General features: G+C 44.9%; 1 protein-coding gene and 1 pseudogene across 1 annotated transcript; one reads left to right on the forward strand and one right to left on the reverse strand.

Annotated features, from left to right (window-relative positions):
- Window positions 1-6,963: 6,963 nt before the first annotated feature.
- On the reverse strand, window positions 6,964-8,125 carry LOC142442308 (glyceraldehyde-3-phosphate dehydrogenase-like; annotated as a pseudogene).
- A 2,519-nt stretch (window positions 8,126-10,644) lies between these two features.
- Window positions 10,645-11,228, forward strand: LOC142442659 (small ribosomal subunit protein uS17-like). The gene has a single exon (XM_075543837.1). It carries the CDS (start codon window positions 10,697-10,699, stop codon window positions 11,057-11,059), a length of 363 nt encoding a protein of 120 aa, XP_075399952.1. The 5' UTR covers window positions 10,645-10,696; the 3' UTR covers window positions 11,060-11,228.
- The last annotated feature ends 60,861 nt before the right edge of the window (window positions 11,229-72,089 follow it).

Raw genomic sequence — 72,089 nt, forward strand, 5'->3', positions numbered from 1 at the left:
TTTCCCCATCCATATTTACATATGTACATGCCTGTATTTAGACCCCTATAAATGCCCTTTGCCTTACTTGTACATCTTAAAGACCACTTTGAGGAAAGAGGCTTCAATTCTGTTGGGATCTGTTTCTCATGTGAGAGGGAACAAGAGAAGACCAATCAGTTCCTGACATGTAACATTGTTCTATGGTCACCCCAAATCAACAGACTCTTAAATGAGTAATCAGTGAACCTTACTAGAAATCCAAGTCAAGAGGTAGGGAAAGAGGAACGTGTCTGTATCAGACAGGGTGATGACACTTCTATTGGTGGGTAAACAGTTGGAGCAACCTGCCATTGGGGGAAATGTTTAATATGGCGTATATAGACTCCAAGGGGAGAATATTCCCGGTATAAAGTTCCTAATTGGACACTTGTAACCTAGTTTCTCTCCAGCTCTTGGTGACTCCGGCCACATGCTATGGACAACCGGGACTTCAGAATCTGCTCCTTAGAGTTGCTCAGCATCTCTCCCTCAGGATCTGATTTGGGAACCCCACTAACTGACCTGGACTTTATTTTAAACTTTTCTGTAGAAGACTTAAGCACCTGAAATACTACCTTGAACTTGGAGCTGAGATACCAGTTCTCCCAAGGTTATGAAATGGGTGGTCATTGGACATTGGGGTTCGGATCTCTTGCCTTGGGGGCACCCAATAAACAATGGCCTGAGACTACTTTACATTTACTATTTTCATGCTCTGCTCTTTATGACATGTTTTAGTATGGCAGGAATGGTTCTGCCTCGGTGAATTCGTGTTACTGAAAGTTTTGCCCTTGTCCCAACTTTCATCGTTCATTTGTACAAGTCAACAATTCATGTATCACAATAGCTTGACCTGTAACTAGTCCTGGGAATGCCACTGTGACTGGGACCACTGTGACATGGAAGACCAAGTTTATGGTAGCTAGCAAGCAAATTTATGTTCTATGTCATTTCCCAGAGTTCCCCAGGGATAAGGCTACAGGTTTCCCTTCGTTACTGAAGACAGTCTATGCATGCATAATCTCCTTTTGACAACAGTGTTTTACATTCTATACCATCCACTAAATTCATGATAATGTCAGTAGGATTACCCCATGCTCCATGGGGATGATTTAAAAGGGTTTCCAGTAGAATGATAACGATGTCTCTAAAATGAATCAGGGACACATAGAAACCATAGATATAGAAATGGATTTTGAGCTCACACTTCACCCTAGCACTAATCTGAGAACAATGACTTTTTGTAACCTGGCCCTATTGATATCTGCCCTCATGAAGAGATGGAAGACATGGCTGCTCTAAGAGAGTGTAGTCAAGAAAGCAGGTGGTGCCCGGCTATCAGAAAGAATAGCGACTGAGGTCTTAAAGGGCTTTCTTAAAACAAGCAGAAACTTAAGTGAGGTCTCAGTGACATCCACACAGAAGAAGCACACTAGTCTGTGTGATCCAGGGATTATCAATAATAAAATCCAAAGGAGGTAATGGTATCAGGGCTTGCATTCTGGACACCTGTTTTACAGAAAGCTAGGGATGACAGTGAAGGCCCCAAATCCATTTGCAGGGGCCTCACATGGATTTAGCCTCTGGTGAAGCCTGTGACCATAACCCAGGCATATGAATAGCCTTCTAGCACAGAGCACTAGAAAGCAGACGATGGCAGATGTAGCTCAGTTAAAATGTAACACTTTACCATTTGATCTTGCTTTCTATCCATTTTTAAGTTTGTTCCAATTTTTAATATTTTTTGCTTTCTTTTCCTATGGAGATTTTGCTCAATCGATTTTGCAGAGTCTGGGTTAAGGCCATGGCAGAGGAGGCTGGGGGTCCATGGGGAACCAACAATAATGGAGACAAGGAAGAAGAAAGTGTTCTTAAATTGATTGTGGCTATGTTTGCATACCTCCTCTTACTATGATAGAATTATTGAATTGTATGATATGTGAATTATATACCAATAAAACTACCTTAGAAAAGAAAACTTATGTAAGGCTCATATGTCACAGTCCCATTAACTCTGGATGAAACAATAAACTCAAACATCTGCATCTTCTATGCAGTGAGCCCACTAGGGTGCAGGCCTCTAAGCCCCATCATTAGACAGGGGTCTGTGGGATACAGAAGGATTTCTCCCAAGCTGTCTCCCCCAAACATATGCCAGACAGTTGCTCGGGAATGACTATACTTGGAGGTTATCAGAAGTAGGCCAGGGGTTATTCACCCTGAGAGCTATCAACCATCTAGAGCAAGTTGTCACCACTGTTTATCCCACAACAAATAGGGCCCACTCCCTTCTGATAAGGATAGTAATTCTCTGTTTCCTTGTAGGAGACTCCTGAGAGGTCAAACCCGCCCAAGGATGATCAAGGTTAGGTCGCCATCTTGAATCTAGGATCTGCCCATCATGTCACATGTGTACCCCCAATCCCTCGTCCTATTGTATGTCCCTAGACCACCCCTTCTGATTTCTGTACTGCCTATAGTACAGCCCCTTCCTGTGATGTATGTCCTCACCTGTAATGAGGGGGCTTGCATGTCCCCAGAGGAGATAAAAAGCCTGGGCTAGCATTAAATCTCGCTCTCTCTTTCCCTCCACATGGACCATCATGCGGGGCAGAGGTGAGCATGCTACTATGAATCGTGTCTGACTCCATTTATTTCAATACTCCATTTCTATCTCTCATGCTCTCTATAACTTTACTATGATCTTTACCTATTATCGCTGTACAATTGCACCTACCAGACCTGTAATAATGTATTAGGGGCTGGCTTCCCGTGACAGGGGTCCATCCTCAAAGTTGTGGATTTTTGCAGCATTTCCAAGGTACACTGTGAAATCTTACTCTCTTTCTGTATGCAGAGCCACGTTCTGGCATAAATGGACAAAAGTCTCCTTGCAGTTACTAGCCTAAGAACTTTGCGGTGTGGGTGTGCCTTTCAACAACCTCAGTGCAAGGGTTGTGGTTTGAAACCAGGATGCTCTCATTTGCTTCTCTAATCGGTTGTTTTCTCTTGGGCCCGTTGCGTCAGCTCTACGTAACTGCGTTCTCTCTTCACTTCCGACTCATGAAACCTCAGATCCATTCATTCAAGGGCTGCGGAACATCCCTTTAAATAATAGAAGTTACCCCACATGAAATAGCCAATAACTGAACCTTTTTTTCCATACAAAAATGGTAGTGCATCAAGCTAACCAAACAATCCTCCTGGGGGGTGGCAGCATACTAAAGGTCTTGGTAAGCAGGACCCAGTGTTTCCCTGACAGATGCCGTCAGGTTCCCTTCAACCCAATGGTTGGATGTCTCACATTGGTCTCTTAACTTCCTTGGAAAGTTGTATGTCAGAGAAACAATAAAGCAGAAAACCCCAGCCTTCTCTCAGTGGATCATTCCAAAGCCATAGGAAATAATGGTGTGGGGGTAGGGGGAGGAGGACCTTTTAACTTGTGAAGGCAATAAAAACGTGTTCCAAGTGTAAACAGTTTAAGACAGTATAATACCCGGTTCTTCTACCTCAGCAAAGGGGTTTGTTCCATCCCCGCTAAAGAAAATCTCCTTCAAGACATTACAGGCAATTCAGCTTCCAAACTAGTTTGGTCCTGTATGATCTCCACCAAATTGTATTTATGGACTTCCATAAAGTGGAAGCATCAAAGACGCTTCACGTAGGTCCCCGGGCTGGGCTGGCACCGGGGCCAATGAAAGCAAATGCCTGATCCCTTAATTCACAGGCCTGCTTTGCTCCTCAGTCCCCCTTTCTGCTTCTCATACCCGCCTCGCTGGGAAGTGTACGTGGAGGGATTTGGTTTTATCCCCCAGGAGGCACCGTACAAAAACACAGTATGAAAGTAAAGTACACAGGATAATATGCTTACTCTCAGGGCGCAAATGTTTACAATACACATGCCAACAGCAGATCCTGTGCTTCCTCTTATCTGGTCTTTTCAGGCTGGCATCCAAAGATGCCAATGAAGAAGGGCATCCAGGCCTTCTCTTGCAACAGCACAGGAACACCTCATCTTGGCAAGGACATGTATGTGAGATCGTGTGTGTGTTTGTGTATACAAAGACATGCACATAAGAACATGCATGCAGAGCCTTTTTATCTAGGCCACGATCATTCTGGCCAGAATGATGACTATTTGGTTACTGTTCAGAGAGTATAAATGTGTAACCAGTTCAGCTGTTAACCAAGGGGTTGGTGGTTCAAGTCCGCCTACAGTCACGGCGGAAGAAAGGATTGGTGATCTGCCTCTCAAAAGCGAGGCCGTAGACAGCTCTATAGATCACAGTTGTCTGACACACGTGGGTGGCAACTGATTTGGATCCTTTTCTGCCAGTAGGAAAGATACCATCAAAGCGGTAAGAGAGCTGACGTCCCCCACGTGATGGCTGTGGGATACCCCTTTTCAATGACTCCTCCTAAAAGATAGCAGTAATCCAACCAGAATAAGATCATGGCCCTAGGCCTCTGGACCTGTTCACCGACTCTAACAGAGGGCAAAGGAACACAAAGGAGAATGCACAGGTACTGAGGGAGGCTGAGTAGGTACATTTGAAGGTGGAAAAAACGAACTTCACAGTGTTTGAATCCAGCTACGATACTCCTTTCGGGATCAAGACTGGGCTCTCCACTCCCCTTCACAGTCCCCGAAACCCACCGCAGGTCTCTGTGAGTCAGCACTGGCTCCATGACAATGAGACAACAGTGTGCTAAGTGACCATTCCCTCGCTGTCTCCAGAAGTGTCCCACACTTGAAGCGCCTCAAAATCATTTTTCTTCCTTTTTTTCCATTAAGCAAACCTCTCATCTTGGTGGTGGATTATGTGATTCCCCTTGGTTAGTCTGGCAACTACGTTTCCCAGAACTCCATTCCGTCTGCAGACTTCTCGGTGAGCACGAGTCCAAGAGGAATCAGAACAAGATTTTGGAGGGGGAAGCAATGCTGCCCCGATTGCACTCTGCCGAGAGCATAGTGAGACACGGTGAGAAGAAGGCAGAGGAGCTCAGCAGGCCCCATACCCAGATCCTAATCCACAGCCCCCCACCACTGACCACTGGGTTCCAGATCCCCTGTGGCCCTGACCTGGTGGAGGCAGCTGCTTCCCAAGGCGAACATGACCCTTTCACAGTCCCGCGTCTGCGGCTGCACGTGCCCTGGGCTCAGACGGCCCTGCAAGCTGTGACTCGCCCACTTAATCTAGGGCTCCAGTCATTTCTGAAGCAAATGACTCCTCCTTTGTCTGATCCTCCAACTCCCCTTTCCGGACTTTGCTTCTCCCCTCCCCCCACCCCCAGGCCCTCCCACAATTGTGCAAGGTTTAATTCCTATCATAAATACCTGGCCCCACAATCACAGTGGCAATGCTTCCCTAATGGAGCTCTGAATAATACAGAACTGTGGTGAGGGTAGCACAGGTCAGGACAATGTTGGGTTCCGTTGGATCGGGGTGCTGCGAGCCAGGTGTGACTTGACAGTACCTAACAGCCTTCCACTGGGCCAATGGGAAAACCATGCAGCCTCAGCTCCCACAAAGTTTGCAGCCTTGAAAATCCTCTGGGGCAGGTGTGCCCTTTTCTACAGGGCGTCTGTGCAGTGGCAAGCTCAGAGAGGGCCAGGGATAGACGCCACTCCACTTGCTGTGCTTCCTGACGCCTCCCAGAGCAGCACTTGCAATTCTTCCACCTGAGAACTCTGCAAATTCTTGACTCGAATTCCCACTGTAGACCTCCTTCCTGCCGGAGATCAAATCCGTCCTTCGGCGTTTCCCCGTTCTGTTTCACGTCCAGCGACTCCATCTCCTCCCAGGCCCCTGACTAATTTAATTAGGTCATTTCATGCATTTTAAAACCAAGAATGAAATAATTGGCCTCAAGTAGACCCTGACTCAGGGCATCCACAGGCATGTCAGCATCAAGTGAGCTCCGGAGGGTTTTCCCAGGCGCATCTTGGGGACCTCACTGGTCTTTTAGTGGGAGGGGCGGCTGGGCAAAACCACCTCCCCCTTTGGGTACTGCGGCTGACTGGGCTAGCAGGGATTCCCTTGCTTCCTTGGGGCTAATTTATTACAGTGTTAAAAATAATTTTTTTAGTAATTTAGCCCATAATTCAGGGTTTCTTCCAAATATTCATATTTGGACCAGCATGTTTTCAAATGTTTACACAATACATTGATCGGTGGGAAGGAGCCAACAATAAATGCCTGCTATTACAGACTCCTCTCCAAAGAGTCACTTTGGGATATGATTTTCACATTCATGTTTTCAGGACTTCGACTAAGTCACTATCGTATCCCGAGGTCTTGGTCCAAATAGGAAACACAGGGCAATAGATTAGATAGGAGTGGAGAGAGGGAAGGAGAGAGAGAGAGAGAGAGAGAGAGAGAGACTTGATCAGACCTATATCAGACAGATAGATGGTTGAGAAATAGAGAAGAAAAGGATATGTCACCAATGGCTACATACCTGCCAATCAGGAAGAAAGGTGCGCCGCTGAAAATAGAGACAAATGGTGTTTTCACATTGTACACAAAATATATAAAATGATACATTTAAACCTACATGCCTTGGGTTGAGGTACCTGGAGATATATTTGAGGTGAAGATAAATATCTTTAACTCAATCGACCTTTCCCTTCTCGCTGTTGTCATACTTTCTCTGCCCCTCAGAGAACTAGCAACTCCAGGTCAATGCTGTCTTTTTCTATTAACCCCACCCCTAGAGGGCTTCCCGCAAATCCCTCCAGCAACACCTGCAGTGGTGGGGTAGGTAAGCGTGGAGCACAGTAAGCAGAGAACCAAAAGCTCTGGGCTCTCAACCTGTCTCTCTCCCGAACTATGGTTGCTATGTACGGGAAGAAATTCAATGCTAGTGGATTTGTCTTGTCCTGTTAAACTAGAACATTCTTTGGAGCACTCTTTTTTTTTTTTCTGGGTGCAGTCTACTTTATTGATGGCACATGACAAGGTCAGGCTCTCTAAGCCCCTCCCCTTCCTTCAGGGGGTCTGGATGGAATATTCTCAGTATATTGGGGGCAAAGACTCCCCAGCAGCTGAGGGCCTCTCTTCCTCCAGTGCTGTTGCTGGGGCTGGTGGTCCAGGGGGGCTCTGACTCCTTGGAGGCCATGTGGACCATGAGGCCCACCACCCTGTTGCTGTAGCCAAAATCATTGTCATACCAGGAAATGAGCTTGACAGAGTGGTCATGGAGGGCAATGCCAGCCCCAGCATCAAAGGTGGAAGAGTGGGGGTCACTGTTGAAGTCACAGGAGACAACCTGGTCCTCAGTGTAGCCCAGGATGCCCTTTAGGGGACCATCACCGCCTGCTTCACCACCTTCTTGATGTCATCATACTTGGCAGCTTTCTCCAGACGGCAGGTGAGATGCACGATGGACACACTGGGGGTGGAGACACGGAAGGCCATGCCAGTCAGTTTCCCATTCAGCTCCGGGATGACCTTGCCCACAGCCTTGGCAGCGCCAGTAGATGCAGGGATGATGTTCTGGGCAGCCCCACGGCCATCGCGCCAGAGTTTCCCAGAGGGGCCGTCCCCGGTCTTGTGAGTGGTAGTAATGGCATGGACTGTGGTCATGAGTCCTTCCACGATACCAAAATTGTCCTGGATGACCTTGGCCAGGGGGGCTAAGCAGTTGGTGGTGCAGGAGGCATTGCTGACCATCTTGAGGAAGTTGTCATGCTTCTCGTGGTTCACGCCCATCACAAACACGGGGGCATGGGCAGAAGGGGCAGAGATGATCATCCTGTTGGCACCGCCTTCAAGTGAGCCCCAGCCTTCCCTAGGGCGGTGAAGACATCAGTGGACTCCACGACATACTCAGCACTGGCCTCACCCCACTTGATGTTGGCGGGAGCTCGATCCTGGAAGATGGAGATGGCCTTCCCATTGATGATAAGCTTCCCATCCTCAGCCTTGACAGTGCCATTGAACTTACCATGGGTGGGATCATTCTGGAACATGTAGACCATGTAGTTCAGATCAATGAAGGGGTCATTGATGACAACAATATCCACTTTGCCAGATAGGAAAGCAGCCCTGGTGACCAGGCGCCCAATACGGCTGAATCTGTTCATTCTGACCTTCATCATTGTGTCTCGGGGATGCGGCTGGGACTGCATGGGAACGGGAGGGGTGGCTGTCTGTCCCACAAGGAGGAGCAGAGAGCCGAGCACTCTTTACTAAAGGCAAATCCTCAACTATTGGTCGTTTGCATGAAGTAGACAATAATTGTTCTTTAGTTTAAAACCAGATGTATCTATACTTTTTTAATCCAATTCACAACAACCCTACAGGACAGAGAACTGCACCCATAGGGTTTCCAAGACTCTGAATCTGTATGGAAACTGTCCCTGTGGAACGGCTGGTGGGATCAAACCTCCCACCTTTCTCAGTCAGCAGCGGAGTACATTAGTCACTGTGACCCCAGGATTCCATCATAACTGTGATCAGAAAGAGTCCATTTCTTTTAAGAAGCATACACTGATTGTGACAAACAGTCCAAAGAAGTTGTTGTTGCTAGGTGCCAGGGAGTCACCTTCGACTCATATTGATCCTGTGTACAACAGAACAACACACCACCTGGTCATACAACACCCTCACCATACTGGCTATGATTGATCCTGTGTACGACAGAGCACACCACCTGGTCATACAACACTCTCACCATACTGGCTATGATTGATCCTGTGTACGACAGAACAACACACCACCTGGTCATACAATGTCCTCACCATGGTGACTATGATGGATCCTGTGTACAACAGAACATACCACCTGGTCATACAACACCCTCACCATGGTGGCTATGATCAATCCGGTGTACAGCAGAACAAAGCACCACCCTGATGGTTATGTCCATTTTTTTCAGCCATGTTCTTTTTCGGTGAGACTCTACCCCTTTCAACTGACCCCTACTTGATTTCTTTTTCCAGGAACTGGACTCCCCTGATAATATGTGTCAAGTACATAAGATGAAAGTTAGCCGTCCTCACTTCTAAGGACTCTTCTAGCGGTACTTCCTGCAAGATGGATGTGTTTGTTCTTCAGGAAGTTCATACAGTGTTCTTCACCAACTTCATAATTCAAATGCATCCATTCTTCTCCATCATCCTTGGTTATTGTCCTTAGCTTTGAAATGCACTTGAGGTGATGGGCAATGCCATGGCTGCGGTTAGACTTAGGTTCAGTTAATCCTCACGGTGACGTCTTTGCTCTGTAACACTTTGAAGACGTCCTTTGCAGCAGATTTACCCAGTGAAATACATCATGTGATATCTTAACTACTGCTACCGTGAGGGTGGATTATGGATCCAAATAAAGTAAAATCCTCTGCCAACTTCAATATTTTCTCTAATTATTATGATGCTATCTATTGGTCCTTCAAAAGAGGGCAGTGACAAAATTCTCAGATTAAAAATATATGCCTTCTTCAGAAGATGGCTTCATTAGAAAATTGGGGGGGAGCGGGGAGGGAGGGGAAAAAAAGAGGACCTGATGGGGAGGGCTTAATTGGAGAGCAAATGCTTTGAGAGAGATTAGGGCAAAGAATGTATGGATGTGCTTTATACGATTGATGTATGTATATGTGTGGATTGTGATAAGAGTTGTATGAGCCCCTAATAAAATGTTTTTAAAAAAAAAAGAAAATTGGGAAGGGGATACGTATGTTTGATAATTTTTCTTAATACTTTTAAATTCCACTGTTGACACATTTATAATCATTTCATTTTAAAAGTTCTTGAGCATGTGGGTTTTCACTGCTGTGCAGATGCAACCACAAAGGGAAATTTTCAGTAGCCAAAAAGTGTAAGATTATTATTCATATTTCCATTAAAGCAAGTAGTTCAGTTGTGATTTGCCATCTGTAAAATAGGACTTAAAATAGTGTGCCTAACAGGTGTGGTTGTTCTAAGGATTAAATGAGTTAATATGTGTAAAGCATTTAGGCAAGGTAGTGAATAATAAATCTTATATAAACAGTATATAAGCTATTATCTTTATTTCACTATTCCACTTCTCAAAAATAAAATGTCTCTCATTTTCTATCATTTAAATTATGGTACATGTAAATTAATATCACCAAGTGCACACACATTTCTTTTTTTAAGTACTTTTATTGGGGGCTCTTACATCTCTTATCAAAATCCATACAATCATCCATTGTCTCAAGCACATTTGTATATATACTGCCATCATCATTTTCAAAGCATTTTCTTTCTACTTAAGCCCTTGATATCAGCTCATTTTCCTCCTCCTTCCTCTGCCCTCCCTCCCTCAAGAACTCTTGATAAGTTATGGATTATCATATCTTAAATTGTCCTCTCTCTCCCTTCACCCACTTTCCTGTTGTTCATCCCCCTGGGAGGGGGTTATATGTTGATCCTTGTGATTGATTCCCCCTTCTCCCCCCACCTTCCCCTTACCCTCCTGGTATCTATTCTCGTGGTTGGCCTGAGGGGTTTATCCGTCCTGGATTCCCTGTGTTACAGGGTCTTATCTGTAGCAGTGGTGCACTCACATTTCTAGAGATTTGAAAAGCTCAAAGGTTTTTTTCTTCTTCTATATTTAGATAGATATATTTACGTGCAAAAGAATTCATTTCGACCGATAAGGAAACTCCGGCGCCTCTGCGGCCTTCTTTTTTCCAGGCGGCCGGGAAGATGGCGGACATTCAGACGGAGCGTGCCTACCAAAAGCAGCCGACCATCTTCCAGAACAAGAAGAGGGTCCTCTTGGGGGAAACCGGCAAGGAGAAGCTCCCCCGTTACTACAAGAACATTGGCCTGGGCTTCAAGACGCCCAAGGAGGCCATTGAGGGCACCTACATTGACAAGAAATGCCCCTTCACCGGCAACGTATCTATCCGAGGGCGGATTCTGTCTGGCGTGGTGACCAAGATGAAAATGCAGAGGACCATCGTCATCCGCCGAGACTACCTGCACTACATCCGCAAGTACAACCGCTTTGAGAAGCGCCACAAGAACATGTCTGTGCACCTGTCCCCCTGCTTCAGGGACGTCTAGATCGGCGACATCGTCACGGTGGGCGAGTGCCGGCCCCTGAGCAAGACGGTACGCTTCAACGTGCTCAAGGTCACCAAGGCTGCGGGCACCAAGAAGCAGTTCCAGAAGTTCTGAGTCGCAGCCTCCCGGGAAATAAAGTTATTTTTGTTTCCAAAAAAAAAAAAAAGAATTCATTTCTGCATAATAGTTCCAACACATACATTATTTAGTGGACAAGTAATTACGATATACATACTTTTGACTTTCAAAGAAAATGCCTATAAATACCTATCAATCAGCAAATATTTACTGCATGCCAACTATGTCTGAGACAACATGTTAGGAACTGTGGAAATACAAGGGAGGATAATGCACATGCCTCTCCCTCTAAGTGTTTACCAGTTGAAGAAAAGGGACAGATTTACCTACGAAGATAGATGATTATTTAAGGGAGTACATGGTAATTGCTAAGTGGCTGTGTCAATTCATTTACCATTGAGTCAATGCCAACACATGTCAATCCCATGTAAGGCAGAGTAGAACTATGCTCCATAGAGTTTTCAGGGATTGGTTCATGAGAATTAAATCACCAGGCCTTGTTTGTTTGTTTGTTTGTTTGTTTGTTTTCTCCAAATGCATCTGGGTGGGTTCAACCTCCAACCGTCCCTTACCGCTGGGGCACTTTGGGTGCAGCAGAGGTTCTGATCTGTTCATGAAGGGAGTCAAGAGAGCGGCGAGCCCCTGATGGCTAAAAAGACTTCTTAAATCCTTTCAGAGAATCTGGACCAGAGGCAAAGTTTCAGAACTACACGTGATTCAGGACATGGGAAGGGAGGAAGACGCTCAAGAATCATAGCTGTGCCGTGTGGACATGGGGATACTAGACTGATTGAAGCAGAGGGCTGGTCTGAAATAGTGGGTGTTAGATAACTTATCAAAGTTATCAAGGCTTTTGAAGACCAGATTTTAACTTTGTCTTAGATAACTTATCAAAGTTATCAAGGCTTTTGAAGACCAGATTTTAACTTTGTCTTGTACACGGCACAATGGTAATAAAATTTGGGAACAAAGTTTTGACATGAATAAAGTGGAATTTTAAGAAAATGCCTAGCAAGCATGAGGAGAAAGGGGCAGGACTGACATGGAAGAAGCACACCAGCCTGTGCGATCATGAGGTGTCGACGGGATCAGGAAACAGACAGCAGAAGACCTCAAACTAACAAATAGCAAAAACATATTGTTGAGAATGAGGGAGGTCTGAGCAGAGACCCAAAATCCCATTTGTAGACAATAGGACATCCTGTCACAGAAGGGTCACAAGGAAAAGGATGAGTCAACCAGGGCACAGTATTGCACCGATGAACATACTGGTTCTTTGAGACTTCCTCACCCTCCACCATCATGACCCCAGTCCTATCTTTCTTTGCGTGCTACACTGGAACCTGTACACTGGTACAGAAGAGCTCATGACACACAGAATCCAGATCAGATAACCCCCTCAGGAACAGTGATAGGAGTAGTGATACCAGGGGTGTAGGAGGACATGGGGAAAGGAGGGGGAGGAAGGGGAACAGATCTCAGTGATGACACATACCCCACCCCAGGGGGATGAACAACAGAAACCATGGGGGAAGGGAGATAGTAATCAGTATAAGATATGACAATAATAATAATTAACAATTTATCAAGGATTCACAAGGGTGGGAGCAAGGGGATGGAGGAAAAAAAGAGGAGCTGATACCAAGGGCTCACATAGAAAGTAAATGTTTAAAAATAATTATAACAATATATGTACAAATAAGCTTCATACAATTGGCGTATGGGTGATTATAAGAGTAGTAAAGGCCCAATAAAATAATCTTTAAAAAAAACAAGAAGAGAATTTCTTAATGCAGGATCCATCTAACCTCCTGTGACTGAACTATTCACAGATATTGACATTTGTGTTTCCCTTCTCTCCTGTTTGCAAGAATTTTGTGGTCCATTTGCCTGTGTTTATAATACCTTTGGTTCAAATAATTCCTCAGAATGAATTCCCCTTTCCAAAACAGAAGATTGAAGTAGCAGGCATATGATATAATGTAAGCTGAATCCCATCATGTACTCAGTCCATGTGGCCAAACAGTCCTTCCACATTGGGCTCTTCCGCAGTCACCCTTTGAGTGCCTTCTGACCTGAGGGGTTTGTCTTCTGGCACTGTCTCTGAACATGTTCTTCTGTTTTCAGGAGGTTTTCGGGATCTGACATTGTTTCAGTTTCATCCACAAAGTTTTCCATGGCTAATTCCTTAGACATGGTCAGCCTGTTTCTTCTTCGTAGTCTGTTCTTAGCTGGAAGCGCTGCTGAAACCTGTTCATGTTGGGTGGCCCTGCTGGTATTTGAAATACCTGTGACATCGTTTCCAGCATCATGGCAGCGCCCAGGGCACTACAGTAAGAAAAACTGATAGGTAAATATTGGGGCAGGATCATATGCGTAGAAAATCCCAGAAATTCCCAAGAAAGATACCAAAACTCATAGACTATGTATGCAAAGTGGTAGGGTACAAGAGCAACACACAAAACTCAACTGGATTCCTCTATGCCAGTATTTCCCAAAGTAAGCAGTACCAACCCTAGGGTACACTGTGCAGGGGCAGTGAGTCATTTGACGTGGCTCTTCAAGCCGAAGTCTCTAACTCCCACCAAATGACTGTAAGGGTCTGTGTGGGAGTTATATAGTTTCATGTCGACTTGTAGATATAAGAATAGAGTAGCGACTAGTCTGTCAGGCAGGTCACAGCCTGAAGGTGTGACCTCCTGGTGGGCCTGGCCTTCTCATAAGGAGGATCCTGGCACATTCCTCTCTCTCTGCTTCACCCTCCTGTTGTAAAGCCGCATGGCTGAGACCTGCCAGACTCTTGTGATGCTTCAGCTGCCATTGGAGCCACAAGACTCTGCACCCATTGGCCTGTGGTCTTCCTGCATTCTGCATCAATGGAAGTAGTTGCATGAGTCTGAAGAGGGATTTACAGACTAGTATCAGACTGATGGACTTGATCTGGACTAGGCTTAGATGTTTTCCAAATTTACAATTACTCCTTGATATAAAAATCTTTCCTACACATATGTGTGTTAGGCAGGGTTCTCTAGAGTAACAAAACCAGAACACTTATAATTATATATATATATATATATATATATATATATATATATATACACACACACGTTTGTGTGTATGTGCGTGTTTATATAGCACAAGGAATATAGCAACTAATTAGTTCACACAGCAGTACTGAGGGCTCAGTTCAAGTCACTTTCATGAAACTGTTAATGTACTGGAAGTCCTTCAACTCACAAGGGCTGCCAGGTCCAAGGTCAAAGAAGCAAATAGCTAAGTCTTCCCTCAGCCAATGCAGGCAGACTATACCCACAGGCAGCAATCAGTAGGGCGAGACACCAACAGTCAGCAGCTGAGGAGCTTACTGAAGCAAGTCCAGATGGTATATTGAACTCAAGCAATGTAAGATGACAGGATCCAGCAGCCACAAGTTCAAGCAATGTACACACTTGAAGGAACCTCAAGCTCTAGGGGCACGATCCACAGCTTGGCTGTCCCACAGGTAATGCAGCTCACAAGTTAAGGCAGAGAACTAACTCAAGCAGCCACACCCTGGTCCAATCACCAGAGAGCAAAAGAGAACTTTATATCAAAGAGTAATTGTATATTAAGAAAACATCCCATCCCAGTCCAGATCAAGTCCGTAAGTCCGCTATTAGCCCACATGTCCGATACCAGTCTATAAATTCCTCTTCAGACTCATGCAATGCATGCAATGATACTGAATGCAGGAAGATCACAGGCCAGTGGGCGGAAAGTCTTTTGGATCCAGTGGTGGTGGAAGCATCTCATGGCTGGCAGGGGTCACCACACGGCTCCTCCAGCTCCAGGGCTCTAGGGTAGCTCCATGTGTCTTGTCAGGAGGAAGACAAAGCAGAGAGTCTGTGTGTATCTGGCCTCCACTATGCAACTGATTTCCGTCGTGCCTCCAAATGAGGTCATCAATCTGCGACCTGATTGACAGGCTGGACTCTACCCCTTGGCAAGTTGACAGGAGATTATGTAACTGCCACACTGAGTGTCAATGAATTTGTTTCTCTAGTCAATATGGCCTGACACAGTCTGAAAGAAGAGGCGGGGTGGGGGTGGGGCAGGGAGAGATACTGATGGGATTCACCTGTGAGTAATTTTGAACAGGATTCCCTGGAGTGCCATCCTGCTGTATATAAAATGAGCCCTCTGAGAAGCAGGTGGATGGCTCTCATTACCATGAAGAGCAAGGAAAGGAATGTGTCCTTTGGACCTGAGATCCCTGCACAGTGAATCGCCTGAATCCAGAAGACAGTTGTAACATCAGAGGAATCGAGTGGTGGACGCCCCAACCCAGGAGCAAGTAAATCAGAGGGCTTTGGAACAGGTAGCTGCCTTGTGGAGCACCTCTGAGCACTTAATGGGGGAAGCTGGGCCGCTGACCAACAGCTGTAGAACGGAGTGCCTTTGGGCTCAGTCTTGCTGGAGTGGGGTGATTCTGGGCACTGAGTTTAGGGAGCTGGGTTTGCTGATCCACTGAACTTGAGTTGAATACCTTCAGTTTGAGGCTTTCAGTGGAGTGGTATGCCCCCATTTGAACCTTTATTTAGCAGACCTGAAAGAACTTTGTATCATACCCTGATAAACAATTTTATCCTGAGCATTTCTCACTGGTATTACAAACTTGTTAACTTCCTTAATAAATCCTTCAATCGTGATTTTTGTCTGTCAGTCCTGTGTAGCCATTGCAATGTAAAAAGAGGGACCGTTAATTAAGACACATAGACGAGGGAAGTAAAAGAAGGAACATTAATTAAGTAAAAGAGGGAACATTAATTAAGACACATAGCTGGAACTAGCTATACCTCATCCTGAATTATGGGCTATAGTAAAAAAGTTTTTAATTGCTAAGGAGGAGTGTTGAGTAATATTTTTTCTGAAAATGGGGTGGTAGGTCAAATAAATTTGGAAAACTATGTTCTAGAGTAAATCAGAGAGCTCTGAAAAGGAAGTCCAGAAAACAATGCCATTTATGCTAGCCCTAGCCCTCAGAACAAGAAAATAATTAAGACTAGATCTAAGTAGGGAAGAAAACATTTTATACAAAGAAAATTATGAAACACTATAAGAAACCTGTATCAATTAAGTGGCTAGGAAGATTTAACATTGTGAAAATGTCAATATTCCCAAAGCAATCTACAAAATATGTCCAAGTCTAAATCTCACTAACATTCTTTAATGACAATGTTCGGGTGAGAGCACACAATAAATGAATGTATATATGAATCAACAAATGAGTCAAGTAATTGACAATAAGAGAAACAACAAATAACAAGTGATACATAGAATTAAAATGGGTTCATAAAGAAGGATGGTTGGTGGTGCGTTGGTGAAGTGCTCAACAGCTAACTAAGAGGTGAGTGCTTCAAACCCACCAGTCCTCCCAGAAGAGAGATGTGGCACCCACTGCTGATGCAGTGAGTTGGACTGCTAACCCCAGGGTCAACAGTTCGAACCCACCAGCTGTTCTGAGGGAGGAAGATGCGGCAGTTTGCTTCTGGAAAAGATTTACAGCCCTAGAAACCCAAAGAGACAGTTCTACTCTGTGTAGTAAAGCCACTGAGTCGGAATCAACTCAATGGCAGTGGGTTGGCATGTTTTACTTGCAGGGATATGATGTCAGAATCAACAGCAATGTATTTTTTAAGACTGTTATGCTAGGTTCTCTAGAGAAGCAAAACCAGTGACATTTTATATATATACATACACATCCATACGAGGGGTGTTCCACCAAAAAAAACACCCTGGAATTTCAAAGCTATGTATTGGAATTTTTTTACAAAACAAACATTGCCTTCAAAGTACTCTCCATTACACTTAAAAGTCCATTCTGCGCTTCCATTCTTGGAAACATTTTTCAAACTCATCTGTTTGGATGGCTGGCAGTATCTCCCTTGTTGTTTTCTTCACCTCTTCTATGTCATCAAACTGCTGTCTTTTCATGTCCCTCGTCTTTTGCAGAAATAAAACAAGTTGCATGGGCAAGGTCAGGTGTGTGGGGCAAGAGATGTATACGGTTTTTTGCCAAAAAAAAAACTGGCGCACTGAGATGGCTGCTTGAGCAGGTACATTGTCATGGTGGCAAAACCAGTCCCCCGTCTGTCACAAATCAGGTCTTTTTTGTCACACACTGTTACACAATCTTTTCAAAACCTCTAAATAGAAAGTTTGATTAACAGTCTGACCAGGTGGAATGAACTCCGGATGCACTATCTCCCTCACATCACAGGACATCCAATTGGGCAGGGGGTGGGGGGCAGGTACTACCTTGTGTAGAGGGGGAGTGTCGTGGGAATTTATATGAAGAAATTGGTTCGCAAAGTTGTAGAAGTGGTTAAGTACATTCTGGTTTAAGTTGATGGGCCAATGTTAAACTCGAGGCATTTTCTGACTTGCCTAGCCGCCAAGGCTGACAAACCAGGAAGCAAGAAGACAGCAGGTTGATGGGGGCAGGGGTGGATGAAACCAAAGTCAGCAAATCAAGTTCATGGCTCCTGAGTCTAATAAACCCAAGGTCAATACACCAGATTGCTGATAACTCCCAGGGCCAGAGGGTCAATGAGCCAGACGCAGGATCCAGACCAGCAGGAAGTCTAGTTTCCCCACAGTGTCAATTTACGTGGGAGTAGGCCACAACCCCAGTTTGAAACTTCCTTCCAATTGCATCAGGGCTGTGAACTGATCACGGGGAGGCCCTACATGTAGCTCTTTCCACGAGTTCTTGGCTGCTCACAGCAGATCGCATCATAGAGTTGATTTCAGTCGGCTTGATCACATCCAGGGGAAGGCCTCAACTGCAAAGCACGGGGCATCCTGGCCCTGCCACGTGGACACGAACCTCACTATCACTGAGCCACTTGGGGAAGGCTGTAGTGGATTTTTGCGTGGAATAGATTTCACAGGGCTAAATTGTCCAGTTGAACAATATGTGTATTTTAAATTTTAATCATCATTACTACTTTGCTTTCATAAAATATAGTCCCAATCATTCTCATTTCTACTACCAATATAAAGAGGGATGTAAAGGAGAGCGACTTTCTGGTCTCCCTATTTGTTTTCACTTACTAAGAAAACTTAGTGGAGTCCTTTTTCAGACCTATTTCACATCTGACACTGTAAGTGTACATCAGCTATAATGTGCATATGAGTAGCATCATTTTATGTACTTTAAACGTAATTGTGCGTATGTGCATGTGGTGATTCCTAAGAGATAAAAAACTGCATCGTGCTGATCCCTTTCAAAGGAAGGGGTTTTTTCCTCTCATGTAGGTAGGTCTGTGTGTCTGTCTGTCTCTCTGTCTGTCTACGAAGTCAAGCTGTTGCAGTTCACTGAACACTCTCAAAGGAAGCTTTTCTTGTGTAGGTGTGTTGGTGAGGTGGAGGGCTGTCTTCTATCAGAGTTTTTAAGACAACCTGTGGAAGATTAATAGACTTGTTGCCAATTGAGGTTTTTCTTTAATAGCAAGAAAACCAGCCTAATAAGTTGAAAAGATTCTCTTCCAAAGAACAATCTTGATAAACATGAAAAAGCAATACTGGGAAGGAGTGAGGAATGTTCAGGAGTAGCAATAAAATGAATACCACGGAGTCTGCCATCCATATCCTATGGAGCTAGTGTTTCCCACCACATCCCTTCTCTTGTGGATAAGCCTGTCTGGTTATCACAGGCTCTTGGAGACGGCCATTATAAATTGGGCTCATAAATATGCAGCAGATATCGCATGGGAGAAGTTGCAACGGAATGACCTCCACCCCGCTGAAGCTACAGACAGGAGCCTAGTCTCCTGCTCTTACCAGATCACTGGCCTCTGGCCACCCCTTTTCTGCAGAACGCCCTGTTGGAGGGGGGACATCCAGAGAGAGAGGATGACAGCGTCCATGTCTAAAACTGAACCTCTCTCTTTAAAGGTCTGGATGGTTTCTGCACACATGGAACAAGCAGGGTTTCATTTAAACCGGGCTTCCCAAGCGTAGGCACTGGCAAAAAGAATCCCACTCCTAACCTCTTTCCTCTCTCTTGAAATTTGATCGTATTCCTAACTTTAGCCATCCTCCCCAGTTTCCTTCCTATAACGGACTGAAATATATGCCAGTGATTAGAGAATTGGCTTGGGAAAACCCTTGGAGTTTTTAAAGTTACATGCTTTCACAGTAATAGATATGGGGATCCTGGAAGGAGACCAGGGTGTTTAGGCTGTTAATACAGACATCGTAATGAGTTGCTATTTCAGCCCACAGTCCATAGGTAATGGTGATATGACACAGTCTGGGGGTGGAGGAGAGGATATCGAGTTGGAAGTTTTCACAAAGATAATACTGTGAGAAAATTTTAATTATAGTTTAAATGTGTAGCCCTTTGACTAAGATGCCTGGGAATTATTTTTTTGGGGGGGGGAAGAGTAAATAAATTGAGAGGTATTCATAGAGTAGGTTGGCTGAAAATGCATGAACTACAAGCATGACCCTTGAACTTGAGCATGTACAGCCCCCAGAAACAAGCCAGACGGTTGATTCTGACTCACAGTGACACCAGCAGCTAGAGTAGAGCTCCTCAGAGCATCCGAGACTGTACATCCTTCCAGACCCAGATAACCCCGTCTTTCTCCTGTGGAACAGCTGGTGGGTCTCAACTGCCAATCTTGCTGGTAGCAGCCCAGTGCTTCTTCCACGGTGCCACCATACATAGAAAAAAAAAATCTGATGCTCTTTGCCTTAATTTAACCACATGTTTCAGGAAAAGCCACTATCAATGAAAACAATGTAGCCAGACACTTAGGGGAAGAGGGACAAGGTAAGGAGACTCCCTTCACTCAACCACAAATGGGCCCCATCCCAGCTGAATGGAAACTGCAGGGACAAGGGCAGCAAGGGCCTGTCCCCACAGCTGCACCAACCTGGATGTGAAGTCTTCTAGTTCCTCGCTGTGTCACCTAGTGCAAGCTCCCTCATATTTCTGAGCTTCATCTGCAAAATACGGTTTATGAATACCTCACTCTCGAGTCTCGAGGGTGCTAGCAGGATTAAGCGAGCTAATATATATTTTAAAAAGAGAGAAGGCATTTATTACACTTCCTTTCTCCTTCCTCACCATTTGTCATGCTGGCTTCAGGAAACTGCTTCGGCAGAAAGCAGTGCGCTCCAGAAAGAAGCGCTGGGTGTCGGGTGGAGAAGAAAGGGGTGCTTGGGAAGAGTCTGGCCTTCCTTGGCAGAATAAGCGCCACTGAGAACCAAAGAGCCCCACCCACACCTGCAGCACACCCGTCCCACACGTCTACCACAGTGAGGAATGCTTCTGAATACGAATAAGGGCCGCTTCAGGCTTTTAATTTCTGATTTTCTTTCCTCACTAAAGCACGCCTAGTCACTGATGTACCATCCCTGTAGTTTAGCGATGCTATTTCTAAGATTTTCTTCCCTGCGATTCATTTACATGTCCGGGGCTTATGACAGCAAACTAGTCATAAGCGACCAGTAAGTCTTCCAGCATGAGAATACTTTAAATGTTTCCCAAGACATCCTAGGCATAGCAAAAGAGAGAAACTGAATGTATAGCCCCAAGTGGGTCATTTAACATGCAATTTCCCAAAATCTCAGGTATCACCAGACTATATAACACTCGCTATAAAGTTTATGTTTAAAAATTCGATCCATCTACACAGCTCTTTAGGGTACTCTTTTTTTTCCGTTAGGATTCTTAATAGGTTAATGAAGTTAAAAAAGACAGGACTGTTATTCTTATGAAAAACATTTCTGGCAAACGCCTTTCGTTTTTGTAGGCTTCATTGCCAAACCCTCCTATGGTTTGCTTTGTTTTGTTTTTTCAGTTGCCTCTGAGTCTTATTCCAGCTCAGGGTATCTTGACGCGGGTCAGAGTGGAACCGGGGGCCACAGGGCTTCAACGGCGTCTTTTTCAATAGTCGGTCACCAGGCTTTCTTCGAGCTATGTCTGCTGCTATTAGATGCCAGCCAGTTGATTGCAACTTACAGCAAGGAGAACAAAAACTTTTCGTAACAGAACAAAGCAACTTAGAGCAACAGATCAAAAACGACCCTGTCCTATGCGTCTCACGCTTGTTGCTCTACGAGTCCATCATTATAACCACCGTGTCAAACGACCCCATCCCTCGGCCTCTCTCTGGCTGACTCTCTTCTAGACCACGCACGATGTCCTTCCCCTTAGGGCTGATACCCACCGCCCTCAAAGCATGTCTAAAGTACATGAGACAAAGTCCTGCCACCCTTGTTGCTGAGGCTGTACTTCTTCACAGCCACATGTGTTTGTTCTTTGACAGAAGATGGTATAGTCGATAGTCTTCCTCAATATCATCATTCAAATGAATCATTTCTTTGATTATCTCTATTCAGTGTCCACTACGCCATGAGGTCAGGCAGCCGGCCGCTCTGTGGGAGAAAGACGGGCTTTCTACTCTTATAGAGTTGGTATGAGTTGGCATCAACTCAGTGGCAGAGAGCTTGGGTTTCATGTTTTGGGGCCAGATTTCACATACGGAGCACGCCCTCCCAGACTCGCTGCCATCAAGTCGAAGCAACCCAAGAGGGCAGGCCAGAACTGCCCTGCGAGTTTCCACGACTGTCCCTCTTCAAGGGATTGGAAAGCACAGTCCGTTTCCCTTGGAGCCAAATTGTGATTTCGAACTGCTGACCTTGAGGCTAGCAGCCCGACTCATAACTATTATACAACCAGGGCTCCTCAGAGGTGCCTTAAACTTAAACTTCCAACCCTTATGGTTGGCAGTTGGGTTAGTTAATCATTTGCACTACCTAGGAAATCCTGACATTCTTTGCAGGCCGGGCTTTCACAGGAAGCAAATGTTGATCGCTTATCAAGCGTTCACTGGCTGCATTCACTAGGATGTGTGAAGAACAACAAAACACGAGGCGCCCAGTGATGCACGATACTGGGGGCTTGTTCCCACGCATAAGCTGGTATTTCAGGGTGCTAGGCTTCCTGGAGATTATAAATTATAAAGGTCATGGAGCTTCAGGATCCTCATAACTCTATGAAACTGCCAATGTTATCTCCATAAAGGCCAAATGCCTACGATTACAGATAGAAGAAGCCTGGTGTCATAGAGTTATGTCCCTGGTCACCAGCCCACGTAGGCATGGAGAAGGAAGGGGCACCTGCTTGGAACCATTTTTAAGGCTAGTGTCATTTACCAACGCCGTTCTTCTTTTGAACAGAGAAGTAGCTCTGAAAAATTCATACCCTGCCTTGAATGATCGATGTCTGATGATGAGAAAACAAGTGTCTATTTTATTCAAGAGTCTGCATTGCCCATTTCACTTCACCGTAATGTGGGCAGCCGTTTGACAAGGAGAATTATTCCATTTGTGCCTGTCTCTGAAAGGCTCTTCTTTCGGGTTTGCCTAGCGAGTTGGCTGCTTCTTGGTTTCGCTGACAATGAGTCACCTTTTATTCCCATTGTTACTGAAGGGGCCCTGGTGGCGCGGTGGTTGAGCATCGGGCTGCTGTCTGAAAGGCAGGGAAAAACCACCAGCTCAAAACAACTCAGGAGAAGGATGTGGTGATGCACTTTGTCAAAATTAAAACCTAAATGCAAGCCCACTTCCATGTAGCCAAATCATAGCGACCCTGCAGGACAGAGGAGAGCTGCTCCCTACAATTCTCCAGACAGCAAATCACTATGGGAGGAAATCAGCTCATTGCTCTCCCTTAGAAGGGCGGGTGTGCTCACACTGCTGACTCTGCAGTCAGCGGCCCAACACCTAACTCACTACACCCCCAGAGTTCCTTTCCGTAAAGATGGTTTAAAGCTTTTTAAAAAAGTAATCCATAAAGATTAAAAAACCAAAAAAATCCCAACCTCACAACCACCCAAATTGATTCCAACGGATAGAGCTGCAGGACAGAGGCGTGTGGGTTTCTGAGACCGTAAGAGTAGAGAGCCCCACTGGTTTCTAACTGCTGACCTTGTGTTAGCAGCCCCACGCATAGCCCACTAGGCCACCCGGGCTCCCCAGAAATATTTTGATTCCCCAAAAGGCAGTTCAACTGATACCAACTCTATAGACCAAAGCAGCCCCGCCTCGTAGGGTTGCCCAGGCTACAGCCCTTTCAGAAAGCAGGCTGACGCACTTTCCTCTCCGGGCACCTGCTGGGCAAAACCTGCCGGCCTTTAGATACGCAGCCCCTGCTCTAACCCCTGTGCCACCAGACTTCTGCCTCAAAAACCCTATTGGGTAGTTCTCCTCTGTCCTAGGGTCTATTCGAGCTTAGAAATTGGGGTGTCTTTGGTACCCTAAAGCAAAGGTTGCTGCTATAAGTTCCCAAAAAAAGAAGAAAAACATAACCTAGCTGCAACAAAAAAGAAAGACTGAAACATTTCTTAACTTTAAAACATTTTTAAAATTGTAACAGATACTGAAAATGCATTAATGGACACTAGAAATGTCAGGCAGCAATGGAAATTTCAGGAAAAGTATCATCAGAGCTTATTAATCTGGTTTGTTTCTGAAACCTCTAACCAGTTCTTTTTGGCAATTAAATAGATACTTAAGTGTAGATGGTTTCAAGTAGCACCAATTGCCTAATAAAAGTGTTTAAATAACATTTCACAGCAACGTGGCTATCTAGAAGCATTTCTTAAGTGAATGGAGAGAGATTCCTTTACAGTGAATTCCCTGCTCCCTACTCCCACCACACACCCACTCCTGCACCATCAGCAAGCTCCTTCTCCCACCCCAAATTGCTTTATTGCAGTAGAATTATGTTATAAGTTAAATTGCTGTAATTCAAGTTTCCAGGAGGGAGGAAAAGCAGCACAGAAAGTTGGCCTTTCAGAGGAAAATTAGCAAGTGAATAGAAGGGTGTTGTTGGAGTTCCTAAGGAAGTAAAGGAAGGAACTTTGTAGGGGGAAGAAGGAAATAGCCCACAGGCCTGTTTCCCGGCTCTTCTGCCCACTCCCTTTTCTACTTTCTAAGGGGTGGCTTGATTCTGTTTTCTTGCCTATCAGGATGTTTGTGCCAGGTGATTAAAGAAAAGCAGTAACCATCCAGTTGCTTCTGACTCACAGTGACCCCCATATGTTCATCTTAGAACTCTGCTCCATACATAGCATGTTCTAGCTAACAGAGTCCTTTCTGCTGAGCTTCTGTGCTGCCGATCTTTTCCTGCATAAGCCAGGGTTGAACCATTTCCGCCAGCCAGGGATTCCCATGAGCCAAGTGATTGCTATTACAGGGCCTTGCGGCTCTCAGCTCTGCTTCCCGCGGCTCCTCGCTCCTGTCCTCCGTTTCTTATACGTTCAGAACTCAACTGGTTCCTTTCCATGCACAGAGTGACCGATACAGGGACCAGAGTAGAAAGAAAACGGAAAGAAAAAAACAAAGCATTCAGGCCAGGATTCTTTGTTGCACGAAGTAGCTTGGAATCGAATCAGTTTCTAGGCACCTCTACTGCAAAGCAGGAAGCTTGGTGGCTCTATGTGTAGTGGTTATAGGTTGGGCTCCGATGCACAGGGGTAACAGTTCAAACCCAGCACAAGCTCTTTGTGAGACTCAGCTTTCTAGCCTTGTAAAGGGCGATGGTCTCCATGAATCTGCATTGACTCAATGTCAGTGAGTTTGGTAGCTCTGTGGTTAAACTCTCCGTTGTTAAGCCGAAGCTTGGTGGTTTGAACCCCACAGCGGTTCGTCAAGAGACAGACCTCATGATTGTTCCCATAAGGATCTCAGCGGGGAAAGCCCTACGGACACGTGGAGTTGCTATGAGCAGACGTTGGCCCCTAACAACAACATAACATTGGTCTATCCCACACATCTGCATCAAGCAATGCAACACACTGCAACCCCAAAGAGTAGAGGGGATCGGTCCCTGGGGGGTTGTGAGGTTGTACATCTTTACCGGAGTAGAAAGCCTCATTTTTATCTCCCGCAGAGTGGCTAGCTGTCTGGAACTGCTGACCTTGAGGGGAGCAGCCCAGTGTTTAACCCACTATAGTACCAGGGCGCCTGGCCACCCATCATCACCCCTTCTTGAATAAGGTTTCATTCAGAACCAATATATGCCAAGCCCTCCAAGAGATGCTGAGGGGGAGAAGAAACAAGAGGGAAGGACACGAACGCGGGCGCTGTCCTCAACAGGCTGGTCAGAGGGGGAGATGAGGGACGAGGGGAGAGAAGTGTAAAAATCTGACTTCTCTGTGGATCTCTTGTCTCCCTTTAATCAAGTCCATGTGTGCCAGGCCAGGGAACCCGACGCGGTGAGGAGGCGAGGATTATAAAAATGTTCACTTTCATCCCACAGATATGAGACAACAAGAACATATTGCTATTACTCGACAACTTTATAGCTGCAAATAACGCTAGCACGCAGTAAATCAACGGGGCTTTCCCTGGCTGCTCCCCCTGGGCACCTCGGCTTGCTCTGGTGAGAAAGCCCTGCGATCCCACCCCCAGGGCGGCCCAGAAGGGGGTCTGGCAGCGGGCAAGGGAGTCGGGAGAGGCACGGCCTGCTCTAAAACCCCGAAAAATGACTTCTCCAGCCGCCCTCCCCCTTGGCCCTCAGCAACCTTCCTTCTCTTCTTAAGAAATGACAGAAATCAGGAAATATTACTTCGACTTGCATGCTTCTGTCCTGGCCTATCAAACCCACAGAGAAGTCCCAGCAAATTACTGGAAACTGCACTTTGAACTTCGCTCCTGGCAAGGCGCCCAGCCAAACAGAAATGTAAAAGTTCCTTTCCTCTGCGGGGGCCCCTGCACCAGGGTGTCCCTGCAGACACTGCGGAGCTGGTTGCAACAGGTTGGAATGAGGCCCGAGCCAGGAAAGCAAGCCCTGACCAGCATTATTTCCTACTGCCTGTGTTGTTTCTTCAAAAGGTTTTTTTTGGCTTGTTCTCCCTCGTTTTGTCGGGCTGGCTTACAGGCTCAGGTCCCATCGAGGAAAAGACTGGCACCCTTTCCACCAAATGTTTAAATCCTGTTCAGCTCCCCAAATGGTCCCAGCGTTCCCAGCAGTAAGTGCGGTAATGTTTGCGGGGCGGGGAGGGGGGGGGTGTGACAAGGAGGGGCGGAGAGACTGGTCAGTCCAGTTGCTAAGCAAATTCTCAGAACTCCCAGGGAATCTGGAAGTAATTAGCTTGTAAACCTTGCAAATATTTCTACCTCCGATGAGAGAGACAGTATTTTCTGCCCACCAGACTTTACTACACGGTATTAAAAGAAGCCAACGACCGTCATGGTGGGAGCGGCCAGGCAGTGTCCTGGGCCTGCAAACCGGTCCTCACAGCGTCTTCTTCGGAAGGGCAAACAATCAGAACACTATGCACTTTCTAGCTCGGTTCTATTTCGAAGAAACTCAATTTGCACGCGCAAATAAACGGACTCATTATAAAACTAAGAGGTCAACAAGAGGCAGATAAAACTAAAGGTTAGACAGCTGGAGAAACAAGCTTCCATTCCAGCTGCAGAGAGGAGCTGGGAGGAAGCAGTAAATCCCCCAGGGCCCCATCATTAACCTGTGGAAGCAGGGGTGAGGAGGAGGGAGGGAGACAGAGGCTCTGCGGCACTCTCCACGTCCCCACATAATTAGATATTTTCTGTTGGACCAAGCATTCCTTTCGCAAACACGAGAACGGATTCAAAGCTTAGCCCAAGCGTGCCAGCAATGACCTAAGTCTCCTAATGTGCAATTCTTTTAACTGCTTTCTGATAGTGTTTTGTTTCATTTTGAACAAACCGTGGTATTGTTGCTGATGCAACCTGTTAACTATCCTCTGATAATTTCATAAAGAAAAGGCCCAAAATGTGTTGCGCTGTGTTTTTCAAGCCCGGAAAGCTCCCTGCAAGATCTCCCACAGGTTGGTGGAACTGCTTGTTCCGCCTCTAAGCCCACAGCCTCCCCCTTCCCAGCCTCCCTGACCTCCAACTGACCCAGTGCTGCAGTGAGCACAGTCAGGGAATGCCACACAATGCCCGAAACATGCTGGTGAGGAAGGTCTCCTGGTAGGGCACTCCTGGCTGTCTCTGGCATCTTCCAGGGCTGGGAATGCCTAATTCTTGCATGGAATTTACCACTCGCTTCCCCTTCTCCCCTCCCAGTGGCTCCAAGAGAAATAATGCCAAAGAAAAAAGAAACCCAGGACATTTCCCAAGCAGACCCACGTCCGTCTGTCCGTCCTCCTGCCAAGAAGCCTTGCCCACCCTATCTCCAGACCTCGAGCCATGCCCACCCTTCTGATGGAAACTCATTGTTGTTGTTAACTGCCACTGAGGTCGCCCTGGACTGGCGGTGGCCCCATGTGTTACAGAGTACAACTGCTCCTGAAGGGCTTTTGGTGACCCACGCTCAGTGGGCTAAGCGTTGGGCTGCTGACCGGAAGGTTGGAGGTTCAAACCCATTCACCACCCTGCGGGAGGAAGGCAGAACTTAGAGCATCCCTTCAAAATTTTGGAGAGAGAAACAAAACCAGTCTAGATTTATACATCCAGGCATAATAAAACCTGTTCCCATCAAGTCAGCTTTGGCTCATCTCAAGCTTGTGCGTCTTAGAATAGAATCGTGTTCTGTAGGGTTAACTGTGGCTATCTTCCAGAAGTGTGTTTTTTCCAAGCTGCTGCTGGGTGGATTCGAACTCCCAGTCTTTCTATTAGTTCCCAAGTGCATTCAAATCTTTTACCTCACAGGAACTCCACAGGCTTATATGTGTAATGTACCCAATCCCATACAGTACACATAAGGTGATGCTGACCATGTCCTTCTCTCTATCTGGGCATGCCTTTGGGGGGAGGGGCGGGGGGCGTCTAGCCCAAGCTGTTTCTTTTAGCCAAGCAAGAAGGGTTCTTCTAGCCCAAGCTGTTTCTTTTAGCCAAGCAAGAAGCACTAGACGTTTTCTCCAAAACGCCCAAGCTGAAGAATTTAAATTCTGGTGATTTAGTGGTTACACATGAGGCTGCTAACTGCAAGGTCAGCGGTTTGAAACCACAAGCTCCTCCAAGGGGGAAAAGCGAGCTTTCTACTCCCATAGAGGTACAGTCTCTGAAACTCATGGGGACAGCCCTACCTTGTCCTCTCAGGTAACTAGGACTCAGCATCCACTCAGTGGCAGTGAGTTTGGTTTGCTCTTTTGGCCCAAGTTCATAGAAGCTTTGGCAGTTACACATGGGTAACCCCAAGGTCAGCAGTTCAAAACCACCTCTCCTCTGAGGGAGAAAGATGAGGCTTTCTACTCCCATAAAGAGTTAGTCTCAGAAACCCACAGGGGCAGTTCGACTCTGTTACTATGAGTTGGAATCAGGCCGAGTTCATGAATCCGTTTGCATGCCCTCTCCCCCACAAATTGGCAGTCAAACCGGAAGTCGTCTTGGCTCTCTGCTCTACATTCGCTCCCCTACCTTGTTCCCACCATTCCAGCTCAGGCCCTCGGTCCTTTCAGCCAGTGAATAGTGTCTCATCCAAAATGAGACAAAACCAGTTGTCCGGAGGGAAACTCCGATGCGTGGCAATTCCATGAGCACAGAGGAGAATGGTCCCGTAGGGTTTTCGATGGCTGTGGCCTTTCAGAAGCAGATTTACCGTGGCAATCACCTGAGGCCCCTCTGGGTGGGTGTGGGCCCTGGATAGTTAGCAGACACATACCTGCTCTGCTCCCAGGATGCCACCGACTATGGTCAGTGAATGATTCCAGGACAAGTCACTTCACACCTGTAGCTCCCTCCCAAAATCCATGCCCCCTTCGTTCTTAGAAAGAGAATTCGGACCTTTGACTAGACACATTTCTGTCCAGCATAAAGCCTACATTTCCCATTCTCCCTTTCAGTTAGATGTAGCCATGTGCGTAAGGGGTGGCCAAAGAGATCGATACAAGGAACAGCGGCATGGTGAGGAGCCCTGTTGCCTTTCACTTCCGTCCATTCTTCCAGCAAGTGTGGTGGCGGCGGGTCTACCTCGCGGTGCGGATGACAGCCAGCCTCACTGGGACACAAAACCTGTTAAGTAAGAGAGCCCTGGACTCCTGATGCCTGCACGGAGCCCCCAGGCCCGCCCTGCGCCTCCCCAGAGCATGTTACATGTGGAAGGGACTGCAGGATTTGAGCCACTGTTTTGTCAGGTCTCTGTTATCACAGCTGAATGTAAACCACAACTCAAAAGTCACTGATGGCTCCCCGACCCCAATAAAGCTATGCCTAGACTTCTTGGCCCAGCGCCCATGGCAATCCCAAATCTCGACTCCAAATTCATTTCCAGCTTTGTTTTCCACTCTTTTCCCTCCTGCACTTAATAATCGAGCCAAACCAAATAGCTTGTGATTCCCAAGAAGCCATCACTGGCTGTGGCTAAGAAAACTGTCCAATGTTAGAGCTGAAGAAAATCTCAACCAGCCTTGGGAATGGGGACTTTCAAAATGATTTTATTCTTTAAAATCGGTAAATCTTCCTGTTTGCATTTTAGACATGAAAGGAAACGATACAAAAGATAAAGGCAGCGCTGCTCTGATTTAAAAGCTACTGATCCGGTCTGAGTTGTATTTTGTTGGCCTTGTATGTGAGAAAGTTGACTGCTGGACATTGTGTAAGTTGGAGCAGGTGACCGCCACCGAGTCATAAAGTCTCCACTTGATGGCGAAGGTGTGGTTGAACTCAGGCTGACTAGTAGCCAAACCAGAACCAGAACTTAGGTTTCACAATACCTAGACTATGTTCTTTCTATCATTGCTACCAATAAATGATGCAAATAGACAGGCCCAATAAAAGTTTAATTACGTGAAGCACGTCTTCAGATACCCCTATTTCTTCTCATCAGGAGAGGAAGAAAGTGTACTAACACCTTTCCTAGGGCTGCTTAATCCCTTCCAAGTACATCAGTGGTTCTCAACTTTCCTAATGCCGTGAACCTTTAATACAGTTCCTCATGTTGTGGTGACCCTCCAAACCATAAACAAATAAAATTATTTTTGTTGCTACTTCATAACTGTAATTTTGGTACTCTCATGAATAGGGCAACCCCTATGAAAGGGTCATTCGATCCCCAAAAGGGTGGCCACTGCTGAAGCAGATTGACTAGCAATTTAACAAGAGAAACAGAGGGCTATGAGTTCATTTCTATCAACCTGGGACTTTCCAAACATCAGAAAATTTCCATTCAGATCCATACCCAAGAGAGCTACTGTAATTAGCTCAGCACCCAGCGCTAGACCAGGTCAAAGGATTGGCCACTGCATGATCTTCATGAAATGCTCTTGGCTGATGTTCAGTACGATCAAGACAATCTCAAGCTGGTGGCCTACTTGGGAAAACCGCATTCAGCTTGGCTTGCTGGTCATCCTAATGGAGTCCTCCGGCCATCTGTGGCAACATCTTTGTTGACGATGCGCATACCGTCAGATGGTCCAGACCACTGACCATGTAAGGTCAGCAGGGAAGGAATCATTGACTATCAGAAGACAACAAAAGGCCCACTTCATCAAGCTGAAGCCCTCCCTACTAGAGAATCCAACCCTCGCAGAAGGACAAGGACAAGGTATGAGATGGATGTTGCTCAGGGACTGGCTTGTCCAATGTACCTTCAGCACAGCCACCACCCACTTGTCAATGGAGGCTTTTGAGTGGCACGGAACAGGTTTCAGCAGAGCATTCAGAGTAAGACAGACTAGGATGGGAGGCCTGGGAATCCACCTGAAAAATCAGTCAACGAGACAGTCTGATTCTCCACCAGCCATTTTGTTCCCTCGCACACGGGGCACCATGAATCAGGGCACCGTGATGGCAGCTCACATCAGCAGAAAGCAGGGTGGGGATAGAATTTGGGTAGCGGTCCTGAGGGCAGTGCCTACTAAAGAGAGTTCCTTGCACCTGGTTCAAGGCGGTGTCCCTGCCTTGCAGAGAAAGGGCAGGGAGAGCATTCTGGGAGCAAGAATGCAACTGACTGGAAGTGATTGATGGAACTGGGCTTACAAACGCAGGTGCGGCAGTTCCCCTGGACTCTGACTGGGGCACACTGTGCAAGGTAGAGACAGTGACCTCCCTCAGATGTCTCTGAATGGAGATAATAGAGTACTCACTGAATGGGGTGTTTTGAGGAGTAAACGAGACATTGAACCATCTACACGCGGCCTGGCACATGGCAAGTCCTCAATAAATAAATGTAAGCTAGTATCATGATGTTTTAAACTCAGAGATTCCGACTCCCCAGCTAAACCATAAATACCGTAAAAGCAGAGGCCGTGTCCTTATGTCTCTGCTGCACACAGAATCCATGCTAGGTGCTTTAAAAGCGTTCGTTGATTGATTAATAGGCCCTGCAAGAGGAGGCTGAGCTCATTAGAGAACGTGTGACAACACGCTTCTTCCAGTTGGCCGAGAAACTCCCCAGCAGTCCTGCACGTGGTGAGCAGGCAGCAAATCCCCATGCCAGTTACAGACTATCAAAGTGGGTCCTGCGCCCCCCATTTTACAGATCAAGTAGAAGGCTGTCCGGAGCAAGTGAGGGTCCCGGAACACGGGGCACCTGGGGTACAAGGGCAGAGGCAGCGCCTCACAGAACAGGGCTGAACAGGGCAGCGGCTCAGCCTCCTGCCTGGATGGCTGCCCTCTGCGCTGAGCCTCCGCGTTCAGACTTGTGCTCCAGCGCCCATAAAAGCCGCGCTGCACCTTTTCCTCCTGTGGATGCAACTGCCTTTGTATTCCAGCCCCGTTCACGCCATAAAACCGCCTGGAACACCGTGCCTTTTCATTTGCTGTGATCCAAGTGGAAGCTCTCTGATGCCGCAGCAGCACTCTGGTGGAGGCGAGCACGCCCTTTCATAAACATATGGATGTTTGTTTGTTTCTATAAATCCAGGTTCAAAAGGGTGCGCAGGGCAATGGTGTCGCTAAGGTGCTGTCACCCCATAGGGTAACTCATGGTGTCATCGTCACCCCCACAGCCCTCCTCCTGCACAGCACCACGCAGAGTCCTTCGGGTCACTTATTATTGATCACAGAATAGCATGCGATAGAGTGGCAAATTACTCAAATCGAATATTTCTTAGAGTATATGAATACTAACGATTGCTTTGGAAGATCTTTCAATGTTGGATTAGATTATTCTTCACTGAATGAAAGCCTTCTCTTTTCTGTTTCTACGTCTTCTAATTAATTCTTCTTTCTCAAAAAACAAAGTTACTGATAAAGGTTCAAAAGTCCTTGGAAAGTAAAGGGACAGCAAACCAGAGGAAGGCCCTTCCCGAGATGGACCAGCACGGAGCTTGCGACAAGGCCCTCAGACAAGAACTGCAAGGCTGTCACCGGAGAGCGTAGCCTTTCTTTACTCCGGTCAGTGATTGGGTCCTTACGAGACAGAAGGAGCTCCCCCAAGCACCACACCAGAAAAACTGACAAAATCAGCGATGATTTTTTTTTTTAAAAAGACCCCCACACCCAGGGCACACTGCAGTCTGGTAGCGCACCTGAGAAGTCCACGGACGGGAAGGGTGCTGGGCATCTGGTCATAGATCGCTGTGACCAGGGCGCATGGGAAGATCCCGCAGGTACATTAGCCTCGACAGACGGAGGCATGTGAAGTGGGCTGACCGAAAAAATTAATTGTCTGTGTTGTAACGAACTACAATGCTGTTTGTAGGACTGATAGAACATGTCTGCTGAAACACTGCACGAGGCTGTTATAAACCTTCTTTCGGGGGTCACCCCCTCCGGCGGCACCCCCTGTGAGCCCCGAAGGACACCACTGGTGTGGGCTCGCCGGTCCCCTGGTTTTCGGAATCAGGGCTGGCCCTGCCCCGGCCGGGCAGGGGCTGTCACGTGGCGCGTCCGGCTCGGTGCTCCAGCCTGGCGTCAGGTTACCTGGAATGTGGGAGCACTTCTCCAGTGGGGTGGAGGCCGGAAGGCCTGGGTGCGGGGAGACTGGGTGGAGAAACCAGAAACCGGAGAGGAGAGAAACAGGTTTCCTTTTTTAGGGTGCTGCAGGCACTTGTAGTTGGGAAAGAGAAAAGGAAAAAAAAAAGCCAGCGCTTTTGTTTGTCTTGAAACAAAGAGAGAAGAGGAGGAGGGTGAAAGTTTTGTCTGAAAAGACACGCGAAACGCATACCTGAAATTGTACGGGGTGGGGCCGGGGGAGTGGGCCAGCCCGCCACATGGGGCAGATCAGAAGGGTCATTGTATACGCAGTGGCCGCTGAGAATGGGCTGCATAATAGGTGTATTATGGAACGCACACCTGGCTCCTGCAAAGCCAGGGAGTGAAAAATTACACTGAGAGAGCCATAGAATGTGCAAGAGGATGGAGCTGCTCTGCCGGGTCAGCGCAAGAGCTGCACAAGATACAGTTCCAGGTATTATGCGGGCTCTGCAGGGAGCCTCAGGCCACCGCACCAGGACCAAGCGTTGGGCAGCCCGGTGGGTCTTCTCATATCCTCTCCTCGTCCCTCAGGACAAAGTGAGAACAAGGGCCCTGTGATATGGGGACTTGGAACAGATCAGACCACCTGGGCTCCCTTCTGCGTCTATAGTCCACAATCTGGCCGGAGAAGGGGATAGAGGGTGTCCTTTAGCAAGCAGACACCTCTGGGGGGGGGGGCAAAGAGGGCCCCTTCAAGATTAAAACTTAACTGGAAAAGGAAGAAAAATCAGATAATATCCTTTCTGCTGTCCCTTAATACCTTAAGGAGTTCAAAGGTTTTCCATGCCTGCGGCACTTGGCAATTATAATTACACAGTAAAATACCTAAGGTTAATGAATAACCTCTAAAGGAAGTTACTTCACATAATGACAGCAATTTCTCTGAACTAAATGTTAATAATAAGGCCTGCAATACTATGAGAAGGAAATGGTGGCAATTGGCAAATGGAACCCTGTTGCCTGGTAACAAAACCTGAGGTCTGAACATTTTCTTTACCTGCCGGGAAAGGGGCGGGTGGAAGGATGGCCATTCCAGCCTAGGAGCCTGAGATCCAGGCAGCTTTGGGAAGCCCGGGGCTATCCAGCAGGATATGAAGGGGAAGCATATATTGCAGATGACTTCGTTAGCAGAAGTTGGAGGGGGAATAATTCCCTAACAATTACTTAGCAGCGTAGTAAAGGAAACAGGGTGTCATCTGTACAAGCGACTTCACACCACGTGTAAAAAACACTGCTAAACAAATAGAACATTTCAGCAAAACCCACTGAAGAGTTAAATCCCTGCCTCTCCCCTTGTGTTTGTTCCAGCAGGGACACGCACTTTGATCTTCCTGTTTGTTGTTCTGTTTGGGAGCTGCTGGGGCCCTTCCGAGATGAATTAGACAGGAATGCAATGAGAAGGATCCAAGAGCTGTGGCTCTGCCACCAGGGCCTCACTGGGACAGAGGGGTCAGGATGGCAGTGCTCCGGTCCTGACTGAATGGCGCCTAACAACAAGAGTGACTACCTTCTTCACAGAGGACAATTTTGTGCATCTGACTGGCAGGCAGACAGCTGGTTGGGACATGACTGATTTGAAAGAAAATGTTTTGAGAATGAGGATGGTAACAAATGTGCTTGATGCAATGGATGGTTGGATGGATTGTGATAAGAGTTGTACGAGCCCCCAAGAAAATGGTTTAAAAAAAAAAAAAAAAAGACCCAAGAGACAACTTCTTCCAGCTGGTCATTAATCAACAGGAAATGACCTACAATTGGCCATTATTACTTTAAAGTCCCATTAGGGGAGCATATTTAGTGAGCGGCTTTGATAAGACTGAGCTTTAAATCCCTGTTGGTTTTATGGCAGCGGTTCTCAAGTCTGCCAGAGTAGGTTGCTTACCTTTAGACAACTTTAAAAATACAGATTCCTGGGGCCCTGGGGCTGGAAGGCCATCACAGTAGGTTGGAGGGCCAGGGGAAAAGAGGAAGATCCACAATGGGACGGATGAATAACGGCTGCAGCAATGGGCTCAAGCACGACAACTGTTGTGGGGATGCATCAGGACCAGGCAGCTGTTCAGAGGGTCACTGTGATTCAGAAGGTCAACATCGCTGTGGAACATTGCAAACTATAGATCCCCCTGGAAAGAAGGGGGATCCCAGAACACTACATCATGTGCGTATGGAACCTGTACATAGATCAAAAGGCGGTTGTGCGAACAGAGTAAGGAAATATAGCGTGGATTTAAATCAGGACAGGTGTACATCAGGGTTATAGCCTCTCAGCCATACTTATCCAATGTGTATGCTCAGAAAATAATCAGAGAAGGTGGATTATATGATGAAGAATGAGGCATCAGAATTGGAGGAAGGCTCATTAACAACCTGTGACATGCAGATGACACCACCTTGCTTCCTGAAAGTCAGGAGGACTTGAAGTACTTGCTGATGAAGATTCAGAAGTTCAACCCTCAGTACGTAAAGAAGACCCAAATCCTCCCAACTTGACCAATGAGTAGCCTCATGATTCATGGAGAAAAGATTGAAGTTGTCAAAAATTTCACCTTGCGTGGAGTCATGATCAATGCTCACGGAAGCAGCAGTCAAGAGATCAAATGAGGCACTGCAAATCTGCTGCACGAGATCTCTTTACAATATTGAAAAGCCAAGATGCTATTTTGAGGACTAAGGTACATCTGACTCAAGCCACTGTCCTTTCAATGACCTCATCTGCATGTAAAAGTTGGGCATTAGTTAAGGAAGACTAAAGAAGATTGGGTGTATTTGCACTATGATGTTGGTGAAGAGGACTGACAGCACCACGGTCAGCCAAAAGAACAAGCTGATCTGTCTTGGCAGAAGTGCAGCGAGAATGCTCCTGAGAGACAGGGATAGGGAGGTTTTGTCCGATGTATTTGGACATGTTATCAGACGAGACCAGTGCCCAGAGAAGGGCATCATGCCTGGCAAACTGGAGGGGCATCTAAAAAGAGGAAGGCGCTCAAGGAGATGGACTGAAAAAGTGGTTGCAACAATGGTCTCAGAAAGAAAAACAATCGTGAGGTCGGCATAGGACCAGTTGTGCATTGGGTAAACTCTATGAGTCAGAACTAACTCAATGCACGTAACAACAGCAAGACTTTTTAACTATACTCAGTGAAGCTAAAAGCCATCCACAGAAGAGTCAAGGAACGCCATCGAAACAATAGAAAAGCAACGCTATGAGAATGTGTAAATTGCCTGAACCTCAAGAAATGGAGATTCAAAGAGGGTAGAATGGACAAAAAGAGGGTAGAATGGACAATATAAGAAAAGCCATTTTCTATATCACCTTGGAATAGATGTGTTTCAGCAGCCTGACGCAGGTTCAACCAGGTCCTAATATACCCTCAAGGCCTTTAAAAAGAGAGCACCAATGTACTCACATATCCACACTCTGAAGCTAGTAAGAACCTCTGCTGGCGACCCCCACTAGGGCCTTGATAACTGCTGTTGTGTTTCAGTGTTCAGGGAAACAACACTCTACATCCCCGGTGCTGCTGCCTAAGAATGCACACACCTTCGAGATCACGTGAAAATGCTGATTTGCTGACCTACTTACATGGAGGTTGCCCGAAAGCACTGCAAACAGCTTGGCTTCTGCAACTCACAGTGACAAGGTCACCGTCACAGTTCGAATCATGCCAGTCTTAGGAAGGCCTGTGATTGGCTGGGTAAGGGAAGCTGTGACTTCCTGTCACACACTAGGCCATCCCACCAGCCTCCCTCTGTGTCCTCCCAGCGCCTGTGTGGACTTGGTCATCATGCACTGTGATAGTGTGGCTTCTTTGTCTGCTGTACGAGAATGTAAAGTCCTCTGGGGCAGGAAGTAGGTTTTCCTCAATCCCATTGCTCACGAGAGCACCAGCAGATATAGGGCCCCATAGTGATGGCTAAGGCGTGCATAAAGGCCTGCATGGTTAATTGCTGCTCTCCCTTCACTGACCAGTCATCGCCTTCTCTCATTTGGTTTTCTTTAGAACAGAAGACAAAAATGCTTAGGGTTACATTTAGTCACTCAGCCCTTAGGTTGTTCCCACTGGCAATTCCACACACACACACATATCAGATTAGAAGCACTGAGAGACTTGGGGATAATGTCAGAGAGAAGTGACACAAAAGTGGCTTTAGAGAATAATAATTGGGGGGGGGCGTGATGAAATGATCCCTTTATGTGGTCCTTTTGTCTTGGTTCTTTGGAAAAGCAGCCTGAGAGATTTTCTCCTGACACATAGTTTTCTTCTCCAGGGGGTTTGTTTCCTTTCCTGGGTAAACTATTTGGTTTGATACTTTTTGTCTGGTCCTGACCCTGAAAAGCAACCTTCCTGTCATTGTTATGCAGCGGTTGGTCAAAATACTATGCAATATGTATGTACATATAATGCAAATGAAGTGCCTGTGGTCTACAGAAAGGAGATTGGTTAGTTTGTGGCCCTGGTGAAGGTGCCACACCTTAAAACTGATAAGGAGTTTGAAAAGATGTGCAGTCAACTCCACAGAGGCATTTCAGGTTAGAAAAAGAAGGAAGCCGAGAAAAAGAGAACAAGGAGGTCAGGAAACGTCTAAAGGAGCTCTGGCACAAGTCAAGGGCTTTAATGCTCAAGAAGCTATATGGCAGGCGCTTGGGAGGAGCTTTATGGCCCTCAGTGGAAACAGAAGAGTCTGTCCTGAGCACTCTTGGGGGCCCGTCCTCAGGGGCCAAGAGGAGACCTACATACCAAGAAGATCTAAGATAGTCCTCCTGCCCTGAAGAAGTGAGCTTACATGCTTCCTGATCCTAAGTTGTAACCTGATGGTGATTCTGAGCTGGTCCAATGAAGAGTTATACCTGGTTATTTCTTTAAAAAACCACTTAACTCTAAACATGGTCTGTGAATGCAGCACCAAGATTGGCAGAACATAGGCAGATGCACAATCTTGTTTGCTGAAAGGAAAGAGACCTTAAACCATTAGCTGATCAAGATCAGAGACTTCAGCTTTCAGTGTGCATTTACATCTCAACAGAAAGAAAACAAAGATCCTCACTATAGGACCACTAAGGAACATCATGGTACATGGGGAGGTGGGGAGATTGAATTGCCGGGGATCTCATTTCACTTGCATCCACCGTCAGTGCTTATAGAAGCAGAAGCCAAGAAATAAAAAGGTTTGTTGCATTGGGCACATGTTGCAAAAGGTCTCACTCAAGGGTTAAGGGGCCAAGATTTTACCTTGAGGAATTAGATGCACCTGACCCGCGCCACGGTGTTTCATTCGCCTTTTGTGCATGTGAAAATTAGCCATTGAATAAGGAAGACTGAAAAAGAATGGAAGCATTTGAATTACGTTCCTGGTGAAGAATACTGAAAGCACTGAGAGATGATGGCACAGTGACTGCAGCAATCGTTGCAAACATAACAACAGCAACCGCAACGCGAGCTAGTGTTTTGTTCTTTCCTACATAGAGTTGCTATGGGTTCAAGTCAACTTGAGGGCACCGATGCAACAACACACATGGTCTGTGAGTTTTGTACAGCCACTTCAAAAGATGAGTTAGCCGACAAGAGAAGCAGAGGGTCTGTGGAGGGACAGTTGGTGTCAGATTGGCTAAAAGTTTGGAGGGTGGCGGTGTGTCTGACCCCTCCCTTATAAGAATCCACTTGACCTGACAGGGATCATTATCCCTTTTGACGTCGGAGGGTCCGATGCCACAACTATTATCACTACTTAAAAGGGGAGGCCGTTTAGCAATATCTCATTCCGTCCACAATTTGGCCATTCCAGTTCCTTCTCAGCCCCCGAAAATAGTCGCTTGGTGATTTGGTTGAAATGAAGGTGTCCGTAATCTATCACTAGGATACCTACCACCACTTGTCAGTCAGCTTATCTCATACTGTGGTGTTTTGGGTGTTGCTGGGATCCTGGAAGCTGTGTCACTGGTATTTTGAATGCCAGCAGAGTCGCTCAGAGTGAACAGGTTTCAGGGGAGCTTCCAGACTAAGAAGAGACAATGAAGGACTCAACTCCCCACTTCAGCAGAGAAAGAAGTCTCTGAGAACCATATGCATAGCTTCAAAGCATTTTCAAACACTGAAAGCCTACACAAAGAAAGTAGAACATTGTCTGAGATAATTATGGGACCCTCTGATCCGAAGGCACTGGAAACGTGACTGAAGAGGAGGGGAGTTGACCGTGATCATAGGAGTCTGGTAAAGTCTGTGGGAGTCCAGCCTCTAGGATCTTCATTAGCTGATGGAGCAAGACTCGAGGTAAAGAGAAAGAGCTACAAAAATCTTGTAAGGATTGGAATTTGGAATGTGTGAAGTATGAATATAAGAAAATTGGTAGTGGTCAAAAATTAAATGAGCGATAAGAAGATTGATATCCTGGGTGTTCGTGAGCTGAAATGGGCAAGTATTTGGCCATTTTGAATCAGAAAATAGTATGATTTACAATGCAGGGGATAATTCATTGTCATAAATGAGCTTACTAAATCCATCATGAAATACATTGCTATCTGATCAGATTATCTCTATCTGCCTTCAAGGAAATCCAATCAATACAACTATTATTCAAATTTATGCACCAACCACAAAAGCTAGTAATGAAGAAATTGAAGAATTCTGGCAGTGACTTCAATCGGAAATCGATCGAACATGCAATCAAGATGCATTGAATGCAAGGTGGTTAGAATGCAAAAGTTATAAAAAAAAAAGAGGAAAGAAGAGTAGTTGGAAAATATTGATGTCGTCATAGAAACAAAGCTGAGCTCACAAAGTAGAATTTTGCAAAACCAACGACTTCTTGATAGCAAAGATCTTTTATAAACAAAACAAATGTTGGCTATACACAGGTGACTACAAAAGGTGTGTATACACCATACACAGATGAAATGCAGAGAAATCAAAATGACTACATCTGTGGAAAGACATAAGAAAGAAGCTCAGCATGAACAGCTAAAACCACCCCAGGGGCCAACTGTGGAACAGACCATCAATTGCTCAGGATAAAACTGAAGAAGACTTAAATAAATCCACGTGAACCAAAAGACAACCTTGAGTCTATCCCACCTGAATCTCAAGAACATCTCAAGAACAGACTTGACACATTGAACACTAATGACAGAAGACCTGATGAACTGAGGGAGGACAAGACCATCATTCTTGAAGAAAGCCAAAGGTCATTTAAAAGACAGGAAAGACCAAAGGGGGTATCAGAAGAGACTCGGAAACTTGTTCTTAAGCATAGAGTAACAAAAGAAAATGGAGAAAAAGGATGAAGTCAAGAAGCTGAACAGAAAATTTCCAAAGGCAGCTCGAGAAGAAAAAACCAAATATTATAGCTAAATATGAAAGTACCTAGAATTAAAAAACCAAAAAGGGAGAACAAACTCAGCATATCTGAAACTAAAAGAATTCAAGAAAAAATTCAACCTTTGAATTGCAATTTTGAAAAATTCCATTAGTAGAGTATTGAATGATGCAGGAAGCATCAAGAGATGATGGAAAGAACACACAGTCACTGTACCAGAAAGCACTAGTTAAGAGGCCACCATTTCAGGAGGTAGCGAATGAGCAAGAACCATCAGTGCTGAAGGAGGAAGTTCAAACTGCACTGAATACATTAGTCAAAAACAAATGTTTCAGAAAGCTGAAGAAGCACTGAAGCGCTCGCTCGGCTGTGTTAGGAAATTTGGAAGACAGCTACTTGACGAACTGACAAGAAGAGATCAATATTTGTGCCCCTTCCAAAGAAAGGTGATCCAACAGGACACCTGATATAGAACAGTATCACTGATATCTCACACAAGTAAAATTTTACTTCAGATCACGCAACAATGGTCGTAGCAAGACATCAACAGGGAACTGCCAGAAGTGCAGGCCAGACTCAGAAGAGATGGTGGAACAAGGGATGTCAATGATGCGGTCACATGGATTTTGGCTCTAAGCAGAGGATACCAGAACGATGCTAACTTGTGTTTCATGGACTATTCAAAGGCATTTGACTCTTTGGACCATAATAAACTGTGGGGAACCTTGAGAAGAATGGGATTTCCAGAACACTTCCTTGTGCTCAGCTGGAACTTAAAAATGCATCAAGAAATAGTTGTGCACAGAGAACAAGGGAACACTGCATGGTTTAAAATCAGGAAAGGTATGCACAGGGTGGTATCCTCTCACCACACTTGTTCAATATATGCATTGGTATATACTGAGCAAATCGTGAGAGAAGCTGGATCATATGAAGAAGAGTGTGCCATCAGGACTTGGAAGGAGACTTAATAGCAACCTGCAGTATGCAGATGACACAACCTTGCTTGCTGAAAGGGAGGAGGACTTGAAGCACTTGCTGATGAAGATCAAGGATTGTAGCTTTCAGTGTGGATTACAACTCAATGTAAGGAAGACCAGCGTCCTCACAACTGGACCAAGAGGTGACATCATGATAAATGGAGAAAAGGTTGAAGTTGTCGAGGATTTTATCTTGCTTGGATGCACAATCAATGCTCATGGAAGCAGCAGTTAGGGAGATCAAAAGCCGTATTGCATTAGGTAAATTTACTGCACAAGAGTTCTTTAGATACTGAAGAGCAAAGATGTCACTTTGAGGACTAAGGTGCGCCTGACCCACGCCCTGGTAGTCTCCATCACATCACATCCTATCATGTGAAAATTGGACATTGAAGAAGGAAGACCACAGAAGAATTGATGCATATGGATTTGGTGCTGAAGAAGAGTATTGAAAGTACTAAGGGATCAACCAATCTGTATTGGAAAAAGTAGGCCAGAGAGCTCCTTTGAGGAAAGGATGGCCAGACTTCATCTTATATACTTTGGACACACAGTCAGTGGAGACCAGTACCTGGAGAAGGACATCATGTTTGGTAAAGTAGAGGAGCGGTCAAAAAGAGAAAGGCTCTCAATGAGATGGATTGAGTCCGTGGCTGCATCGATGGGCGCAGGCACAGGAGCCATCGTGAGGCTGGTGCAGGACCGTGCAGTGTTTCGTTCTGTTGTGCGTGGGGGCGCTCTGGGTCAGAGCCGACTCTAAGGCAACAAAGCAACCACCACAAGATACTGAAGATAAACTGTACAGCCTAATTGGGACCTGAAATGAAAAATGATTGTTCTGTGGCGAAAATCGTTCTATGCACTACTCTATAGTAATTCAAGTACAACTTCACATTGACTAGTGTAGAAAGTAAAAGAGAAATAGGAAAAATCTGGAGACATGACGATGGTCTTTGGAATGTTCATGTTCCTGTTAGAAGACCTTGGACTGGTTACCTAAGCCTCAGTTTACACCTATGTAAAATGGTAATAATGACACCCCCCTCCTTACAAGGTAACTGAAGTCCGAGATTGTATACGTAAGGCAACCAGCACACAATGACAGTAAGTATTACACTGTTATGTGGTGAATAAACGTTTGTGAAACTGCATGGAGTGTTCTAACATATTTTGGCATCCTTCTTGCCCTGATATCATACTAACCAAGGGCTTTCGTTCCTAGGATACACTGACCATTTTAGGCTCTCCATTCTTACTGCATCATCTAACCTCGATGACGTATTCTTCTTTATACAATCCAATTTCTCTGATGATTTGCTCAGCATACAGATGGACTAAGTGTAGGGAGAGGACGCACACCTTTCCTGATGTGAAGCCAGCAGTTTTCCCTTCTTGTGTTTTCACAACTGCTTCTTGGTCCTTGTACCGCTTCCACATGAGCACAATGAATTATGGGATTAAGAACAGACGAAGGAGGAAGTAGCTGCTGAAAATCTTATGTAGGCATCAAACGCACTGCCATTGAGTCAAGGCCGGTTCACAGTGACCCTCGAGGGCAGGGTAGAACTGCCCCTGTGAGTTTCTGCAACTTTGCACCGGAGTAGAAAGTCCTATATTTCCCCCTTCAGAGCACCTAGCAGTTTCACACTTCTAACCTTGCAATTAGCAGCCCGACCCCCGCACAACCACATACTCACTCATAAATGTACATCAGTCCGACTCTAGTGATCTTCAAAGAAACTGTGTTCCGATATTCAGGATCCCTTATGTAACCAGCTAAATTCGGCTGGTGGTTTTAGGTGCCACTGAGTTGATTTCAACTCATCAGAACCCCATGTGACAGAGTAGAATGGGCCCATGGAGCTTCGAGACTGGAGCCCTGCTGGTGCAGTGGTTAAACTTTCAGTTGCTGCCTGGTAACCACCAGGTATTCACTCTGAAGCCAGCAGCTGCTCAGTGAAAGAACAGCATGGTCATCTGTGCCCATAAGGATGTATGTATGGCCCTTGCAACCTCACGGGTAGTTCTACGCTGCCCCGTAGGGTCTCTGTGAGTTGGAGCCAACTCAATGACAATGGGGATTGATTTGCTGGTTTGTGCTTGTTCTGGGGGTTGTGAGATTTTTCTAGGCCCACATCAACAGATCTCTTGCATGGAACTGCTCGGTGGGTGTCAACCACCAACCTTCCAGTTAACCGCCAAGCGCTCGGCCGTGCACCTTCAGTGTATGTTTAAGTTAGGCTATACGACAGATAGGTTTCCGACCCATCGGATTTACCGCCCATAGAGACACTGTGAGAAAGAAGGCGGATCTTCTGAGCGCCCACATTTAGATGACAATACGCCATATCAAAGAACCCTGGTGGCCAAGGAGTCAAGTGTCTGTCTCCTGACTGAATGGTCGGGAGTGTGAACGCTCCTTCAGGAAAAGAGGAGGCTCTCAGCTCCCACAAAGACTGTTCTCACTCACTGCCATCCAGTCAATGCTAACTCATAGCAACCCGATAGGACAGAGCTGCCCCTATGAATTTCTGAGCCTGCAACTCCTGAAGTCTGGTCTTTCTCCCACAGAGCTGCTGGGGATTTCAAAATGCACTTAGCTGGAGTTTGGCGCCCAGCACAAGGGCTCTACCTAAAGATTTTTAGTCTTGGAAACTATATGGAACATTTCTATTCTGTCCTGTAGGACTGTAAGGTGCCTATGATCAGAATAAACTTTGCATATTCACCGACATGAACACAGGAATTCTGCCCCCCCCCCCAATATTACAGTAGGCATTTATTTGGTATAGAAATCATGTGATTTTTTAAAAAAAATTCATTTGTTTATTTTTAATAATTTCACTGACATAAAATTCACATATCTTACATTTCAATAGTTCAATCACATTCTTAAAAGTTGTGTGATTTAAGAGTTGTATGAGCCCCTAATAAAATGTAAAAAAAGAAAAGAAAAATAAAGAAAATGATTAGGGCAAAGAATGTACAGATGTGCTTTATACAATTGATGTATATATATGCATGAATTGTGATAAGTGTTGTATGAGCCCCTAATAAAATGTTTTTTAAAAAAAAGTTGTGTGACTATGGTCACAATTCCAGGACATTTGTGCTTTCTTGTTCCCCTTGCTATTAGCTCTCCATTTCTTGCCAGCTTCCCTTGTCATGTCCCTTTGACTTTATTAATCCAGTTGTAGTTGCTATAGGCATATGGGTCTCATATACAGCCCACTAATCTGTGTGGGATACAGAAAGATTTCTCCCAAGTTGTCTTCCCCAAATATATGCCAAGCCTAGCTGCTTGCTACACATGGCAAACAAGTATACACTTGGAGGTCAACGAAAGCAGGTCAGAGGTTATGCTTCCTAAGGGTTATCAGCCATCTAGAACAATCAGACTATAGTCTGTCCCACCCTAAGTAAAGCCCGATCCCTTCTGATAAGGGTAGTAGTTTTGTTTTTTTCCCTGAGGGAGAGCCAGGGAGGTCAAGCCCACTCAAGGGTGACCAAGGTTAGACCTCTGTATTGAATCTAGGGTCTGCCCTTGTCACATGTATACCCCTAGTCCCTTCCCTTCCTATTATGTGTTCACCCCTACCTCATCCCTTTCTGCCATGCTTGTGCCTATTGTACATCCCCTTTCTGTGATGTGTGTAGTTACCTGTCATCATGACCCTAATTATAAATGAGCCTTGGCCAGAAATAGAGAGACTTCTCCTGCCCTCTCTGCCCACGCTGTGCGCAGACCTGGCTGGTGAGATCATGGCCGTCCAGGAGGTGAGCATGCTACCATGAAATATGTCTGACTCCTTCATTTTACTCTCTCTCTCCTGACTCTCTTATTCTCTATGACTTTACAATAATCTTTATATATTTCAACCGTACAATTACACTTACTGGACCCGTGATTAGTTGTGAGGACTCGTTTCCCCAACACATCTGGGTTTCACATACAAGAAGCCATACAAAATCAAGACTGAATTCAAATGGCCCAACAAAAAAATGACACAATTAAACAAAGAAAAATAAGTGTGATCTTTAAGTTTGTGGTAAGAGTTGTACGAGCCCCCAGTAAAATGATTTTTTTAATTAATACAAACAATCCAGAACTCTGACCTAATTTGCTAAATTAAATGACTCTCTGCTCATCCATTTGCTCCCTTATTTAGCCTCACTAGAACTCATGTTTATTTCAATGATATCCTTTCCCATTCCTTTTTCATCACATCTCATTCCCAAAGAGTGATGCTTTATTCCGTTGGGAAAAGAAAGAGGAAAGGAAGGGGTGGGGGAGGGCAGGAGAAAAGAAGGGAGGAAGCAAGAAGCAACTCTGTGCCTGAATTCCTGGCCACCCTTCCATTCTGATGGAATCCATCTTCCTCCCAGCCACCCACATTGCAAGATGCTGATGCTCCTGAATGCTGCAGTTTTTCCCGTTTAGGAGGCACAGCCCCTCTTAGGTGCTCCCTGGTTCTTCACGCTGACTCTGAGTATGCCGTGTTCGACCACCGGCCAAGCCCCCTCTCAGCTCTGCTGTCCACCAGAAGCCTCCCTCCTTAGCCTTCCCTCTGTTTTTTAGTGTGTGTTTATTGAGTGAAAATTAATATAGCCTACAATTCAGTAGTTCAATTCAGTTCAGTATCAAGAAAAGCTATGCAATTGGCATTCCAACAACTTAGGAACCTTTCACACATGGATGGTGACGCATCATTTCCCCCACCCTTCCCTGGCATGTCGCCAAGTGAACATCAATTCCATTGCCCTTTTCGTAGTTCCACTCATCCTTGTCCAGATAAATACACATGACTAGGGCAGACAACAACCAAAGACCCATCAACAGTGACCTTATAAAACTCATAGAGACCTTAATCTAAAAAGAAGCAGAGACTATGAAAATTTAGAATAACTTCACAATGGGTCCATTGGGAGATCAAATGGCAAGATGTTACATTCCAGTCTAAGGACAATCACTGAAATCCCCTTCACAATGTTCTGTGTCTGATGTCTGGGCTGCTGACAGTCTTAGCCCATGTGCATGGAGGATTCAACGAAGACTTTTCTTTCCTGACTTTTGAGAATTATCTCTTCTAAATCCCAAGTCTCATACTAGTACCCATACTAAAATAAGCATTTCTAAAGCCGATCACTTTTCATTACTCATCAAGAATGTGGCAATTCTCCCCCTTATCATCTTGAAGCAATGCCATGGTTCTGCTTTCCAAATATTGCTGAACGAGCCTATATCACGAGTGTCAGATGATATCCCAGATACAACAACAAAACATTAAGAAGTAACCTATTTGCAGTGTCTGTATCATCGAATTTGGCCATTCACTTGCTAAAATTAACACAAGAGATTTCAGATTTCTACCTAGAATAGTGGTATCAAGAGTGAATATGCATTTGGTGGATACACAATGGAGTACCACATGATCCCTAAAAGACAGCGATGAACACATGAAGCACATTGTCTCGTGGGAAGAGTTGGGGGAAATTATGGTACACGAAGTTAGCCAGGCACAACAGGACAAATACAAGATGAGTCCACTAAGGTGGGTCCAATCAACACAGTAGGATCAGAAGAAAAACTATGTATTACATAATTAACGGTTTAAGTGCGAGGCACACAGGCAGGGGACAGACCACGCCCAATGATTCGTCTACAATTATGGGGGCATTTGGTGTGCTTTAATAAAAATAATCTGTCAATTTATTAGTTTTAACAGGAATGTTTCATTATCTCATACAGAAGTTATGTTGTATAGCAAATTTAATCCATTCTCCCCACTCCTCCCAAAAAGCACTCAACAGCTAATTTTTGAGTGGCAGAAACTCACATTCTGTTACTTTTATTGGGGGAAAAAGAATAAAGTGATCCGCTCAACCCAGTTTCCCCAAATACTATTAAAACAGTCTGAAACATCAACATCACAATGGGGAAAGGTTAATGCATAGGAAAAAACATTTAAGACACCAATTATCTGCTTATTTAACACTTAACGAACTCATTAGTGGATGCATTTGCATGACGGCCGGGCACACAGAATCGGGTATGGATCATCGTTCCCCATCTACACACCGACACAACAGCACAGGGACGAAGACACCTGAAGGTTTGCCAGAGACCCCACGACAGAAAATAAGCTTGTCAGTTATTTTCCCCCGGCTCCTGACCAAAGAGCTGCCTGCATGAGGTTTGGTGGCAAGATGGAGGAAACAGGGGTGTGAGGGCCATTGCCTTCTGTGAGGAAGTGAGGGCACACGGGAATGCCACTGGTGTTTCATTGTGAGAAGCTTCTTTCCTAAAGGGTGACTCTTCTCGATTTCCTGGGCTCGCCTAAGTTCTTCATAGGCACTTGCATTTTCTTGAAAGATATTATTATGTGATAACACAGGGAAGATAAAGGCAGTAGCGCCCATCTCGTGAACATGCAATCATATTTGTATTGAATGGATGGGCTGATGTCTTGCTCAAACTCCAGGAAATTGAAAGTCACTTCTAACTTATAGGTGGACTCATTTTAGCAAGTTTTAATACAGATAATAAACCTAGGGTAAGTATTCTTGAAAGCAATCACAACAAATATTTGATGGTAAGAGTTCAGATTGTGAGGGGTACTGTAATGGAGGGATTATGTCAACTCGACCTCAGTGGTGTCATCAGCCTTTTTTGAATGAGAAAGAGAGACCGACAGAGTCAAATTCTCTAAAGCCTTTCACCTTCTGCCAGAATTGGACTTTGCATGTGGTTTTTTGATCTCCTGTTGCATCACTGCCCATCCCAGGAGCTGTCAGTAGACTACCAATGTTGGATTCATTAGGCCAACTTTGGACCTCTGCATCTGCCAGCCTGTACTCCCTGCTGTGTCTGCTTCATCAGCCTGCCACCTGTTCGTCAGCTTCCATGACTCAAGAGAAGCCTGACTTGACCTGGACTACACTGACCTATTTCTACAACTGTGGGAGCCATCTCTTGATATAAATCTCTTTCCATGCGTCACTGATGTTGCTTCTCTGGAGAACCCAACCTAACACAGAGACCTGTATGCTTTTGATGACTAATGGCAAAGATGGTTAACAGAATAAACATCTAGCAAACAGTGAAAGTCATATTGCCACAGTGAGAGACTAGTATGAAGGATTGTGCAAGTACAGAACATTGTTCCTCGCCAAGAAAAAATAGAGAGAGATATAGGTAGGTAGGTAGGTAGATAGATAGATAGATAGATAGATAGATAGATAGATAGATGAAGTTTGTAATGCAGGAAATGGAATTTGGTAATGCTGAATGCCAAATCCCTAAATAAATAAAAGGAAATACGGAGTCTCTTTTCCTTTTAGGATTTAGAACAGTCCATTTTAAAGATTTAAAAACTAGAATAGCTTCAGAGTTACAATTGTTTAGCTTGCATTCTGTACAACCACTTTAATTCTATGTTATAATCCTCTGAAACTGTTTAGAAAGCATGGAGTGCTGTATCTGGGGAAAACAATTGGACCTCTATTTTAAAACTTTGACTCGAGATTCAGGGACAAATATAAGTATTCAATTACAAAAGCTGGTAACAGCCTACACGATGAGCAACTCCTATTTGCCTCGGTGAGAGTGAAGGTTAGCTGTCAACTTGGCTGGACCAGGGTTCTCGGTGGTTTGGAAGGTAAGCGCTAGTAACCTCCCGTAATGAGATCTCTTCGAGAGAGTAGCCTGCTTCTAATATAAGTAGACCCTATGGAAAACGTGCTTGCCATCTGCTGCGTCTGAATCCTGCATCTATTCTGTTAGCCCCCAGTTCTTTGGACTTGCCTGCTTCTATAATTGTGAGAGCCACTTCACTGATACGTACATGGAGCCCTGGTGGCTTCCACTTGTTCCTGAGGAACAGTCTGTGGTTTTGAACCACTGATCTTTCTGTTAGCAGCTCACTACTTACTTGACAGCATATAGCTAGCTAGAAAACTAGTGTGTAAAGCTGGCTAGAAAACTATATCTACAGTGTACTTGGTTAAAATATACTAAGTTTGTTTTCATTAGATGGATAAGTAGAGACAAAAAATTTAATAATGACTTTTTCTGGATGACAGGATCACATATAATTTAAAAAATCATTTCCCATGTATTATAAATTGCATCTTCAAATTTTTATTTGTTTTCATGTTAAACCTTCCATTTTATAAATGGCACTTTTATAATAAGAAAAAATCCCCAAACCCCCAGCCTTTGATCCAGTGTTTTAGTAAGCCCCTCACCCTTTGGCTTTGAATTCAACACCTCGTCCCTTTCTTCCTAAGTAAGTTCTTTTGAACATTCTGCACATCATCCCTGTCATTTCTCCAGCGATGGAGCTTCCAACGGGGACATTTAGGATTAGCACTTTTCCCTATCATGTATCATTCTTCGCTAGTGTCAAAAGACAAAAACAAAGTCCACATCGTGGCCAAGGGGGTGACTCCACTCGCATGGTCCTATAGGATGGGCTTGAACTGCCCCGAGGGCTTCCAAGGCTGCGCTGGGAAAGCAGATGGTACCTCTTTCTCCAGGAGAGCAGCTGAAGGGGTTGGCCCACTGGTCTCTGGGTTAGCAGCCCACTGCACCAACAGGCTCCTTTTTTGCTTGTTGTTGTTGTTAGGTGATGTCCACTTGGTTCTGACTCACAGCGACCCATACGACAGAATAAAAGCATTGCCCTGTCCTTCACCAGCCTCACAATTGTTCTGTTTGAGTCCATTGTTCCGGCCACTGTGTCACTGCTTCCCTGAGGCTCTTCTTCTTGGTCATTGGCTTTCCAACTTTACCAACCATCGATGACACTATGGTCCCTCCGGGTCACATATCCAACATACAGGAGACAAGTCGCATGATCCGCACTCTTCGGGTACCTTCTGGCTGCCCCTCAATATTCTAAAGAAACTTTTTTTTTTAATCTAAATGAAGTCTCTCGGTAGCTTTCTAATTATTTTTCTGCAGGGAACCTATGTAGCACATGTGAAACATGACAAATATGCTTGTTCAAGTGTCCCTCTATTCTCCTTCCCAGGTATACTTCTTAAAGCCCTCAGTGAGTTTTATGCCTTTTTAAGATTGTTCTACCCAGCAGATGGGATCCGTTTTAACACCAAAGTGTGGGGCTTTGCACGCATAACCCAACACTATGAGTACTTTTCTGGTGAAATGCACTAATAGCTTAAAATATTTCTTTAGTACATTTTTTGTTCTCATAAAAAATGACTGCACGTCCTGGAAGGAGTTTTTAAAATGGGGTCATAATAAAAGTCAGCTTATTATTAGACTTCAGACCACAGAAGAACCTTGGACTTTTGCTAATCTAACTTAACCCTTCATTCAAGAACTTAAGAGCGGGAGTATTTTTTAATAGGTAAATTTAGAGGCTTCTGTGCCTCCAGGAGTCCGCCTTTCAACAAAACAATGACTATAATTAATATTTATGATTTTGCATTTCACCTCAAAGGACTTTACCAATTGTTACCTAAAGAGGCATGGCACTCCATAATAAAACACTGCTCAGTCCAGAAGATAAATGTACAATCACCTCACGTTCCCTCCACAGTCATGTGTGGAAAGTTGACTGGTCCGGCTCCCCAGCACAAAAAGAATGAAGCAGGAAATCAAAACCAGTCTGTAGAGAGTCCCCACTACCTATGACTGATGATTTGGTCTCTTCACTGTGAGGCCACTCAGGGGTAGGCAAACGACAGGGCTCTGTTCTAAATCTGGTTTTTCACCCCTCTCCCAGGAAAACGATTTATGATTTTTAAAAGATTATTTTTACAAAGAAGAGAGAGAGGGAAAACAGAGTAGGCTATGTGGCAGAGACTGTACGTACCTTGCAAAGCCTGAAGTATTTATCGTTTGCTCTTTATGAAAAGAGTCCCCTATGCCCTTACAGCAGCGGTTCTCAACCTGTGGGTCGCGACCCCTTTGGGGGTCGAATGACCCTTTCACAGGGGTCACCTGATTCATAACGGTAGCAATATGACAGTTATGAAGTAGCAACAAAAATAATGTTATGGTTGGGGGGTCACCACAACGTGAGGAACTGTATCAAAGGGTTGTGGGATTTGGAAGGTTGAGAACCACTGCTGTAGAGTCTAAGGCCCGAGAAAAGTCTAGCTGTAAAAGTTTTCCGATTCCAGCTATAAACATCATGAACAATTCATGAGAAACTCCCCCAAGAACTCAGGCACATTGTAGAGATAAATATACTCTGAAAGCACATTTCAGGCATCACCAATCTCTCTCTCTCTCTCTCTCTCTCTCTCTCTCTCTCTCTCTTCTTTCAGAGTCAGCACATTGCTCTACACTGACAGGATATAGACCTAACAAAGACCAAATTCATGTACCAACATGCATATAGGAAACACTATACATCCACAAGATATTCATCAACTCCTGCGAGCTAACGTCAGGTACTACTGCAGGAAGCCAGCACCGCCCAACAATAGTGCTGAAAGAAGCAGATGAAACGGAGCAGAAGGCAGCCACAGAGGCACATGTCAGGAGAATCACAGGCAAGACTGAGCCCATTCAGGGCACCGTCAGACCACAGAGAACCTCGCAAAATAGCTGCGTGGCTGCTCGGCTGCACACTTTTAAGTTAGCTTCTCAGTTAGCCTTATCTTATCGACTATTTATCTGAGCGCTATTTGCAAGCCGTACTTATTGTTCCCAACGAGGAAGACAACATTGTGAGGTCGCCAATATGAAAGTAACCAAACTGGTTTGTGCGACTCGTCATGTTAAATGGGCTTCACATATTATGCTCTTTAAGCCAATCAGGCAGACATTGCTGTCCTCCATTTACAGAGACACTTAGCGGCGCACCCACATAATGGAAACCATCTGAGGTAAGGTTAGTGGGGCTCAAGGGAATATCTGCATGGTTATCGTCAATCTGCCTGCCAAATCCATTGGACATAGACCCCCTGTGGTACAGTTTCCATTAGGAATCCAGAATCCTATTGGAAAGGGAACCAGATAAGATCCAGAAATTGTTTGCTGTTGCATCCCTGGCTTTGAAGGGCCAGTTAAAAAACGTCTTAACCGCAAAATGTACTCCACATTGGGAAGATACTATTTACATCATGATTTCTAACCTTCCACTGGGGACATGAGCAGATGGCTAAGGGTGGGTGGAAGCCAGGGAAAATGTAAATTAAACACAGGACCTGACTTAGCGCATTCCAGAAACACACTAATGGGCTGCTCACGTGCTGGAAAGCGGACCTAACACCATTCGCTTCGCAGTCCGGGTCAATGCCCATTGACTCTACTCCAGTGAGGAAATGGTGTGGAGGCCACATTTGACCTCCTTCAACTTCACCAGAGGTAAGGAGAACCCCACTCCACATCTGCCCAAGAGTGAGATCTCTGAGGCAGAGATCAGCCATGCCACCACGCTCCGACGTATCATTGCCCTATTTGGATACCAACCAGCCCTCGCACAGTGCTCTACTTCTCTGCCGAATTCAATTGTAAGGTCTCTCTCTCTCTCTGGGACTAGATTTCAGCCTCGGTCCTTGGCTCCGCGCGAGAAAGATTCCACGCCGAAGCCGGGCTCGTGGTCCAAGTGAATTTAATGAGAGTTAAAAGAAGTTTCAGGTTTTACGTGGCACCCATAGGATTCCTTTGACCTTGCGGCCTGGCAGAGACTGCCCCAGGTCACGCAAGGATCTATCTCCTCCCAAGAAGATGACCAGACCGCCCAAGCAAGACCCTCTCCCTTCCGGTCCCTGCCTTTTCAAGGGTTCCCGGGGGAGGCGTGGTGAACAACCCCAGGTCGCTCCCATTGGCTAAATTGCAATCACCTGGCCCAGGTGGGCTGCTCCAGGTGTAACGCCCATCCGAGCCCACCGGCGGGAAAATCCAGCTTTGTCCTTTGCTGGCTCTCCTGGGCATGCGTCAATGGACTTCCCAATTCCCTAAGCTAAGCTGCCTAACACAATCACCTGGTGCCACGGCCACACGGACCTCACAGACAATCGTTTCAATTGTGGTGGCTTGTTAGGGACGCTAAGAGGTTACAAGTCAGGACCGGAAACATTAAGGGTTCAGTTATTTCATCCACAGCATCACTCTGGTCTTCGGCCTCAACCACACAACCCCTCTTGGCCTCTGCCCTTCTCTGGTAAGCTCTTTTCGTGCTGATAAATGCTCAAAGGGAAGCCTGTTCTGCAAGCAACCTTCCTGCCCGAAGGCACTCAGCTTTACTCGATCCATGGGCCAGGCAGCCTACTGCACTGTCTCACAGTCTCAACACTGCAGCCTTTGGTGCCTCTCCTGCCACTGTCGCCAGTCCTCCACTTTTCTGAACATAGAAATTTAAAAGACAAAGTTTAAATAGAGTTTTTAGCTGTTTTACTTTATTGTTGTGAGGGTATTTTTTTTAAGTGAGTGTTTTTCTGGATAGTAAACAGGATAGTTAAGTCTACAAAGACAGTAAGTGGATTAATAATTCCTTGGAGGTATGGCAGAGGGCTAGGAGGAAACGGAAGCCAATAACAATGAGTCCAAGAATGAAGAAAATGCTGTAAAACTGAGTGTGGTGGTTATGGTACAACACTGCTTGAAGTCATCACACTATTGAATTATAGGTGAATTATATGCCATGAAAACGGTTGGGAGGACAATGTTGGCATTCTCAAGGGACTCCAATTCTGTTCCCTTCAATTGTCTTTAAGTTTGGGGAACAAAAATGTCTGAAGAGGCATGACTAGGCATGTGGGGTGGACAGAGTAACACTCCCCAGTGAAATCATCATAAGACACACAGTTGTGATGGGGGGGAGGAAAAAAAAGATTTTCAGTATCGTTTTCCTAGACTTTTTCTCACCAATGCAGGTCCAATTTTCATAAAACTTCATAGTTGTACTCATGGTTTTCCTGTATTCTTTGAGAAAATCTATCAATATGATCCCAGAGAAGTCCCCCCAAAATTCACCATAGCCCTCTGAGCTGACCTCTCTACTTCGAATTTCATTGGCCCAGTAGGTCCCCCTACGAAGCCACTGTTTTGAATAGACCTTTTTTTAGGCTTCCCAGTAAGACTAAGACAAATGTATGACTGAGAGAACTGGTCTCCAGCCATTCACTGATCGCAGAGTTCAAGCATGTTTTATCTGAACCCCCATACTCATGCATGTATGAACTGCAATCTTGGTACAGTACTTACCCTTGTATTTAGTTGCCATCCTAATTTTTTAATAAAGGTTTTATCAGTCTAGCATTGCATACGAGAAAAGATTCTCAGAGCAATAAGTAAATCATCAACTGCTATGGTAATATAAGATCTGAACCCAGGTTGGTTCAGGTAAAACCTCCTCTTTTTGACGTATTTATAAGTCTTCAACCTTCCAGTAAAATAACATCTTTTATTCTATATCAATCCCTAACTTGGTAGAACTGGAGGCAATAGAAATGTCCAGGTGTGAGGTGGAAGAAATCTTGGCGCAGAGTTTTCCATGAATAGACGTGTGAATTTAGGAGTGTGTCTTTACCTCCTTTGTCAGTGCTTGCTTGTCTGTTTGTTTTATCCACCCCAGGTCTGAAACGGAAAATGTATTTCCAGTATTTCCATTTTGAGCAGCAATGACATCAGGGTAGTGGGCCAGGGCGGTTACAGGGGTGACACCTAGATAGGATTGCTTTCTGAGGAGGCGTCTACAGTTAGAGGTGATCTGTACACAACACACACACACACACACACACACACACACACAGTAGATGGGGGGAAGCAAAGCCCTCATTCAAAGGTTGTAACGAAAGAGAATTCAAGTTAATAGGGTTCTCATAATCAAAGCACTGGAAGAGGAAACTGCACTACAAACCAATTAGATGTATATGGGTATCTAATGTGACATATATTACTTAAAACATCAGTTCCATGAGCCATCAGGAATCCTAAACAGGGTCAAAGGCCAAAATTCATCACCATTCCAACCTGCCAAGTATGCAGTATTCTACGGCTTCATGGAAACATGTTTGATAGAGGGTCAGCAACATAAGAAGCTCTTCCAACTCACCGCCACGGAGTCACTGCTGACTCACAGGCAGCCCCGTGACTGTCCAAGACTGCGTATAGGAGTAGAGAGCCCCGTCTTTCTCCTGAAGAGTTGATAGTGGTTTTGAACTGCCTACCACGCAGATCACAGCCCAACGCATAACCATAACACCACCAGGGTTCCTAGCACAATGGAAAGAAACTCTCCGTGAGATGGACTGGCACAATAGCAGCACAAGGGACTCAAACCCATGAGAGATCATGAAGACGGCGTAGAGCGCATCCGTTACACAGCAGGTCGCCAGGAGTCAGACTTAGGTCAATGGCAGCTAATGACATGTGGAACAAAGTGGACATGTCCTACAACATGCGAGCAACAACAGCAAATCAGAAGACTAATTTTCTATGACTCCTGGATCAAAAGTGTTCAAGCAGACACAGCTAAGCGGGGGGTGGGGGGGGCACGAGGAAGAGAGAGGAGACCCTTACTGTGGAGCTACAGTGGTAGTGGCCTTTCCATGGCAGAGAGACCTGCGACTCACAGCACTTTCAGGATCTCACAAGTTCGATTTCCGAACCTAGAGCGTGGTTACACGGAGGTTCGGTTTTTAATCATATGGTAATATATCCCTATTCCTCTTACGAATACAGTTTATATTTCACAATGAGAGTGCTTCCTTTTTTTTCAGCTGCAAGACCGTTTCCCCATCATTTGGTGTCTAAATCTCTAGAGAGGAAAGCAAAAGAAGGATGTCACTGCAAGTGCTCCCAAGGCAAAGATAAGGAGCCGGCCGCCGTTTTCCCTTTAAATTCTGACTTGCATTGAGGCCCCAGGTAGCGATTCTTAACGCACAGGGGATGTTAAGTAAATATTTGATGCTATTGAGTACTTAAGTAATGATTTATGTCAACACCGAGAGAGAGAGCGGCTACACGGGGCATATTCTCCTGGCACCGTTTTAAATTGGCCAGTGATGTCACCGTGGCGTGTCTGAGGCGGACTTCGCAGAATAAAAGCAAGTCTCATGACCTTGTCAAATTGACAGAGCTTTGGACCTGGGCTTTATTTTTTCAAACTAGTGTTTGCAAAATGAGCGCTCTCGATACCGTGTCAGTGCAACTGTAAATTAGCACAACATTTAAGAAGGGCAAGTTGGTCCTATTCATCAAAAGCCTGCGAACGAGCATGATCTTTAGACTCAGCAATTCCACTTGTAAGACTTATGGTACATTCCTTCAGTAGAATTCCACGCATCCATTAAAAATGATTAGGGCAAAGAATGTACAGATGTGCTCTATACAATTGATGCATGTATATGTATGGATTGTGATAAGTTGTATGAGCCCCTAATTTAAAAAAAATAATTAAAAAAATGATGCTGTAGAAGATTATTTTAAAACTTGCCAATGTACATTTATAATGTGCTATTTTTATAAAAACCAGGTTACAAAGCTCTGAATGCAACATAATACTATATTTAAACAAACAAACAAACCTAAACCAACTGCCATTCAGTCAATCCCAAGTCAGAAAGACTCCATCCAGGGTTTGTGGGCCTTGAAGTCATTCCAGGAGAGTCAGCCTTGTCTCCCTCCCTTGGAAGGGTGACGGGTTTGGATTCTGACCTTGTAGTGAATGGCCGAACACCTAGACCACAGTGCCAGCAGGGCATTTTAATTTATAGAACTCTATTTAAATACATGTAAAGTCATCAGGTGGGCTGTAACTATGGCAACCTCATGCAAGTCAGAGTAGAACTCTGCCCCAATCACTGGCTGGCTTTTCAACAGGAGATCACCAGGCCTTTCTTCTGAGGTGCCTCTGAATAAACTCAAAACTGCAAGCTTTCCATTAGCCTCTGAGCATGTTAACCATTTGAACCATGTAGACAGATAGAACCAACCCTTCTCAAAGCTCAGTCATTTAAAATAGAAAACATTTGGTTATCGGCTTGTGGAACAATAGCGGGCCTGGGCTCAGATGGGCAGCTCTTATTTTAGTCTTGCTTCGGAAATGCCTGCGGGCACCGAGCTCATCCACCTTCGCCTAGGACTTTGGCAGCTTCAGCACCGAAAGCCTCGTGTCCCAGAAATCTCCTCAGTCCTAGGCAAACTTAGGTGGTCAGACAGATTAGTTGCTACAAATGTATACCCAAAACAACAATAGTATCTCCAGTTGGTATGATTATAGGTAAAACTTATTTTCCTCTATTTTCATGATTTATATCTGTGGCATGGTTTCTTATATCTATATTTTTCTGAAATTAAAAATGCCTGTTTTTCAATGGCTTTTTTATTATTGAAAGATTATTTTATTGCGGGCTCTTACAACTCTTGTTATAATCCATACATCGATTGCATCAGATATGTTGGTTCATATGTTGCCTTCATTCTTTTCTAGACACTAACTTTCTATTGAGACCTTGGTATCAGCTCCTCTTTTTATGCCGCCCTCCCCATACCCTCATGGCCCTCCCCCCATACCCTCATGGCCCTTTGACAGATTGTAAATTATTATTATTTTCATTTCTCACACCTACCACTGTCTCCCTTCCCCCATGTTTTCTGTTGTTCTTCCCCCGGAGATGGGTGTATGGTTATGTGTTGATCATCGTGATCGGTTCCTCTCCCCCGCTTCTGTTGTCTTGTTTTTAGCTAACACCTCCTTTACGATAGCTCCCATCCTTTGTAATGATTTTAGTTCACTGGCAGCAGATGCTTACATTGTGCCGCATATAAAGGAATTGAACGTCATAAATAGGATCCTCGGGAAGATGATAAAACCTTACTTTGAGATGATCTAGGCCAGTACTAAGGAGTCCTGGTGGTGCAGTGGGTTAAACATTGAACTGCTAACGGAAAGGTTGGGAGTTCGAACCCGCCAGCCACTCCATGGGAGAAATAAGAGGCAGTATGCTTCTGTTGGAATGTACAGATGCAGAAACCTTAAGGAGCTGTGTTTTCCTCTGTCCCTCAACGTCTCTATGAATTGCAACTGACTTGAGGATGCTGGCTGGAGGTGGTGAGGTCAGTTCTCAATTTCATTTCCTAACCCCCCACCTCCTGCACCCCACCCCAGTTATAGGGTATGGCATCCACCCCAACCAGGAACAGGGGCCCAACTGGCAGTGATTCTACACCAGGTGCAGAAGGTGAAATTTAAAAAGTTCCACAAGTAAGTCTAATGCGGTCCCTCTCATGTCTGCTTAAGAATAATGAAAAGGGGTTGGTTTTTTTTTCTTTTCAGTTTTTTACAGTCAGGTTTATATATTTCTCTAAAAAGAAAATTAGACTTTACTATTCCATACCAAAGTTATTCTTTCTTAGTTTAACTTTATGAAGTTTTATTCCATTTATTAAGCAAGCATATTAATTCTTAAACCTCATGTCTTACAATATAAGTTCATTAAAGAGCAGTGTAATGTTTAAGTACGTGGGCCAACTGGATAGAAGCGTCAGGTCAGGTCTTTTATATTGTCTAGCAGGCTCGTTATATACATTCTTCTTTCACCAGTCTGAAATTATCCTGTTTTCGCTACTCATTAGCTGAGCAGCCACAGGCTAGACTTATTTCCTTTCCATAATGAATGTTCTTTTAACTTTAATCAGTCCAAGTTGTTGATTACACAGTCAGGTGCAGAAATTAAGATGATAAATTTAGCTAAGCACAAACCTTTCTTAGCAAACAAATGTTAGCCTTGTTGTTCTCCCTCTCTCTAACACACACACACACAATTTTATTTTATGGGAGTTTGTCTTTCTGCAGAAAACTTTTCTGCTTTAAGAGACTAAAGAGATGAACAGGCATGAAATCCTGGTTCTACTAAAGTTAATCACTTTAGAGTATGTGGGAAATTAAATGCAAATACTGTATATAGTCCATTCAGAATCAACTATTTCTTTCTATGCCAGTAATTCTACATTATTTTTTATTTTAACTAGCAGCAGGGCTGTTTGCTTGCTAACAAGAAGATGTACTTATTACTCACATGACAAGAGTATATTCAGCATTATAAAATAGAATATTATCTTCCCCCCAATTCATGAAAGAATTTCATTGCAGATACATTATGTTAGTTTCATTGGGGTTATAGTCTTATTGCCTGGGCAGTAGAAGGTTAAATTAGAAAAAAGGGTATTTTCTTAAGTAGCAGTTGACCCTCCCTGATGGAGTTTTATTTTACACTGCCATGTCTTATGGATTTAATTTCCACTAATACACAAAACAGGTCCTAACCCTCTGGAAAGGAGCAAATGGAGGAGCTGGATCTAGTTCCGCGCAGGGCTTGGAAAGGCAGCCTGCGTTCGCTCAGGCGCACCCTCTCTGCCTCCGGTCGACAAGGGCAGCACTACTAGGCCTAAGAGGCAAACAATGCTTTCTGAAGCAAGGAGCCCTGTTTCTGGGTTTCACATAAATCTTCTAACTAGTGGCTCATAGGTCAGTCTCATCCCCAGCGAGGTGGGGAGTTGACGTAATGGTGGAAGAGAGGTTCAGCCCTAATACCCTGCACTGTTTTTTGAGAGCGCTCCTCATGTAGACTCACATGTTGGGAAGGATGCGCACCCCAGAGCGCCACAGACTCAGTGGGGAGACAACCAGGGGCGAAGAGGAAGCCCCAAAACTCTGCTTTCCTTATAAAAGAGTTTCAGAGTCGGTTTGATTTTCCTTGAACAAACCGTGATGTGCTGGGACAGCTCAGCACACATAGCTGCCTGTTTCACAGGCTCATTTTATTCATAAGGTCACTACCTTTAATCCTGGAAAAGGATATCAGGTTAGGTAGAGAGTCATCAAAAACTAGGAAATCTCAGTTAGATGGGCTGGGGACACAGAGCTACATAGCGGACTCTGAGAGACCAAAAACGCCCACCATGGCACCAGACTGGGCGACATGCTTTGCTGGTACACATAAGGTCAGTGTGAAGTGGAACCGCCAGTTATTATCAAATAAAGAGAAAATAATATGAATTCTTGCTGGTTTACTTTCATTTGGGAAGTAAATTTGATGCTAGGTGAGAAAATATCACCTACGGATCAATTTCAAGAGAGGTGAAAGTCAGCCACGGTTTCATCAGCCACATGGTTCTAACCAAGCTGGAAGTTCTAACTTCGGTAAATTAAGAGTAGAAGCCTAAAAGTTTGGTAGGAGAGTTCCTGGTTGGAGCAAGCACGAAGGCCCTTGACTGGGACTCCTAGCTGAAAGGTTGTCAGTTCGAACACACCCAAAGGTGTCTCAGAAGAGAGGCTTGGTGATCTGGGTCTGAATGGTCACAGCCTGGAAAGCTCTATGCACACAGGGATCACCATGCATTGGATCCAGCTTGACACCATGTGACAACAAACATGTGGTCATTTCCCAACTACTCTTCCCGCCTGTAGGTGATGGTGAGTGTTTGGGTTTGACTGCTGATACAGATTTATGCAATTGAACTGAAGATAATTCTTGATGATCGTAAGCCTGTGTGAGTTTGTAAACGTATAGCCAGAATTCAAATTTAGTCATGTAAATGAAAAATAGCTGATATTATGAATAAATGGGAATTTCAGTATACAAAATGAGAACAGGTGTCTTGTGGTTACTACTTGCGGATCTGACAATAGCTGTTACATCATTCCAGCAGCGATCCCCTCTGTGAATTGATGAGCTGAAAGTTTGTAATGCCCTTAACACTACCAGGCTGCCACTCACTCTTTCTAGAACAACAGCAAACCCCTTGGTGGTATTGCTGCTCGGCAGAAGTCCAGAAGCCACATGCATCTGTTGGAAAGAAAGTGATCACACAGGGCATGCGCCTTCACTGACTCTTCTTTGTTCAGTCAACAAAACACTGTCCTGAATCTGTGTCTTTTTGATTTGGAATACAGTAAAATCTTCCCATAGACTCGGGTGTGTTGCATCAAGCCCCTCCCTGGAGTGCACGGTGTTCTAAAGTGAGCGGCCTCACTGTGATATGGAAAGTCACTGACGCGATGGTTTTCTCATCTCCGCACAATGCGTTCCAGTGGGATTCTACCATCTCAGCACACTGTGCTACAGAAGGCCTTTTTCAGCATCGGCTTAGAGCTGAACCTAATTTTCCTGACCACTAGCTCTTTGAGCTTGCTTTTCGAGCTGTATGCCCAATCCCCTATGCCTGAAAAAGAGCTATTCATTTGTTTGTTTTTAATAACACTCAAATAGATTACAGTTACAAAACCTTTTAGTAGCACTTCCGATTTATGCTACCATCATGCCTTGCCTCTGTCAATCTATTATCCTTCACTATAACTAACATATCCATAGCTAAATATGATCAGCTCAGCTCTGCTAATAGCCAGGAATAGGCTGACAGAATGATGCTTCCCAAATGGGTAGCAGGGGAACAGGGCATTAACCCACCCAAGGGGAAGGTATTGTTTATATTTCCACAGGGAAAGAGGGACCAGACTTCAACTCAGTGCTCCAAGATGTGAATGCAAAATATGGGCATGAAGCAGGGATCCAGTAGAGAGGTCTGAGGGGCTAGCCCAATCCCAACTACATGGACAGCCAGCCCTCCCCCAAGAAGAATTTACTTCAGAGGACAGCACTGAAGCTACAGCTCAGGGAGAGGGCCATGTCTGATCAGAGCACACGGGAGCAAATGAAGGAGGCAGACAGAGTGGGGCACATCCTGACCCACAAAACCTTGAGGACAATATCCCCGCTCTGAGCAGCCAATTCACAGAGCAGACCATATGACCGACTCCACTATGAGACACAAAATCCTTCATTGACCCATATGTGGGACAACACTGGAGACACAGTGTGGGATTGTGCCCAATCTGACCCCACCACACCGAGTTAAACACTAAGGGCATGCAACAGAACAGCAAGGGGAGCAGAACAAAGAAGTCCCGAGGGAACACCAAATGTTTTGGGGGCCAGGGTGTGGCACCCCATCAGACTTGACCAGGAAACACTCCTAAATGTCAACCAACAGACCTTGACCTATTTTCAAGCTTTTTTGTCACTGGTTTTGTTGTTGTTTTGTTTTCTTTTGTTGCTTCGTTTTGCTCTGTCTTGTTTTTTGTGCATTATTATTATCTCTGTAGGTCTATCTAGATAATATAGGTGGGATAAACAATCTGAAGGGAAAAACAACAGGACTGATGGTTCTGGGAGGACATGGGAGAGGGGAAAGTGGAAGAAAACAAACCCAGGGACAAGGAAACAAGTGATCCAAAATCAGTGGCAAGTAGGGTCTAAGAGGCCTGGTAGGGATTGATCAAGGACAATGTAACCAAGAGGAATTACTGAAACCCAAATGAAGGCTTGGCATGATAGGGGGACAAGAGGAAAGTAAGAGGAAATAGAGGAAAGAACTAGGAGGCAAAGGGCATTTATAGAGGTCTAAGTACAGAAATGCATGTATGTAAATGTATTTATACATGATAGTGGGGAAACAGACCTATGTGCATATATTTATAGGTTTAGTATTAAGATAGCAGATGGACACTGGGCCTCCACTCAAGTACTCCCTCGATGCAAGAACACTTTGTTCTATTAAACTGGCATTTCAAGATGCTCACTTTCCCAACACGATTGCTGAAGACAAAGCAGTTGCATAACCAAATGTGGTGAAGAAAGCTGATGGTGCCCGGCTATCAAAATATATAGCATCTGGGGTCTTAAAGACTTGAAGATAAAAAGTAGCCACCTAGCTAAGAAGCAACAAAGCCCACATGGAAGAAGCACACCAGCCTGTGCGATCACAAAGTGTCGGAGGGATCAGATATGAGGCATCAATGAACAAAAAATCATATCATTGTGAACCAGGGGGAGTGTGGAGGGGGACCAAAAGTCTATCTGTAGGCAACTGAACATCCCATTACAGGAGGGTCACAGAGAAGAGATGAGCCAGTCAGGGTGCAGTACAGCAACTATGAAACACACAACTTTCCTCTAGTTCATTAGTGCTTCTTCCCCACACACCCTCACCCCACCCACTATCATGATCCCAATTCTACCTTACAAATCCAGCTAGACCAGAGGATGTACACTGGTACAGATACGAACTGGAAACACAGGGAATCCAAGACAGATGAACCCCTCAGGACCAATGGTGAGAATGGCAATACCAGGAGGGTGGAGGGAAGGTGGGGTAGAAAAGGGGAACCGATCACAAGGATCTACATAGAAACCCCTACCTGGGGGTACAGACAACAGAAAAGTGGGTGAAGGGAGATATTGGTCAGTGTAAGACACGACAAAATAATAATAATTTATCAATTATCAAGGGTTTGTGAGGGAGAGGGACAGGGGAGAGAGGGGAAAATGAGGAGCTGATACCAAGGGCTCAAGTAGAAAGAAAATATTTTGAGAACAGTGATGGCAGCAAATGTACAAATGTGCTTGACACAATGGATGGATGAATGGATTGTGATGAGTTGTACAAGCCCCTAATAAAATGATTTTTTTAAAAAAGAGAAATGTTTCTTCCCCTGAGAGGGTGGGTTGACTTTCTACGTGTGACCTTCTGGAGATGATGTCTCAGCTGGTGATCTCTAGTTTGGAATACTGGCAGTAAACTTGGGCTCAAAGGTTCAAGAGTAAGAGAGGGAAGCACTTTTATTGCAGCCCCAGTTGGGATGAGAGAAGGATGTAAGTGAGTCATATCCTGTTGTTCTATTTTGTACTCAAGAGTTGGCTATCCTTAGAGGCAAATGTAACAACTAAGTAGTAAGGCATTTTAAAAAGCACACCAGCGCCTATTAATCTATTAATAGACCAAAGTTGGTGTCAGCAGACTTTGAAACTTGGAAACAACAGAGAGAAACTAAAGGAAAAGGAAGAAATGATGGAGTTAAAGAGCTGAGGAGAGGATGTCAGAGTGCCTTTAAGAAGACACAATAAAGTACTATAATGAAATGTATGTATGAAGACCTGGAATTAGATAACAAAAGGAGGGAACATGATTGGCATTATTCAAGCTAAAAGAACTGAAGAGTACGGTCAAGCCTGGAGTTGCAGTATTGAAAGGCTCTATGGACAAAACATTGAACAAATTAGGAATCATCAGAAAGAGATGGAAGGAATATATGATGTCACTGTACCAAAATGAATTGGTTGGCATTCAACCGTTGCAAGAGGTAGCATTTAATCAATAGCCAATGGTTTTGAGGAAGAAGTCCAAGTTGCGCTGAGGCACTGGTGGGAAAAAGATTCCAGGAACAAACGAACTGCCAATGGAAGTGTTTCACCAAATAAATTCAACACTGCCGGTGCTCATTTGTCTATGCCAGGAAATTTGGAGGACAGCTACCTGGCCGTGGACTGGAAGAGATTCATGCCCATACCTATTCCAACAAAAGTTGATCCAACAGGATGCATGCATTATCGAACAATATCATTAATATCACACAAACAAAATCTTGCCAAAGATAATTGGAAAACATTTGCAGCAGCACATTGGCAGGGAACTGCCAGCAACTGAAGGCAGGTTCAGAAGAGGAGATGAAATAGGGATATCATTGCTGGTGTCAGACGGCTCTTGGCTGAAAGCAGAGAATACCAGAGAGATGTTGACCTGTGTTTCATTGGCTACGCAAAGGCATTCGACTAAGTAGATCTTAACGAACTATAGGCAAAGAATGGGAATTCCAGAACAATTCATTGTGCATATACGGATCCTGTATATAGATCCAAAGACAATCACTGAAACAAACCAATCAGGAAAGGTCTGTTTCTGAGTTGTATCCTTTCAACATACTGATTCAACCTGTATGCTGAGCAAAGAACCAGAAAAACGGGGCTCCGTGAAGAACCCAGCATGAGGATTGGAGGGAGAGTCATTAACAACCACGCCAGAGACACAACCTTGCTGCTGAAACTGAAGAGCACTTACAGAAATTACTTATGAAGATCAAAGACTACAACTTTGGTGTAGATTATCCCATCCATTGCCTGGAGTTGACTCTGGCTCCTAGTCAACCTTGAAGGCAGAATCTCTCCAACTGTCCCTTTGGCAGACTGTAAATTTGTACAGGAGCAGAGAGCCTCACCTTTCTCCAGAGGAGCTAGGAGTGACTGCTGACTGTGCCATTAGCAACCCACCATGTAACTTACTGTGTAACCAAGATTCCTTTCAGTATGGGTTGCACATAAAGTATGGGTTCACAGAAAGAAAAGGAAAAATCCTCACAACTGGGTCTTATAATATGGCATTATAATATGCCCATATTATAAGGCCCAGTTACGTAATAGCATGATGTTATATAATGACATCACAATAAACTGTGATAGAAGTTGTCAAGAAAGGTTGAAGTTGTCAACCACCTCATTTTACTCAGCTCCATTATCAAAGTGCATGGCAGCAGCAGCTAGGAAATCAAACAATGTATTAGATTGGGCAGACCTACTGCAAAAGACTTCTTCAAAGTGTTATAAAGCAAAAATGTCGTCATGAAGACCAAGGTGTGTCTGATCCAAGCCATCATAGTTTCAGTCACACTATATGCTTGTGAAAACTGAATAATAAATAAAGAAAACTGAGGAAGAATTGAAGTCTTCGAATTTTGGCATTAACACGGAATATGACATAGACCATGGAATGCCAGAGGAATGAAGACATGTTCACAATCCTGAGGTGTATTAGTGAAGCCAACAGTTTAGCACAAGTCAGGATCAGAAAACATAAGGACACAGTCTTTGGTCTGAATCTTTTTCTCAGCTATGCCAATATGCTTGCCTCTCTTTGGTCCTCAGCCTTTCAGCCACACAGTCCCTTAGCTGCTCCCTTACTCAGGAAAGTGTTCCCAAACTCCTTTGATAGGGACAAAAGCCCAAAGGACATCCCTTTCTGAAGCCTGAAGACACTCAGCTTTATTCATTCTGCAGGCCACATAGCCCACCCCGCCTTCTCCTTCTCAGGGTCTCTGCGCTGCTTTGTCCCCTGCTGCTTCTGTGCTTCTGACACGGATTTTCACACAAGGAACTTCAAAACACCTCATCCATGGCTCTTCTTTCTGAAATGGCTCATTTCATACTCAATGGAATGGCAAACTGACCAGCCGCCCCTCTTTGCATAGCCCCATTCAACTATTTGGTGGGACTTACAAAGTCAGACCGAGTAATTTCACTTCACTGCAATTTATTACTCTGTCCTAAAGAGAAATGAAGCTCGGATACATGCTGTAACATGAATAAGCCTGAAAACATTATGCTGAAAGACATGTCAGTCACAAAGGGACAGCTATTGTATGAATCCACTTATAAGAAATGGCTGGGATGGGCAAATAAATTAAGACTAAAGTTTATTTGTGGCTTGGTTTTGGTTTACCAATGGTAGGTGGGAGGGACAGAAAAAGGACTTCATGCTTAAAGGACATGGAACTTCTGTTAAGGAGAATGGAAAATTTTGGGAACTGATGATGGCGATGATAGAATAATATTATAAGCATAATGTCACTGAACTATGCATGGGAAGAATTTGAAATACAAAGTGATTTGTTATGTATGTATGGGGGGGTTGGAGGGCTTCAAAAAGATTATGGGAAAATGCCATTATCTCTTAATTCCATTTTCTGCAGATGTTTTGAAGCTCCCGCATGTTTACCACAATTTTAAAAGTTAGATGATGTACTATACAGCCACAGTTGTCAAAACCACATGGTATTGGTACAATGACAGATACTCAGACCAATGGAAAAGAACTGAAAACCCAGGGGGAAAATCATCAGCATACAGACAACTGAGCTTTGATAAGGGCCCCCAAAATAGCAAATGGGAAGCAGATGCCCTCTTTAACAAGTGATGCTGGAAAAAATGGATATTTACCTGCAGAAAAATGAAGCAAGACCCTTATCTCACTCCATGCACAAGAATAAACTCAAGATGGATCACACAGCTAACCCCCAAAATATTAGGGCCATCAATGAGGGAATTGGGACAAACCTGAGAACTTTGGCACAAGGAATTCATAGGCTATCAGATATAGGGAAGGACACAAACACAGAGGAGGGACAAATTGACACGTGGGATATACTGAAGATAAAACACCTGTGTACACCAAACAAATTCATAAAGAGAGTAATAAGAGAGTCCACGGACTGGGAAAACATCTTTAGCAATGACACATCAGACAAAAGCCTTAGTACTAAAATCTACAATACTCTGCTAGCTTGCAATAAGAAAAAAGGTGGGCAAAGGACCTGAACAGAAGTTTCACAGGGACAGATATCCGAATGGCCAAAAAACATGAGAAAATGTTCCTGATCTTTAGCCATAAGAGAAATGCAAATTAAAACAACTATGAGGTACCACCTGATACCCTCAAAGGTTGCCCAATTCAAAAAATCAGAAAGCAACAAGTGTTGGAGGGGCTGTGGGGAGGCAGGAACTCTCATCCACTGCGGGTGGACCTACAGCAATTATGGAAATCAATATGACGATATCTAAAACAGATGGAAATCAAGTTACCATATCACCCAGCAACCTCCCTACTGGGCATCTACTCAAAAGAGGCAAGAAAGGAAGCAAGGCCAGACGTCTGTGCTCCAATGTTCATACGGCACAGTTCACAATCGCAAGGAGTTGGAAACAACCCAAATTTCCCTCAATTGACAAGTGGATTAAAACGCTGTGGTACATACTTACAATGGAGTACTACACATCACTAAAAAGCACTGATGAACGTATGAAGCACATCACTGCATGGGAAGCACTGGAGAAAATCATACTAAGCGAAGTAAGCCAAGCACAAAAGGACAAGTACAACATGAGTTTGCTGAGGTAAGCTTTAAAAAAAAATGCAAAGGGGGCATAGAGAAAAAGCTACTGTATACAAATGTTCCTGGGGTGAGGAGCAGGTAGTGTGGCAGGGGCCAGACCAAATCCAGGAATACATAAACAGGAGGTGGGGAAAGAAAAAGAAAGCAAAAAGAAATGGGTAGCCCAGGGCACTAACCCACCCAAGGGGAGGGTACCAGACTTCAACCCAGTGCCTCAAGGTGTGAATGCAACATGCCGGAGTGGAGTAGGGAACCAGTGGAGAGGTCTGAGGGACCGGTCCCAACCCCAACTATGTGGATACCTGCCACTTCTCCCAGAAGAATTGATTTCAGAGGACAGCACTGAAGCTGCTGCTCCAGGAGAGGGACATGTCTGATCAGAGCACACAGGAGAAAATGAAGGGGGAAGAAAGAGTGGAGAACATCCTGGCCCACCAAGCCTTGAGGATGATATCCCCACTCAGAGCAGCTAATCCACAGAGAAGACCACATGGCCAACCCCTCTATGAGACATGACACCCCTCACTGACCCATAGCCCTACAGGGGACAACACTAGATACACAGTGTGGGAATTCTGCCCGATCTGATCCCACCACACCAAGTCAAAACACTAAGGGTGTGCTACAGAACAGCAAGGGAACAGAGCAATGAAGTCGCCAGGGAATACCAAAATTAGACTTTGGGGCTAGGGTTTGGTGCCCCAACAGACTGGACTGGAAAACACTCCTAAAAGCCAACAGACAGTCCTTGAACTAACTACAAACTTTTCTTTCTTGTTGTGTTTTGTTTTGTGTCATTGGTTTGTTGTTGTTGTGTTTTATTTTGTTGCTTGGTTTTTATATGTCTTGCTTTTGTGCATGTTATTATATCCACATGTCTGTCTAAATAAAATAGGCTGGATGAACAATTAAGACTGAGCATGATAGTGGGACAAGAGGAAAGTCAAGAGAAAGAGAGGAAAGAACTAGGAGGCAAAGGGCATTTATAGAGGTCTAAATAAAGGTAGGTACATATGTAAATATATTTATATATGAGGATGGAGCAATAGATCTATGTGCATATATTTATAGGTTTAGCATTAAGGTAGCAGATGGACATTGGGCCTCCACTCAAGTACTCTCTCAATGCAAGAATACTTTGTTCTATTAAACTGGCATTCCATGACACTCACCTTCCTGACACAATCACTGAAGAGAAAGCAGGTGAATAAGCAAATGCGGTGAAGAATGCTGATGGTGCCTGGTTATCAAAAGAGATAGTGTCTGGGGTCTTAAAGGCTTGAAGGTAAACAAGCAGCCATCTAGCTCAGATGCAACAAAGCCCACATGGAATAAGCACACCAGCCTGTGCGATCACAAGATGTTGAAGGAATCAGATATGAGGCATCAATGAACAAAAAATCATATCATTGTGAACGAGGATGGGGGTGCAGAGTGGAGACCCAGAGCCCATTTGTAGGCCACTGGACATCCCCTTACAGAAGGGCCTCAGGGAGGAAATGAGCCAGTCAGGGTGCTATATAGCAACAATGAAACGTACAACTTTCCTCTAGTTCCTAAATGCTTCCTCCCACCCACTATCATGATCTGAATTCTACCTTGCAAGTCTGGCTAGACCAGAGGATGTGCACTGGTACAGATGGAACTGGAAACACAGGAATTCCAGAGCAGATGATCCCTTCAGGACCAGTGGTGTGAGTGGCGATACCGGGAGGGCGGAGGCAGGGAGGGTGGGTTGGAAGGAGGAACCTCCTCCCTAGGGGACGGACAACAGAAAAGTGGGTGAAGGGAGACGTCAGACAGGAAAAGATATGGCAAAATAATAATTTATAAATTATCAAGGGTTCATGAGGGAGGGGGGAACAGGAAGGGAGGGGGGAAATGAGGACCTGAAGCCAGGGGCTTAAGTGGAAAGCAAATGTTTTGAGAATGATGAAGGCAATGAAAGTACAAATGTGCTTTACACAATTGATGTATATGTAGATTGCGATAAGAATTGTACGAGCCCCCAATAAAAAAATTTTTTTTTAAGTTAGATGATGGATAAGATGGATGGTTGGGAGTGAGAGTCAACTTCTAGGCAAAAACAGTAGTTAAAAAGTCAGTCATTCCACGGAGAGAACAACATGCTGGCCCCACTATGAGACATGATGCCCCTCAGTGACCAAGGGTGATACAGGGGACAGCACCGCAGACACAATGTGGGAATTGCACCTGACCTGATCCCACCACACCAAGGCAAAGCACTGGGGGAGTGCAGCGGAACAGCAAGGGAATGGAGTGGCAAGGTCCCCAGGGAATGCTGAAAGTGGACTTTGGGGCCAGGGTGTGGTGCCCCAACAGACTGGACTGGAAAACACTCCTAAGGGCCAACGAGCGATCCTTGAACTAACTACAAGCTCTTCTTTCTTGATGTGTTTTGTTTTGTTCTTTGTCAGTGGTTTGTTGTTGTTGTTTTGTTGTCTGGTTGTATACTGTTGCTTTGTTTTCCTCTGTCTTGTTTTCGTGCATGTTATTGTCTCCACAGGTCTGCCTAAATAAGACAGGCTGGATGAACTATCTGGAGGAAAAACAACGGGACTGACAGTTCCGGGGGGAACTTGGCATACGGGGAAGTGGGGTGTGTGTGTGTAAGGAAGTGGTGTTAACAAACCCAGGGACAAGGGAACAACATGGGAAACAAAATGGTAGTGAAGGGGGAGTGGCAGGCCTGGTAGGGAATGATCAAGGGTAAGGTTACATAAAGAAGAGGTATAGCTGTAACCCAGGTGGGGACGAAGCATGGTAGTAGGGCAGGAGGAAAGTCAAGGGAGATGGAGGAAAGAGCTAGGAGTCAAAGGGCATTTATAGAGGTCTAGACAAAGACATGTACATGCAAATATATATATGAGGATGGGGAAATAGATCTATGTCTCTATATTTATAGGTTTAGTATTAAGGTGGCAGAAGGACCTTGGGCCTCTACTCAAGCACTCCCTCAATGCATGAATACTTTCTTTTATTAAATTGGCACTCTATGATGCTCACCCTCCTGACACAATTGCTGAAGCCAAAGCGGGTGAACAAGTAAATATGGTGAAGAAAGTTGATGGTGCCTGGCTATCAAAAGAGATAGTGTCTAGGGTCTTAAAGGCTTGAAGATAAACAAGTGGCCATCTAGTTCAGAAGCAACAAAGCCCACATGGAAGAAGCACACCAGCCTGTGCGATCACGAGGTGCCAAAGGGACCAGGTATAAGGCATCATGATATATATATATATATATATATATATATATATATATATATATATATATATATATATACCATAGTGAATGAAGGGGGAAGTGCAGTGTATAGTAGAGACCCAAAACCCATTTGTCGGCCACTGGAGATCCCCTCACAGAGGGGTTTAGGAGAGGAGATGGGTCAGTCAGGTGTGATGTAGTACCGATGAAGAGCACAGCTTTCCCCCAGATCCTCGATGCTTCCTCCCCCCAACTACCATAATCCAAATTCTACCTTGCAGGACTGAATAGGGCAGAGGTTGTACACTGGTGCATATGGAAGCTGGAGGCACAGGGAATCCAGGGTGGATGATACCTTCAGAACCAGGGGTGTTAGGGGCGATACTGGGAGAGTAGAGGGTGAGTGGGTTGGAAAGGGGGAACCGATTACAAGGATCCACATGTGACCTCCTCCCTGGGAGATGGACGGCAGAGAAGGGGGTAAAGGGAGACTCCGGATAGGGCAAGATATGACAAAATAATAATCTATAAATTATCAAGGGCTCATGAGGGAGGGGGGGGAAAGAGGACCTGATGCAAAGGGCTTAAGTGGAGAGCAAATGCTTTGAAAATGATTAGGGCAAAGAATGTACGGATGTGCTTTATACAATTGATGTATGTAATGTATGGATTGTGATAAGAGTTGTATGAGTCCCTAATAAAATGTAAAAAAAAAAAAAGTCATTCATTCAAACCTATTAGTCTGTGTCTATAACAATTACA

Source organism: Tenrec ecaudatus, chromosome 3, assembly GCF_050624435.1.
Source record: "Tenrec ecaudatus isolate mTenEca1 chromosome 3, mTenEca1.hap1, whole genome shotgun sequence".
Taxonomy (NCBI): domain Eukaryota; kingdom Metazoa; phylum Chordata; class Mammalia; order Afrosoricida; family Tenrecidae; genus Tenrec; species Tenrec ecaudatus.

Excerpts from the sequence above, each read along its gene's own strand:
- LOC142442659 (XM_075543837.1), top strand. The coding sequence starts at position 10,697 with ATGGCGGACATTCAGACGGAGCGTGCCTACCAAAAGCAGCCGACCATC.